This window comes from Ovis canadensis, chromosome 2 (assembly GCF_042477335.2).
Source record: "Ovis canadensis isolate MfBH-ARS-UI-01 breed Bighorn chromosome 2, ARS-UI_OviCan_v2, whole genome shotgun sequence".
NCBI lineage: Eukaryota > Metazoa > Chordata > Mammalia > Artiodactyla > Bovidae > Ovis > Ovis canadensis.
Window position 1 is genome coordinate 35,792,275 of NC_091246.1, and position 60,116 is coordinate 35,852,390.

Below are 60,116 nucleotides of genomic sequence, written 5' to 3' on the forward strand. Positions count from 1 at the left end.
GCCATGCATACAGAGGTTTGGGGGGCTTTAAATACCATGCTATTGAACACATAATGAGAAATCACTAAAAGGTATTAACGGAACACAGATGACATGATGATTTATAGTAAAAGTAAACATTTAGTGGAGTTACAAAAGTAATGAATTAGCCACACCCTCAAGCAGCTTATATTTCATTACAGTAATGGTTCTCAACCCAGGGCGATTTTGTCTCTTCAGGAATATTTTGCTAGTTATGGAAAGATCTTTGCTTGTCACAAGTGAAGGATTTTTTAAATTGGAGGATTCTTGTTTTACAATGTTGTGTTGGTTTCTGCCATACAACATAAATCAGCCATTTTGTTTTCAGTCGCTAAGTCTTGTTCAGCTCTTAAGACCTCATGGGCTGTAGCCTGCCAAGTTCCTTCTGTCCATGGGATTTCCCAGGCAAGAATACTGGAGTGGGTTGCCATTTCCTTCTCCTTCTAGAGGATCTTCCCTACCCAGGGATAAATATACATATTTCCCCTCCTTCTCACCCTCTTCCATCCTACCCTTCTAGGTTGTCACAGAGCACCAGATTGAGCTCCCTCTGTCATACAGCAACTTTCCACTAGCTATTTTACATATGGTAAGGGATGTTTCAATGCTACTCTCTCAATTCATCCCACCCTCTTTCCCCCAGTGTCCACAAGTCTGTTCTCTGTCTCTCTATTCCTGCCCTGCAAATAGGTTCATCAATACCATTTTCTAAATTCCATGTGTATGTTTTCAGTTCAGCTCAGTTCAGTCGCTCAGTCGTGTCCGACTCTTTGTAACCCTATGGACTGCAGCACGCCAGGCTTCCCTGTCCATCACCAACTCCTGGAGCCTACTCAAACTTATGTCCATCGCATCGGTGATGCCATCCAACCACCTCATCCTGTCACCCCCTTCTCCTCTCGCATTTAATCTTTCCCAGCTAAAAGGTCTTTTCCAATGAGTCAGTTCTTTGCATCAGGTGGCCAAAGTATTGGAGTTTCAGCTTCAGCATCAGTCCTTCCAATGAATATTCAGGACTTATTTCCTTTAGGACTGACTGGTTGGATCTCCTTGCTGTCCAAGGGATTCTCAAGTCTTCTTCAACACCACAGTTCAAAAGCATCAATTCTTTGGTGCTCAGCTCTCTTTATAGTCCAACTCTCACATCTATACATGACTAATGGAAAAAACATAGCTCTGCCTAGATGGATGTTTGTTGGTAAAGTAATGTCTCTGCTTTTTAATATGCTAAGTTGGTCATAGATTTTCTTCCAAGGGGCAAGCATCTTTTAATTTCATGATTGCAGTCACCATCTGCAGTGACTTTGGAACCCAAAAAAATAAAGTCTCTGTTTCCATTGTTTCCCCATCTAATTGCCATGAAAATAGGACCGGATGCCATCTTAGTTTTCTAAATGTTGAGTTTTAAGCCAACTTTTTCACTCTCCAGTGTCAAGAGGGTCTTTAGTTCCTCCTCGCTTTCTTCCATAAAGGTGGTGTCATCTGCATATCTGAAGTTATTGATATTTCTCCTGGCAATCTTGATTCCAGCTTGTACTTTATCCAGCCCAGCACTGTGTATTATGTACTCTGCATGTAAGTTAAATAAACAGGGTGACAATATAAAGCCTTGATGTACTCCTTTCCCAATTTTGGAACCAGTCTGTTGTTCCATGTCCAGTTCTAACTGTTGCTTCTTGACCTGCATACAGATTTCTCAAGAGGCAGGTCAGGTGGTCTGGTATTCCCATCTCTTTCAGAATTGTCCAGTTTGTTGCAATCCACATAGTCAAAGGCTTTGGCACAGTCAATAAAGCAAAAGTAGATGTTTTTCTGAATTCTCTTGCTTTTTCAGTGATCTAGCAGATGTTGGCAATTTGATCTCTGGTCCCTCTGTCTTTTCTATGTATGTTTTAATATATATTTTTCTTTCTGACTTACTTTACTCTGTTTAACAGGATCTAGGTTCATCCACCTCAGTTCAGCTGACTCAAATTCATTCCTTTTTATGGCTAAATAATATTTCATTGTATATATGTACCACAACTTCCTTATCCATTCATCTTTAACTGGAAGGATTCTACATCACATGTAGAGGCCAGGATGTTGCTAAAGGGTGCCCATGACAGCTCTCTACAAAAGAATTATTCTGCCCAAAATGTAGCAGTAGAATACAGGAAGCAAATAAGTATAATAAAACATAAATAATAGTCTACACAATATACAAAGGGCATGAAAGTGGATAGGGAAATTCATGAAGCACTTCAGTGGGCATCTAAAGCTTAAGTTGAGTGGAAATCTGGGAGGTAGGGTTATTACTATGAGCTTGAGTATGATAAGTATGAAGTATATTCCCCACATTTGGGGAACAACTATGACTAAAATTTACTGGCAGACGAGGTAGGTGAAGAATAAGGAGGCAAGGCAAGGCTGAAAAGGAAGGCAAGGACCAGACTGCAAAAGGTCTTACATATTAGATGAAGAGTTTGGAAAATGTTGATATTAGAGGGCAACAAAGAGTAGTAAACAAGAAGTTTATTAATAAACAAGAATGGTCAGAAAGATCATTCAGGCAGAATTATGGTTAAAGGCTTAAGGACAAAACAAGGCACAGGCCAATTAGTAATCCTACTGGAATACTCCAGGCCAGTGAAGACTGGAGTCAGAAACAAAGGTCCAGTACAGAAGAAAGGATTAATATGGTAAAGTACTGTGTGTGTGCATGTTAAGAAGCTTTAGTCGTGTCTTTGCAACTTTGACTCTTAGCAACCATATGGACCAGGCTCCTTTGTTCATGGGATTCTCCAGCAAGAATACTGGAGTGGGTTGCCATACCCTCCTCCAGGAGATCTTCCTGACCCAGGGATCAAACCCACACCTTTTATGTCTCCTGCATTGGCAGGTGGGCTCTTTAACCACTAGTGTCACCTGAGAAGACCGTTAAGTACTATACCCAGTCTTCAGTAACTGAATATGAAGAGAAAATAAAATTTAATAACAGCTTTCAAGCACTACTCGCAGAGACAGAGTACAGGAGAACACTTAGAAGAAAGATAATGAAAGATAATGCCATCCATTTAACCTCTTGTAGTAAATAAGCTATGCAAGGACATATAAGTGGTTATTATCAGAGGATATAGCAGCAAAATCTGGATTGTGCCTTTAACTTTGATAATCATCCTTCAACCAATAATGACAAAAGATTTTTAGAATATTTTTCTGCTATATCCATATCATATTTTTATATATGTATTTATCTTCCTTCCAGATATTTCCTATTACATTACTTTTAAAATGCCATGTGTTCATTTTATTTAATGCTTTAAAATTCAAAATACTTTAATTTACATTTTAAAAAATAATAATAAAAAATAACTTAACCTTTCAAGTGTGACTTTTTAAGAGCAAAATGGGAAAGTGGGAAACAGCCTCCCTTGAAAAAGAAATCAGCACTTCCAACAAAACTAAAGGAAGACTTACATGTAAAAATAATTCAGAAAGGAGGTAACAACTAAAGACATAGATACACATCTTATTTTAATCCCCCTAAAAGTTAACTGGATCTTCTTAATAGATTATCCTTGAAAATCAAGCTTTTAACTATTCAATATAATCTTTGAAATGGTATCTAGTTAAGATAATAATTGCCTTAAATATACTAGACAAAATATTTACAATCAGCAAAATAAAAACCAGCAAAACAATTAACATCTGAAAGTCTAACATTCTGTTCCAATGGATTTACATTTTTTCCTAAGAAAAATACTACATACAAATCTTTTGAGGTACAAATTAGAAGTACTCAACTACCTACTTATAATTGTTAACCTTCTGTCAACAGTATGACTCATCAGTAAACACCAATACAATACTTTACCGGTCACCTTATGTGAAATAACAAGTGGAAAACAAAATTTCTCAACAACAGTGGGTCATCAAATTCATTCAGCAAACACTTACTATAAAAAAGTTTATTAAAAAAACTTAAATACACAATCATGATCAAGCATTTTAAAATTAAACTGAAATCAGTTATGAAACTTCCTTTTCAAAAAGTTGTGAAAGTAAAAGGACAAATTTAATTCTAAATATTTCCTTATTTGAATTGTTTTTTAATACTATTTCAGCAAATTATTTCTTTAATCTCCTCTTTAGGCTCTCAAGGTGGTCCATATTAACATCTTGTAATGCCAATACCATTGCCTTAGACAAGGAGGGATTAAATGAAATAGTCATCAGACAGCACAAATCTATTAGATCTCTCTGACATTTCTGCAAACCTTCCAGGAACTTTTGGTATTTACAACGATCCTTTTTCAACTGTTTCATTTCTGATACTGAAAACCCTATCAGACTAGTAAGTATTTCATCTACAAAGTCTACATCTAGATATGCAGTACCATCAGAAATTTTTGCTCTTACACTCCAAATGCCACCAGAACTTGAGAGATTTCCAGTTAAGGTTACAATAAATGCCTTGACTTTCACTGTTGTAACCTCCTTTGGTTTGCTGGCCATTAGAACAGACAAATAGATAAAGGGTGGAGAATACAAATCCATGGTGATAGAACGTCCAGTGCTATTCTCTGACAATTGTAAAGAACAAGTCTGTAAATGGTGCTCATTTTCATTAGGAACATCTGAACTCCTTTTTGGTATATTACTGACCAGCTCCCCATTGAACATTTTATTATTTAAGGAATGTCCATCTGAACTGCTAATTTGTTTTATTTTATGTATCTCTGAGCTCTTACCTTTATTTGTAAAATCATGGGGTAGGGGTACATTATGATTAACTGAAAGACTACTACTGTTTTGGTCTCTAGTAGATGGACAACTAAGAGATTTGTCTTCACTAGTCATTTGCTCAGATAAATTTTTTTCACTCCAATTGTTTCCATTTTTGCAAATAAAAGAAAAACTATTTAGAGTATTAGATCTATGTGAAAACTTCTCTATACTTTCATCTGTAGCTCTGTTCAAAGTCAATAGTTGTAATTCTTTGGTCTCCATTTCTTCTTTCTGGACAGCTTCTTCTAAAAGCAAGGCCTCCTCCAATGAAAAGTCATCTAATTCCTCATCAGTAAAAAGCATAGATTGGTTTCGTGGTTTCTCCTTTGGCCTTGGAGAAATAACAAGTTCTGGTTCAAAATCTGACTGTCTGATGGGAACACTATTTGAGGAATTACCTATGAAACAGCTTCTTTCCAAAGGGGTATTATTACTTGCTGCAAGCTCATCATTTTCCTCAAGACTTGCCAAGAGTTCTTCATCAGAAGGCCCCAACGCAGGATCTAGAACATCCGTAATTCTGGGGATGCTTTGGTTAGAATTATTTGGTATGACTGAAACTATAGGATCAGGTTCCCCAATTAATCTTGCAAGAACTTTTTCTTGGGCATATTCCTCTAAAAGAGCATCAACTTCTCCTCCCAACACTTTCACATTTTCTGGTTTCAACAAGAGAACACCAAGACGGAAAGAAATATTTCCATAAATCAAAATTTTTGTACCTGGAGGAAGATAACTATGCAGAGCTGGAATAGACTGATATTCCATTCCTTGTATTTGTACAATTCCATCAGTTAGCTGTAGCATCAACATTCGTGAAGGCTTTGCTTCCCAAGGTTTTGGGGTTACTTGTGTTTCAGCTGTAATTAAGTCATTGGTTGTATTCTTTCCTCTCAACTTTTGTATCTGGGCATATGCAGGCTGACTTACATCAACCAATGAATTAATCTGCAGAGCAAAAAATCCGTTCAGTTCTCCTTTTGGAGTTTCTAAAATGCCACTAGGTAAAAGACGATGCTCCAAATCTCTCAGATCGGTAAGGAGCCACTGCTCAAACACTTGTTTATTCATTTGTGCCTGACTCAAATTAACATTACCATTTTCTTCTTGGATCCAGTTAATACAAGCTTCTAGCCACGTTAAAGGCACTTTAACATGCCATGTAGCTGAAAGCCAGGTTTCAACTCTTAATGCAATACTAGTTACACTCATTTCTTTCACGTAAAGGAAATATTAGGCATCTATTACCTGAAAACAAACAAAAACATTATGGTAATTCAGTATATCTAAATAGAGTTTCTATAATTCTCTACAATGCACAAACAAGAGTAGCCAAAACTTTACACTTTCTCTCCAGCATGTCTGTAATTCTTTGACTTTCTACATAGCAAAACTTCAAATGCCACAAGTAATCAGATGGTATAATGAGAAAAGCAAAAAAATGTGAGACAGATATATAAAGGTTTGAAGGCTAGCTCTGTCAAATTATAAGCTCTACAGCCTAGCATAAATTTCTTAACTTCTTCTAACCTAGTTTTTTCATCTATAAAATGTCAATACCACCTCCTACCTAATGGGGTTGTTGTGAGGATTACATGATTAACATTTGTAAAGCACAATGTTAGACCTACACAATACATACAATGTTAGTAGTTACTATATTAATATAATAATCAGGTAAAATTATAACAACTAACAGATTCTTAGCTGATGTAAAGCATCTTATTTATCTAAATGATTCTGAACAGTCGTATCATGTAAATATACTTCTGATTTTCTCAGCATGATAAAAAAAAGTAGCAAAACACTAAAAAGACTAAGCTTTTCTCATAAATTAAATTTTTTCCTTCAACAGAGGAAGACTTTGAATTTATAAAAGTTTTAATATGCCCATAAGAAAACTTACCATTTGAAACAGGAGCACAGGATTTGATGACAGGATTTAGAACTGGTTGTTCAGTGGAGTACTTGTAACCTCTGTTGCTCAGAAATGGCCTGAGAGCTAAGACAAAAAACAGTAAGGGTTATAAAATGAAGCCACAGAAACAACCACTGGACTATTTTCATAAGTGCAAGAGTTTGACAGTATGGTTTTGAAGGTTCCTATTATCAATCAGGGTAGAGTGGAGGTAGTACACAATAAAAACATGAGGTTTGGAATGAAATAAACAAAAGCAAGTGACCATAAGAAACTTAGACACTCTACCTTAGCTTGCTTCCTTGCCTATATACTTACTTCAGAGGACTACTGTGAAAATTAAAGGATAGGAGATGATGTCGGAGGTTCACAAGCAACCTAAGGCGAAACCAGGCCAAAGCAGCTGAAATTGAAACTGACCACCTACAGAGGGAGAAGGGTTCAAAGTCAAAGAAGCCAGAGCTCTGGATGCCATGGCAGCTGCAGCCGTGAGGTGGAAAAGGAGACCCAGGGATGACTATCCTTCAGGTTTACTTCTGGCAAAACAGGGATGAAGTCCTAGATAACCTCTCAGCCTTTGTCTACAACATCTGGCAGATCCGTAAAACTACCGCATCAGTGGACCAGGGAAGAAGTCCTGTCCCATGGACTAGTTCAAGATATATTCTTGTGAAAAGGCATTAAATTATTTCTGTATATTATATAGTAGGTCCTCTCATTTTTAGAAAATAGTAAATCTAGCTTCCTTGTAAAAACTTAGAGCTTATCCAAATGTTTCTTTTTTTAACCTTGCCACCTCTTAGAAATTTAATAGGCATATATTGTCTGGTTTCCTACATCTTTTAGCTCAAGTGACAAATATGTGTCTATACATATACATATACACACACACTGACTTTTTTTGTAGGTATATATATTTTTTTTAATTTTTAACTTAAAAAGGGGGATTAATTTTTTCCCCCTAAAGCTTTCTGAAGGTCAGGGGCTTTATCTATGAAAAAAATAGTAAGTAGTTATTTGTAACCTGTACTAAGCAGCATCTAGACTTAAAACAGTCTTTTCTGGCTAAAAATACAATGAATGCTAGTAAAATTGTTTGGGCTACTTTTAGCATTTTTTAATCAAAATTACTAGATGACAGAATTCAAGAATTTGTTAACATGTTATTATTTGATATACAGATAGTCATTTAAAAGTAAAAACCCTTTATTGTGTTAAAAAAAATGAAATTAAAAAAAAGAGACTAATATATAATCCAGAGGTTCAGTGTACAAGTCTGGTGCCAAATTTATTTACAAGCTCTGTGACCCTAAATAAGTAGTCAGATTACTAATTCAACAAACGGTTAAAATTTAAAGGAAGAGTTACGTTTATTATGAGAAATACAAGAATAACATTTTAGGAGGCAGAATTAACACCAAACTGATGAATCTTTACTTTGAAGAGAATAATTAAGAGTACAGATACATTTTAAATCATATATGAAAAACAATGTGAAAATAGGTAGAGGTAGGAGAGGTCCATGCCCATTCTGATAAAAATAAACCATGTAGAGTCAAATCAGCATGTCTCTTTAACAAACAAACCAACAATCTCTACACGAGCCCTCTGATTTATCAAATGGAAATATTCTCTAACTTGTTGCTAAGAAAAACAAAACACAGTATGCTAACTTTTGTGTACAAGAGAAAGGACAATAAGCATATTCTTCTTGACTTTGTACATATAGGATCTCTATCTAGAAGGATATACAAGAAACAAGTTAAAACTCTAAATACATAGCTACACTCAATAACAAAGAGTAAAATCTTGTGGGCCAGGAACTCAGGAAGATGCCCTGAAGAAGGGATAGGCTACCCACTCCAGTATTCTTGGGCTTCCCTGGTGGCTCAGCTAGTAAAGAATCCACCTGCAATGCAGTAAACTTGGGTTTGATCCCTGGGTTCAGAAGATCCCCTGGAGAAGGGAAGAGCTACCCACTCCAGTATTTTAGCCTGGAGAATTCAATGGACTGTACAGTACACGGGGTTACAGAGAGTTAGACACGACTGAGAAACTTTCACTTTAGAGTTTTAAGTGGGCACTAAAGCCACCAGGAAAAGGGGACTTGCAGGCTAAAGCTCCAAGGCTCTAAGGCCCCGGTATGCCAATTATAGGGCACAACAGACTACTTGCTAGAATTGTGCCAAAAAAGTTCTACTCAGCACCTACCTATGGCCTATGGAGAGAATAGAGATAATCTAAGAATAGATATATAGAGTATACAACTTGTATAGAATACAGCATAGTCCAGAACCAGGCTATTCACTTAAGTAAATACCCAGATCTCTAAGGACACAGCTGATCTAGACCCATGCCAGTTAGAGGGCAGGTTGAAGCAACTCCAAAAACACACCAAAGGTAAAAACACACATGTGAAAAACCTCTATCCAACATGAGCTCTCAAGCCAAAACTATATTTGAGGAAAATTACCACCATGAACCACATCAGCACACACAACCAAGAGGAGAATTTATACCTGAAGAAGTTTATTTTTAAATGAAGAATCTTAAATGTTTAAAAAATTAGAATAAAGTAACTATGAAAGAATACAAGAAACTTCAAAAAAAACTATTATCAATATCCTCAGAGAGGTAGGGATATCTCCATACACAAAAACATGAACCACTACCAGTACATCATACATATACAAAAATTAAGTGAGCCACAGATATAAATGTGAAAACTAAAAAAGGTAGGAGAAAAAAAAAAAACCTCATATATAACAGAGAACAGGTTGACAGCTGCCAGAGGTCAGGAGTGGGCAAAACAGATGAAACGGGTCACAAGGCACAAACTTCCAGTTATAAAATCAATCAAGTCATAGAAAAGCAATGTATAGTATGGTCACTGTAGTTAAAATACTATATTGCATATTTAAAAGTTGCTAAGAGAGTAGATCTTAACAGTTCTCTTCATAAGAATTATAAAATTTTGTAACTAAGTGTGATGGATGTCAGCTGGGCTTAATTGTGGTGAGTTCTGCAATAATAGGGATTCCCTAGTGGCTCAGCTGGTAAAGAGTCTGCCTGCAATGAGGGAGACCCAGGTTCGATTCCTGGGTCAGGAAGATCCCCTGGAGAAGGAAATGGCAACTCACTCCAGTACTCCTGCCTGGAAAATCCCACGGATGAAGGAGCCTGGTGGGCTACAGTCCATGGAGTTGCAAAGAGTCAGACATGACTGAGCAACTTCACTTTCTGCAATAATACAAATCATTATGTTGTACAAATGAAATGAAAATGTTGTATGTCAATTATATTTCATTTTTTTAAGGGGAACGAAAGTTAGGAGAATAATCTTTGTGATCTTAGTTTCTTAAAAGTTTCCTCAGATACAACACTAGAAACATACATAATTCATAAAAGAAAGAAACTAATAAACTGAGCTTCACCAAAATTTTAAAATTCTGCTCTATGAAACACACTGCTAAAAGTACAAATACAAGCCAAACAAACACAAAAGACAAGCCACAGACTGGGAGAAATACATAACTGACAAAAGACATATTTAGACTACAAAAAGAATTTTAAAATTCAATAGGGGGACTTCCCTGGCAGTCCAGTGGTTAATACTTCACCTTCCAATGCAGAGGGTGTGGCTTTGACCCCCGGTGGGGGAGCTAAGATCTCACATGACTCACAGCTGAAAAAACAAAACATAAAACAAAAGCAATATGCAACAAATTCAAAAAATCTGAATTAAAAATTGTCCACACCAAAAAAAGAAAAAATCTTTTAAAAAATTCAAACTAATTTTAAAAGGAGCAAAAGAACTGAATAGACATTTCACCAAAAGATATGCAAAATGACAAGATATTAGGGAAATGTAAAATTAAAATCATAGCTAAAATTTTTAAAAAACTGATAATTCCAAGTACTGGAATTCTCATACATTGCTGGTTGGAAAGCAAAATAGCACATCACTTTAAAAGACAGTTTAGCAGTTTATTAGGAAGAAAAATAGTTTAGCATTTTCTTACAAAGTTAAATATACACTCACCATGCAACCATGCAGCACTCATAGGTATTTACTGAAGAGAAATGAAAACTTGCACTCATTAAAAATCTGTATGTGAACATTTACAGCAGCTTGTTTCATAATCACCAAAAATCAGAAACAACCCACATGTCCTTCATGAAAGGACAAATTATAGTACATTATTACAATGAAATATTATTCAGAGTTAAAAAAGAATACACTACTAACAGATGCAATAACAAAGATGAATACTGCTACATATACTCTCCCTCAGAAAATTCATATGTTGAAATCCTAAGACCCAGTGTGATGGTATTGGGAGGTGGGGCCTCTGTGAAGTGCTTAGATTATGAGAATGAAGCCCTCATGGAAATTCCCTGATGGCCCAGTGGTTCAGACTCCCCACTTCCACTGAACGGGGCTTAGATCGGTGGTTGGGTACTAAGATCCTGCATGCCACACAGTGTGACCAAAATAAAGTCAGAATTCTGAAAAGATATTAATTAAAAAAAAAGAACTTACAACCCAATAACAAAAGAAATAAACAACAGAGATGCTTCCACACAGCTACCTGTCCCTTTTGCCACAAGAGGTTACTATAAAAAGACTGTCAACCAAGAACCAGGAAACATGTCCCTATCAGACACCGACAAAATCTGCCATCACCTTGACAATGGACTTTTCAGTTTTCAAATAAATTTCTGTCATCTATGAACCACCCAGTTTATGATATTTTTTCATAGCAGCCCAAATAGACTGAAACAAATAGCAAATGCAGCATGCTAGGTAAACGTTAGACAAAGACTGTATAATTCCAGTTACAGGGCATTACAGAAAAGGTATCATCAACTTCACAGACATGAACTTGAGCAAACTCCAGGAGACAGTAGAGGACAGGAAGGCCTTGCATGCTGCAGTCCAGGGGGTTGCAAAGAATCAGATACAACTTAGCAACTGAACAACAATGGAAAAGGCAGCACCACAGTAACATGTGACAGCAATGGTCATGTGACTAATGTTTGTCAAAGCTCACGGAACTATGCATCAAAAAGAACATAAATTTCACTGAATGTAAATTATATCCTTAATAAAAATACTGAAGACAAACACCAAAATGATAGAAATATAACAACTGATTTTCAAATCTGCTGAGAAAAACACAGAATAAAGAAAACAATCCAAAAGAAGGTACAAAGGGAATGGGGCTGTGAAAGTGCTGCACTCCATGTGCCAGCAAATTTGGAAAACTCAGCAGTGGCCACAAGACTGGAAAAGATCAGTTTTCATTCCAATCCCAAAGAAAAGCAATGTAAAAGAATGCTCAAACTACCGCACAACTGCACTCATCTCAATGCTAGCAAAGTAATGCTCAAAATTCTCCAAGCCAGGCTTCAACAGTACGTGAATCGTGAGCTTCCAGATGTTCAAGCTGGATTTAGAAAAGGCAGAGGAACCAGAGATCAAATTGCCAACATCCGTTGGATCATCAAAACAGCAAGGGAGTTCCAGAAAAGCATCTACTTCTGCTTTATTGACTATGCCAAGGTCTTTGACTGTGTGGATCACAACAAAACTATGGAAAATTCTTCAAGAGATGGGAATAGCAGACCAACTGATCTGCCTCCTGAGAAATCTGTATGCAGGTCAAGAAGCAACAGTTACAACTGCACATGGAACAAGACTGGTTCCAAACTGGGAAAGGAGTACGTCAGGGCTATATATTGTCATCATGCTTGTTTAACTTATATACAGAGTACATCATGAGAAACGCTGGAATGGATGAAGCACATGCTGGAATCAAGACTGCCGGGAGAAATATCAATAACCTCAGATATGCAGATGATACCACCCTTATGGCAGAAAGCGAAGAAGAATTAGAGCCTCTTGATGAAAGTGAAAGAGCGGGCTTAAAACCCAACATTCAGAAAACTAAGATCATGGAATCTCATCCCATCACATCATGGCAAACAGATGGGGAAACAGTGAAAACAGTGACAGACTTTATTTCTGGGGGCTCCAAAATCACTGCAGATGGTGATTGCAGCCATGAAATTAAAAGATGCTTGCTCCTTGGGAAGAAAAGCTATCACCAAGCTAGACAGCATATTAAAAAGCAGAGACATTACTTTGCCAACAAAGGTCTGTCTAGTCAAAGCTATGGTTTTTCCAGTACTCATGTATGGATGTGAGAGTTGGACTATAAAGAAAGCTGAGCACCAAAGAATTGATGCTTGTGAACTGTGGTGTTGGAGAAGACTCTTGAGAGTCCCTTGGACTGCAAGGAGATCCAACCAGTCCATCCTAAAGGAAATCAGTCCTGAATATTCATTGGAAGGACTGATGCTGAAGCTGAAACTCCAATACTTTGGACACCTGCTACAAAGAACTGACTCATCTGAAAAGACTCTGATGCTAGAAAGATTGAAGGCAGGAGAAGGGGTTGACAGAGGATGAGATGGTTGGATGGCATCACCAACTCAATGGACATGAGTCTGAGTAAGCTCCGGGAGCTGGTGATGGAGGCCTGGTGTGCTGCAGTCCATGGAGTTGCAAAGAGTTGGACACAACTGAGCAACTGAACTGAACTGATAAACAGAAATAAACAAGATGGTAAAAATAAGTCTAAATATATCAGCAATCATAATGAACATAGATTAACTCACTTCTTAAAAGATACTCTCAAATTGAATAAACCAAGTTCAGCTGTATGCTTAAAAGATGAACCTAGAACAAAATACCATCAACATATGAAATTAATTAAAATAAGACATGTTAAAATCTCCAAGCATGATTTTATGAGGCCATAGTTGAGTGACATCTTATCTTCAAGACACAGATCTGTACTGAATAGATCTATTTTTATCTGTTGACATTATTAACCTCAAAAATAAAGCTACATCCAAGGCCCTCAGGTGTATTCATTCACTAAGTTACTTTATTTTCTTCACTAAAATTTAACCACCGCAACACTGGCAAATGGGCCTAGCATAATTGGCAGGGGTGTTGTATGAGATGATAGTCATTAAGTAAACTGAAATCAAGACAAAGTGTACTTTCAGTAGTTAGAATTATTTAAATGAATTAGCAAGTATAAATGCTGCATCAATTAAGTTGTTTGCAGAATGTTTTGTACTATGAATTACTCAGGATGTACAGTATAGTATATACCCATATATACCCCTAAGTTATTACATGCAGACACTTAACACAAATGCCATTTTCTACCTGAACCTGTTAAACAGTAGGAGTTAATACTGTTAATACTTCTAGGAGGAGGAAGAAACCAATAAAAAAGGAAGACTGACTGACTGTGAATTGAAAAGGTCAAGGCTGGATAGAAAATGAAATGAAAGAAATGAATTTCAGTGGTGTCAATTCTTTATAGCAGCAATATAGCTGATAAACAGAGAACTCAAGAAAAGGGTGAGTAAAAATTAAAACCTCTTATTTGTAAGATTTTAAACTTTTTCAAAATATATTATTTTACATCTATAATATTACCTAAACCTCAAAATAGTCATTTATGATAGAAAGGGTAGGTACTGTCTTCTATTTGGGTGAGAATGAAACAGGCATGAAGATTAAAGACATAAAGATCATACACAGTAGCAGGTTCTGAACTAGATTCTGCTAATCTCCATTCCTATACCTTTTTCTAGATACTGTTTGACTTGAATGAAAAGAGAAAGTCAAGTCAGTCTCTCATTTACATATACCCACTTGCATACAAAACACATTCATAAATGGCTAGTTTATAACAACACTACAGTATTAACAATCAAGACTTTTCTCTGATCTCATATAAATGACAATCTCACTCAGTACATTCTAATTTACAAAGTCAAATGAAAGAAACACATCACCTACTGCATCTATCTTTGTAACAGTGTTATCACTAAGTATTACTTTTCCTTTTGCTATAACTCTACTAAAGTACCACATAAAGTAGTTTTAAATTTTTTTAAATATCACAAACTGATATTTTAAAACTTATGTATTATTTTTTTAATTTTGTACTTATTTCAAACATGCATGTCCTTGTTTGTGTTGTTGAACACAGCAAGTGACAAAAATCTTTTCAGACAGTAGTCTGGACAAATTCCTAATTAATAATTTTCTTAAAATAGTACCCTTCGGATTTGGATCTCCACTTCCAGAGATGTACTATAACTTTATAATGTTACTGTAACTAAATGCACATTTGCATAGAATATGCATAGAATTCTTCATTTAACAGCAAAGAAAGGTGGAGGGCATATTGATATACAACATAATTTAGTGCCTACAAATGCATGTTAAAACAATTTTATAAAAAGATGTTTCTAACATTAAAAATTTTTTTTCCTACAGGTAAAAAAGAAAAGCTTATTAAATTGCTAAATGGAAAAAGTATTATCACGTGAAATTAATAAAGTTTAGACTGGGTTTCAATAACTGAGCTCCTTAATAATTTAGTAAATTGTATTACTTGCATCTATTCCTTCAAGAGAATTTCTAAGGTTTTTGTTCCTCCTTTTCTTGAGAAACTGAGTAACCATGGTCACTGCAGGTAAGCAACTCAGAGGGGAGGTATCAGCTGCTGCTGCTGCTAAGTTGCTTCAGTCGTGTCAGACTCTGTGCAACCCCATAGACAGCAGCCCACCAGGCTCCCCCTGTCCCTGGGATTCTCCAGGCAAGAACACTGGAGTGGGTTGCCATTTCCTTTTACAATGTACGAAAGTGAAGTCGCTCAGTTGTCTCCGACTCTTGCCACCCCATGGACTGCAGCCTACCAGGCTCCTCTGTCCATGGGATTTTCCAGGCAAGAGTACTGGAGTGGGGTGCCATTGCCTTCTCCAGGTGTCAAGCTAGAGCACCACAACTTCCCAGCCCTTGATCCTCAAGAACATCACTGTCCATGAAAAGAATATTAAAAAAGTATACGTTGTTGAAATTGTACAGTAAGAAATGTTCACACCATATGGTCTACTTCTTCTATTTTCAAAACTTAATCTTAAGAAAACAATCAGGAATAAGGACAAAGATTTATGTGCCAGAGTGTTTATCATGAAGCTTTTACAGTGTGGAAAAAAACAAACTAAATGTTCAACAACAGTAAAATAAATACATAATCACACTGGATCCAGGAAATAGTTTTTTAAAGAAATATTTTTAAGGACTATTTAATTACATGAAAATTATTTCATTTGGTTAGGAAAAAAGACCATATGTAAAACTACATTAATCTCCACTACTTTTATAATCATGAAAACATTGTTTTTTAAAAAATTGAGTTACATCTTGCTCCTGCTTAACTTGGCTAACACAGCAATCTACATTCTAGATCTTGACTGCAGGAACCAATCAGAAAAGAACAGAGTAGGAAAATTCTATAATATCAGTCATCACTACTAAGATTTACACAACTGGAGAATCCCAGGGACAGCGGAACCCGGCGGGCTGCCATCTGTGGGGTCGCAGAGTTGGACACGACTGAAGCGACTTAGCAGCAGCAGCAGCAGCAGCATCTGTAAGTTAATTTTCAGTCAGCCTCACATATTCCAATTTTTTAACAAATAGAAGAAGAGGCAGAAGTACCATCCTTTTAGACATGGTATGTGGCATTCAATCAATAGTTAAGACTTAAAAGCACTAACAAATATTTAAGTTATAACCGTTTCATGTTTCCACTGCCTTCACTTTAAAAAATACACATAAATCTGTTTTTAACTCTTGGGGATAACACTAAAGGTAACCCAAGAATTCTGAGAAGACACTTTCTGAAAATTATGGGGAAATTTTTATTTAATGGCTGAAATCAGAAAGAAGTAATTAGTGGAGCTGCTTGCAGATCCTCCATAACCTAATGCAAGAGACAGACAGAAAACAGATATAGGAGTCTGATTCCCATCTCTGCTTTGTGACCTTAGACTTGTTCCTTAACTTCTCTTTGTCTTATCCACAATTTACACACAGAACTGTAATAAGCGTTAAACGGCCAGCACAAAGTCTGGCACAAACTAAAAAAATAATAGTTACAAAATTTTAAATAATCATCCAGCTGACTAGAGTACAATCTCAATTAGATTAGTTTATCTTACGTAAATTCCACAGCTAAGTAATACCAGCCTTAAAATCATCAGGAGTCCAAATAATCACACAATTAATTACACAAGAGCCAGAATATGTCAATCAAGTTGGTAAGTGCTTGAATAAGCAGATATAACACAGCTTGGCTGAAAACAACACAGGATGAAAGAAAGGTTGGCGAAAAGACAGACCTTCCTCAAACTGGCAAGTCTCTGAATGAAGCAGGTATAAAATTGTTTGAAAAGACAATGGAAAAAACAGACTTTCTTGTTATTTAAAAAGTAAACCTAAACAGCAAATTTTAAAAGGTAAAGGAAGAAAACAATTAGAAAAAGAAAAAAAAATCTAGAAAAGGGGAATAAGAGCTTTCAGTTTTGAGGGTCCAGTCAGAAGACAGTGAAACTGGGAAGTTCTTAGAGCTGCTTACTTTGTGCTCCTGCTCACCAGTCATCACTGTTTATCAAGGCAGAATATGATGGTTTCAACCAAAATACTAGTTTGAAAGAAAGCACCCTTAATACATTATCCTATATGTGCCTATTTGTGTTAGTGAAGTGTCTCTGGTTTTGAAAGACAGATTCAATTAAATGTCGCAAATTCTGACTGGTAGATTAAATCTCTATAATCCAAACATCCCCAGCCCCTTCATACACTCAATCAACTTTTCTTGAACATTAAATAAAAATTTGAACTATGTATCATAAAACCAAACGCACATTGAGTTTTACTTCCCAACATGACTATAATATTCTTCACGATGGGGGCCATTAAAAAACAACTCAAAGAGCCTTTTATAAACCCCACAATCCCAGACACTATGCTCCAACAGTACTTAACTACCATTCCCGCCAGTAAATATTTGGTGCTTCATGAAGTCCTCAGTTTCCCCTAGAAAGAGTTTTCTTCCTAATTAAGCAAGCAAAATAGATGGTCAAAATCAGAGACACTTTTTAAAGATGCTGGTTACATCTAATTTGCAAAGTATTCAAGAGGGAAATCAAATTACAATGGAATGAATCAGCACAAATTCATCATTACCCCAAAAAATGTGTATTCTTAGCGGTAGATTTAGCTTCATGTGTAACTTATAACATTTTCACTTTTCAACACAAGTTTGGGGTTGTGGGTGAGAGCTGGAGGGTTGAGTCGGGATGCGGAGACTGGGTACTGCTACTGGTAATTTCCGAGGTTTGTCACCGATTCTGGACCTACGGGCCTTAACAACAAAAAAATCATCAAAGCCTGACACAAAGGCCTTAGAAGTAGCCGAACACAAACCAAGTATAACCTGAACACTCTAGGACGATAACATATCTACATGAGGGCGAGAGGTTTAGTCTAAGTCACTGCCGACACACCGTGGGTGATTTAAGGTAAGTGAACGGAAAGCGGATGTCTACAATTCATTTTGCGATTTGCATTTATTGTAGGAGATGAAAGCAGCACTTTCAGAAATTTTTCACACGTAACTACAGCAACGACACTATAAAATACTCTTATCACAGGCCCCATTAATAAATAAAAGAAAGGAAAAAAAAGTTTCATCAGAAACGCAGAGCCCGGTAAAGACCCTGGGAGCGCAGGCTCCCGGCCGGAAGCAAAGGGGGCGAATAGTGCAGGACTCCAAGGCTCGACAGCCAGAGCCCGGCGGGACTGCCAGCGTTTCTCGGAATCCCGCCCGAGCCTCCAGCCGACCGCGGACCGCAACCTGCCGGCTGCGCCCCCTGCCCGGGCCATGCCTGAAGGGCGCTGCGGCCCATTACAGACAGCGGGTTAGCGCGGCGTGGGCCGGGCCGGCAAGCTGGCTGCACTTACCAACGCGCAGCTCGCCCTGCAGCCAGAGCGGGAGGGGAGTACCGGGGAGGGAAGAAGACGCGAATGTGGGCTGTGGAAACGGGGGCATTCGTCTGGCCCTACACCGACCTGGACGTCCCGCCTTCCCCTCGCGCAACAGCAGTTCCCGGGCACGCGACCGTGAGACTAGGAACCGCCACAGCGCGCGCCCTAATGCTTTTTCGCTGCTTCCCGCCCGATTTGCCGCGCGCTCACGCCCCTCCTCCCACCCGTGAAGACTCCTTCAGGCCCAAAAGCGCCCCCCACACCCGCCCCTCCCTGTGCGCGAGAACGGGACAGCCTTTAGTTCTCGCGATAGCCTCACCCCTCCCCCCCCGCCCCAGCCAGTGAGTGCGCGAACGAGAAAGGAGGAGGGCGCTTCAGGCGAAAGCACTGCAGACGCCATTATCCTCTGTTTCTCTGCTGCACCGACCTCGACGTCTTGCCTACTTCCCGCTTATTTGCGGCCTATAGGTAATTAGAGTTATTGGGGCTTGGGCATTGCGGGTTCGGGCCGGGCTTTGGCCTCCCTAAAGGTTGCGTTGACTTTTTCGAAGTCTGATTTTTCTCAGGCCCTTAGCGGCCTTACAGCCTGAAGGGAGGCGCCGGCCGGGGGCGGGGTTGTCGCCTCCTCCGGCGCCTTGATTGATGCGGCCTTGGGCCAATCGCTTCGCTCTCGCGCCACCGCTGTAGCCGGTGGAGCCAATCGGGCCCGGCGGCGGGGTAGGAGAGTGCGTGGAGGCGGGGGAGGGCAGTGGGGGCCTACGCTTGTTCTCTGTCTAGCTGTGACCGGCTGAGGAGGCGCGGCGGCATAGGGACGGTACCCTTGCCGGGTGAGGAATGGGGCTGGGCGAAGGAGCGTGGGGGTGAGGGCCGGAGAGTACTTTCTCCACTTGAGGGAAGGCGTTTGGGGGCTTGGTGGTGGTTGGCGGGTTCTGGGAGGGAACGTTGCCGGGTTTCCCCTCCCCCCACCTCCGCCATTTCCCTGAGCGTATATCTGCAGTCCGCGTTGTGGTACTAGAGGCTTCGGAGAGTCGCTAGGCTTGTGCCGGTGGGATGAGTTTTGTTGTGTTGGGAACTAGGCCTTGTGTGGGAAGGAGAGGGAGCCGGAGGGCGGTAGAGAACGCCGCCGCTCTCTTTGTGTGGGGCCCGCCGCACTTGGGCGCTCCGGGCCTGGGTCTGGAACGGGCGGGCGGGAAGGGTCGGGGCTGCCTTCGTTGCTTTGTCTCCCGCGGTGGGGGGAGGGTGCGGGGGACGAGGTCTCGGGACCGCGTGGTGGGTGGGGGAGGGGGTCCGCGCTCGGCTCCGCCTAGTAGCACGTAGTCGCCATTACGCGGGCCGCCATTTCCTGTCGGATCGGGCTGAGGAGAGGTGCGGCGCTGGTGCTCTCGCCTCGGGAGCATTCTCAACTCCTGTTGCTTGGCGGTTGCCGATCCCGGTTTCGGGCGTTGAGGGGAAGAGGGCATGTTTGCCTTTGGCCGGTCGCGCATATACTTAGCAATTTTTGGGGTCTGGAGACTAAAGCACTTGGAGGATACTGGGTTTATCGTTATAAACAGCCTGCTATTTGTCGTCAAACCCCTTCATCTAAATCTTCCGTAGCACCTCAGTATTTTGAGTTTGGGGCCGGGTTGGCGTTTCAGTTACTGTGAAGAGTGGAAGGCGTAAATACTGCCATGACTGTGAGCATTTCTTTCATAACGGGAGCCGCTTGTCGCCTTCTGCCAGTCAGGAGAGAGGAGCTAAAAGGCTGTTCACAGTCTTATCACCGGTCTGGTGGTGCTGAAAGAAAGTGTCAGGTTATACCGCTTTTAACGTAATTTGAAATATCCCGCTAGTGATGTTATTGGTGTTCAAGGGTTCTGTTAGTCGAGTAGTACAGGCAGTTTGGGTGTACTCCTGTTTCAGGTTTGCCTGTTTATCGCTCCAGTAGATTGGCCAGACGGTTGGGTATGGCTTGAATTTGCCTTTATATTTCAGGTAGAGTTTTCAAGTCACCGGTGGGAAGAAACCCAGAAGTTTAGAATCCAGTTGTAAAAATAATTTGTGTCTCTTTATAAATGTATACTTTCGGGAGCATTACTCGAGACTCATTACTCGGAGGCTTAAATGCCTTATGCGTCTGGTTTCTGTGTATTTACGTAAAACATTATGGTGGAACTTGGTCCAAAATTACGGTGTTTTTGCTTTTACAGAAAAATCAGATAGGTCTTCTGGATTGTTTTAGGGCGGCCCTTTGGGAATTAAAGATCCGAAAACAAGTTTTAGAAATGGCTCTTTTGTGTTAAAATCTGTAGTCATTAGTATTCGGTAATAACCAAAAAAGCAAAACTGATTTGTGTTGGTTTTCGTAGGCTACTACAGCACTAGGGTGTCAGTTGGTCCCGCCCAGAACACTTCAGTTCTGCCCTGGAAGGATATATTTAATAACTGGTACGTTCTGGAAATAGTCATTTCTTTCCTTTGTCTTTAATATTTAGTACCCTGCACAGCCTGCTTTCCAAGAAACCAAGTGTACTAGCCTCTCCATTTTTTAACAGATTGGTGTGTCCCTTGAATACAAGAAAATGGAAACTGAACAGCCAGAGGAAACCTTTCCCAACACCGAAACCAATGGCGAATTTGGTGAGAAAACATTTTAACAATTTCTTGTTTTGTTAATTTCATCATTTTTTCCCCTGAGATCCTTGTTACTTTTTTGAACTAGAAGTAACTGTCATTTTCGTAGGTGAGGAAACCGATTAAAAGAAAGCCAGTAAATACAAGTTTTTTTTCTTGGATTTAGAAATTTCTAATCCTTTGATGTGCTGTCACAATATTTTGATATAAAAGTTGAAGATTGAGTGCCTTTTTTTAACAAGCTTTAACAACTAATCCCTTCAAAGGGAATGGACTTAAATGTTAAATCTATAGGTTAAAACTAAAATGTGATTAAAGGTACCCTTTTTTGAAGATGCTGGTGCTCTCTGAAACCTAAACTGTTAATTTTTAGGTAAACGCCCTGCTGAAGATATGGAAGAGGAACAAGCTTTTAAAAGATCTAGAAACACTGATGAGATGGTTGAATTACGCATTCTGCTTCAGAGCAAGGTATAGAATTTATTCTTGAAATTGGTTCTTACTCAAAGTAGAAATTTAAGAAAATGTTTGAGCTTCTGGGAAGCCTTCAGAAGGCTACAGAATGTAAAATAATTGGCTCTTTCTAAACAGACTTAGACTTTTTAGGCCATGATAATTATTTTGCGAATGATTAAAATGAAAGCCCTCAACACAGTGAACTACAAGCCTAATTAGGAGATGGGTGCGGATGGTCCTTATTGCATTAATGCCTTAAAGATAGTATTTTCTATTTCATTGTGGGTTCATTAGATAACATCCTGATTGGCAGCTTACTTAACTGATAATATAGCTAAAAATGTGAAAGTATCTGCTAGAATTTAAGTTAATTGACTTGCAAAAGGGTATTGTAAATTTGGTGCCAGTGCATAAGATTTACACTCAGTATATTTCTGGCATCCTGAATATTTCAAAGCTCTGTTTAGGTATTTAGTCTCCAGAGCATGTAACATAGACTCTTGGTCTTCGTTTAAAACTTGTGGTTTTAATATCCACAAATAGATTTCCATCGCTATAACCAAACAAGAGGTTAGATACACTAGACTTGTGTGGTGTTTGTTTTTGACTAAAAGGTTAAGAAGACACACTTAGATACCTTTTTATCTTCTTCAGAATGCTGGGGCAGTGATTGGAAAAGGAGGCAAGAATATTAAGGCTCTCCGTACAGACGTAAGTATTAAAGAGTTTAAACTACTACACAGGCAGCTTCAGTTTATGTGTTTTTAGAAATTTAAAGATTTGCATCATAGAAATCATTTAATAGCCTAGATACAAGCCTTTTATAATAATTGAATACATAGATAATTCTAAAGATTTGCCATTCCTAACAAAGCCCAGATTGAGTTGGGGGGGGTCTGTATTAAACCTCCTCACTTTCTAATAACTTTACACCAAATTATTCAAGATAACATCTTAATTATAAATAACAGTATAAAACCCTTTAATTGCACCATTTCCCATGTGTGAATCAAGTACAGTAGTACTGAAAACCGTTGCAGGTGGCTGATTAAACTCCATATTTTTATTCCCCTTTTTTCCCCCCAATTTGCCCATCTGTTCTTGAACAGTTTACACATGGAGCACAAAGAAATTGAGGTTGCATGATTTAGATATGGATAAAGAATAGAGTAGGCACTTAAGTTTATAACTGGGAGACCGTCTGTCAATGCTGATAATTTGTGTCTTCATATTTTATAGTGGGTTGACTCTTGTGATTAGACACATTAAATGTTGGTATCACCAGAAGTGAGCATATTTATAGGACTTGGCTACACCAAATTTCTTAATTTTTTTTCTCATTTTACACACTCTTGATGTTTCCTTGCTGAAGTTGAGGCAAATAAGAACTTTGTGTTGAAAACTTATTTGATAGTATTTCATTTCTCTCTTGGTCGCAGATCTTTGTATGTTCCTCTTGATTACTGTAAACTGAACTTAAAATTTTAAATTTTACAAACTTGCCTGTTAGGATCTAGGAATGCATTTTAAACCTCCAAGAAACCAAACTAGTCATTTAAGTTAGGATTTTTGGTGGTGTGGGAATTTTTGTCTTTTATAAACCTCTTTCCTCTTAATCCAGATGTTCTGTATAATTATCTGGGTTAATAATTTCCCCATTTCCTCAAGAATTCAAGTCATGACAGGTTTTGTGTCTACCCTCATGAGCCAGCCTGCTACTGAAACATCGTTTGTTTTTTAAAGTACCATCATTAAAGGTCCTTAAATGTTAAGCCACAGTCAGATATAGAGAAGTCCATTATTGTGTTAGTCTTCAGAACAACTTAAGCTTGTTTCATTAATTGAGAGTATGAGTATAGTTTGTATTAAATTAAAATTTATTGCTTTTCCCCCTTTTCCCTCTCCTTGTTTTTTTGGCCATATATCTCCGTTGCCCATGTACTGGATCGACTTACCCCTGCGTTGCCCACCATGACGTTGGCCCATCCGCCCCTGAACGCCCATGTGAAAACCCTGGTTGGCTATGCCCAAAAATGTGCTCGTTGCCAAACGGGTACCATACTTGACAACTTCTGATTGAATGCCCATGCCCAATGCCAACATCCACGAACGCCAATGACCAATGCAGTACAATGCCAGTGTTTCAGTCCCAGACAGCAGTGGCCCCGAGCGGTATGTCCCAACAGTTTATGCCTCACTGCCTGATTAGAAAGAGAGAAATGTATTTTATTACCTGCCTTTTATATAATTAAATAGTATCCCCTTTAGACGGTGTATTGTTTTTCAAGTTTCTGTCTTATTTTCCCCATTAAGTCTTTTTGTCACTGAACTTTTACCGTGAGTTGCCCACCCAAACGATCCACTAATTTTATTTCAATGGAAGGAGCACAGCTTCAAGTGTTGCATATTTGCTGCATTGTAAATCAAATTGTTACCGAAACAGTCTCTCGCTCTGTCTTTGTGGCCCACCTTGCTTCCCAACATTGCCTGTTCATAATTTTTTCTGATGAAATGCTAACTCTGGTTCACTTTCCTTCACTTCTCATTTGTGTTGTCTTTGTTTTTGTCTTGCATTTGTATTTGTTTTCTTGCAGAGCCCATTAGTGATCTAATTTCTAACTGGTATCCATAACCTTACTCCAAATACAATGTTTACCACTTGCATATTCCCCTACTTTGCCTGAGAGAAGGTGTGCCAGTTTTTCCAATGTAACAGCGAGGGTATCCTTAATTAACTTAGTGGTGGCGGGGAACATAAATATTCAACTCTGCTTCAGTTCTGGTCAATTTATTGCCCACTTAATCTGAGCCCTTCCAAGAGCCCATTCTCTCTGTCTCTCTGCAAGTCTCCTAATATTGTTACCATGTTTGTATTGGGCATAAAACAAAATGCATGTGAAAAATGTATAAATAGGCTACTTTAAATGGGGACTATTAAATAATTGTATGTTCATCTCTGTAAAAGTTTGACTACTGGTGATGACCACAAAACTCATTTTTCTTTTCCACCTTTTTTTGTACTATCTGGTATTTGTGGTGTTTGACAGCATATTGAGTATCAGTGCTGATATTGAAACGATTGGAGAAATTCTGAAGAAAATCATCCCTACCTTGGAAGAGGTAGGCTCATTTTTTAAATGTATTTTGCAATGGGGGGGTGCTTAATATATTTAATGGGGCAAAACGGGGGAGGTGGAAAGACACTGGTTATAATAGTTTTTTAGCAGCAATGTGTTACACTCTGCTGCTTAAAGTGCAGGATTGTTTTACATCCCACATTACTTGTTTAAAACTGTAGTCTAGCCATTCTGGAGTAGATAGGAAGGAACTACCTGTGGTCGTGCACGTTCATGGAGTTTTGCATGTATATTATGGGCTTATTTTTAGAAGAGGTTTTGAGTTAGACTACTGACTGAGACTATGTTGGAAAGGACTATGTTTGATCTAGTTTGAGTATTTTTAAATTCTGTGTAATGTTTGCTAGGTGTACAGAGAAAAGCATTGTATGTTCATTGTTAGTGTAGATGAGCAATTTCTTGTTATTTAATGATAGTCATGAAATATGTTGTAGTAGCTTTACCAATATATGCGACAATAGCCTGATCACACTAGACACTTAACCTATTACTCTTATTTTTCTACTTTCAGGGCCTGCAGTTGCCATCACCCACTGCAACCAGCCAGCTCCCGCTCGAATCTGATGCTGTGGAATGCTTAAATGTATGTCATAGTGCCATTGAACCCCACTGAAGTATGGAGCCTGGCCCATAGGATCGATTTTATTTTCAACATAGTGTACTTTTCCCGTCTCTATAGAAAAAGGCTTAAAAAGATGATAAATGAATGGTCTTACAACTCACTGTTGACCCTGCTCCATGCTGCAGTGGGAATTAAATACATTTGCAAAGTGCTTTGCAGTCATTTTTATTATGGTGTTATTTGAATGTTAATAATAATTTTGTGGTAACAGCGACATGCTAAATGGCTGCAGTGTGGGTATGGTGTTGCAGGACCTGAAAATAAAATAGTTTTTTAAGGTGGTGCAGAATGTCCTTTTTGGGCCTGGCTATTGAGGATAATAGCACATAACTGGTAAAGTTATTGAAATATAAATTCAGGTTGCTCACTGCAACAGTATATTGGTATGCTTATAGCAGATAAGTGTGTATTGGGGAATCTTTGATTTGGAACTGAAATTCTGTAACTCCCTCCACAGTACCAACACTATAAAGGAAGCGACTTTGACTGCGAGTTGAGACTGTTGATTCATCAGAGTCTGGCAGGAGGAATTATTGGAGTCAAAGGTGCTAAAATCAAAGAACTTCGAGAGGTAAAGCCAGTGCTTTCTTCTGCTGAATTATTGGAAAATAGTTGTTTATAAGGATTTGGTAGGCTTTTCTCATTTCTTCTTTTGCGCTTCCTCCCCCTAAGATTACCTAGTTTGCTAATTAAAATATAGCAGAATGGCTTGGCCATACTAGACAAGTTATTTGCCAAAAGTGTATTGCAAAGCCCAACCCTTACTAACAAGGTTTTTACATTGGGGGGAAATTTTACTAAAATATAAATTAAATCTGTCTAAGCCTAGAACTTTTTTTTTTTTCTTTAGTGCATTTCTTTTTTTTCTGATTGATTAATGCTGATTATTTTGTAAACCTATTGCAGAACACTCAGACAACAATCAAGCTTTTCCAGGAATGTTGTCCTCAATCTACTGACAGAGTCGTTCTTATCGGAGGAAAACCTGATAGGGTGGTAGAGTGCATAAAGATCATCCTTGATCTTATATCAGAGGTACCTTCAGAACACTTTTGTTTACATTTAATTTCACAAAACAGATATCTTATTCAAAAGTAATTTCAGAAGGCAAAGATAAATTACTTTTCCCTAACAATTTTCTATCACTCTGCTTTCCCATCAATTTAATTTAGAAATACTTTGAGATAATCTGTACAATTATCTTTTGACTGTTGGTGAGGTTTTTTTTTTTTTAATAACTTTTGATCATGGAGTTTTTATGGTTCTTCTACAGTACTAGATAGTGATCCCCTCTGGGTAGTAACTTCCTCCTAATCCCCATTGTGAAATTGAAAGGAATTTGTGGTCTGTTAACGCCAAGGGTAAAATTAAACTGTTGCCTCACGAGCAGTAAAACTCCCAATTTTTTTATTTCAAACTCACCAGAAACGCGTTTTTTAAAATTCTATTTATTATGTTTGCATATGTTCCTGTCCCTGTCCTTAACCACAAGTATCTCGCAAGAGAAATACAAAGTGCTTGAAGGTTTCTGTTAAAAAAAATTGTTACTGTGAACTAAGGTTTTTTTCCCTCAGTCTATAAAGTTGCTGTGTTTTTCTTTCAGTCTCCCATCAAAGGACGCGCTCAGCCTTATGATCCCAATTTTTATGATGAAACCTATGATTATGGTGGTTTTACAATGATGTTTGATGACCGCCGTGGACGTCCTGTGGGATTTCCCATGCGGGGAAGAGGTGGTTTTGACAGAATGCCACCTGGTCGGGGTGGGCGTCCCATGCCTCCCTCCAGAAGAGATTATGATGATATGAGCCCTCGTCGAGGACCTCCTCCACCCCCTCCCGGACGAGGTGGCCGGGGAGGTAGTAGAGCTCGGAATCTTCCTCTTCCACCACCACCACCACCTAGAGGAGGGTAAGTTTCTTTCATCCACACATTGATATATAAGAAGCAGCACTTAACAGATAGAAGGGGGTAGGTTTTCGTTTCAAATACGTGACCAGCTGAGATTACAATTATTATGCTTGCAGAGATCTAATGGCCTATGACAGAAGAGGAAGACCTGGAGACCGTTATGATGGCATGGTAAGAACTTTGATACTTCGTTGATGTATTTTATGAGAGCTAAAGGGTTTAAAAGTCAGATAGCTAACATTTTATTGAATGTGTTAACTGAAGAACTTGTCTTACAGATAGACTCTGTTAGTCACTTAAATCATTGTTTCTGTTTGTTTGCTGGGATGTTAGGACTTGTTCCATCTTTGTTTGCCCCCAAAATACATGATTACTGAAAACTTACATACAGAAGTAGAAATTGATGTATAAAAATGGTGGCTCTGACAAATACTGTGCAGGTTCATGTTAATAGTTTTCTCTCTTTAACACAGGTTGGTTTCAGTGCTGATGAAACCTGGGATTCTGCAATAGATACATGGAGCCCATCAGAGTGGCAGATGGCTTATGAACCACAGGTTGAGTATCACGGGTGTTTATGTTAGTAATAATCTTAAAGTGCTTGTTTACTCACCAATTAAATATTTTTTCCCCCATATAACATTTTTGTTTTTTGGAACGCTGTGTACGTGAATGGTTTCTTCCCCTGAAGATTGTTTTCTGAAATTGGCTTACTAGGGAATATATGGGAGGGCTTTGGTTACTAATAATAACTGGGGGGTTTTTAGGAATGTGTTTAATTACCTAAAGTTTGGAAGGCAAAGTAATTTTCTGTTTTTGTCTGTTCTCTTTTTAGGGTGGCTCTGGATATGGTAAGTTTTCTTCTTTCTGAAATCAAACATTATTTCATGCTTTGTATATGAACTTAATACTCATTATTTAAATCAGATTATTCCTATGCAGGGGGTCGTGGCTCATATGGTGATCTTGGTGGACCTATTATTACTACACAAGTAACTATTCCCAAAGATGTAAGTATTTTTAATACTATAAAAGACATTTACTGAGTCATTTTTATGAGTTTTCTGGCTTAACGAAGGTTTTAACAAAAGTATTCCCTTCTAGGATTAAAGTTGTGTTTCAAGGACTTCAGTGAAGTGTTCTCCAGTTTAAGCCTTGTCAAAAAGTGTTCAGTGCTATTAAAAGCAATTATCAGGGGTTAGAGCCCCTGGTTCATTTTTTAAAGGAAATGGCAGTGGGTGATGTAAATAGGTTGTAATTCAAACTGACTGGTTGGAGGGAATTAAATAACAAAGTATAGTCAATAAGTTGTACGAGAATGTTCTTGATGGTCACTGAACATACAGGATATTTTTTTTTTAAGTATATCATAAACACTTGCTTTTAAAAATCTTTGCAGTTGGCTGGATCTATTATTGGCAAAGGTGGTCAGCGGATTAAACAAATCCGTCATGAGTCAGGAGCTTCGATCAAAATTGATGAGCCTTTAGAAGGATCCGAAGATCGGATCATTACCATTACAGGAACACAGGACCAGATACAGAATGCACAGTATTTGCTGCAGAACAGGTCAGTTTGTTTAGCTTTATGTTATTAGCCTACACATACTAAAACCTTAAAAAGCTTCTCTTTCTCAGCTAATTTTTCTTTTAGAAGCCATGGTGTCTCAACCTTTTGGGGACCTAACTTCTAAACATTCTAATAGCTTTGCTTTAATTTTCTTCTGCCTTCTTGCTAAAACATGAAGACATTCGATACTAATCTTACTGGAAGAAGCCTTAACCAAGCAAACTTCTCATTTTTCTGGTGAAAACTGCTGCCAAAACCACTTGTTACAAATTATACAGAGCCTGTAGAAAATGTAGAAGATTCAGTGGATGTTGGTCTAGTTCTGTGTGGAAGACTAGTGATTTTGTTGTTTTTAGATAACTGAATCGACAACAAATCACAGTCTGCCATATGGCACAGGCCATGCCTCTACAGGACAAATGATTGGTGCTGTAAAATGCAGCAATTCACACCTTAACTGGCATTTCTTTGTCTTTTCTACCATATATTAACAATTCTGCTCTACTAATGTCTGATTTACTATTAATCTTTTTTCTTGGATTTTACATTGCTCTAATTTGTAATTACTAATGTTTTAGTTCTTATCTCTAATTGTGTAATGGACATGTTTATCATTTTAATTTAGCATTGAAATTGTCTTAATGTTAAGATTGACTAAGATGTTACGAACAAAAATTCTAATTCGTACTTTTTTTTCTTTTCTTTTATAGTGTGAAGCAGTATGCAGATGTTGAAGGATTCTAATGCAAGATATTTTTTCTTTTTTATAGTGTGAAGCAGTATTCTGGAAAGTTTTTCTAAGACTAGTGAAGAACTGAAGGAGTCCTGCATCTTTTTTTTTTTATCTGCTTCTGTTTAAAAAGCCAACATTCCTCTGCTTCATAGGTGTTCTGCATTTGAGGTGTAGTGAAATCTTTGCTGTTCACCAGATGTAATGTTTTAGTTCCTTACAAACAGGGTGGGGGTGGGGGAGGGTGTGCAAAAACTAACATTGAAATTTTGAAACAGCAGCAGAGTGAGTGAATTTTAATTTTTGTTCATTGTTGGTGGTTTAAAGAAGTCCCCCCATGTAATTATTGTGAACACTTTGCTTTGTGGTCACTGTAACATTTGGGGTGGTGGGACAGGGAGGAAAAGTAACAGTAGTCCATATGTCCCTGGCATCTATTCAGAGCAGTGTGCAGAATGTAACGCTCTTTTGTAAGAAACGTTTTATGATTTTTAAAATAAATTTAGTGAACCTATTTTTGGTGGTCATTTTTTTTAAGATGGTCATTTTTCAAATGGCTGAATTCCCTCCAACCTACCCCCGAACGGAACACTAAGTTTAATTTTCAGTCCTCTGTTGGATATAAATAAATGGCATCTCTTCTTGGACTTAGGCAAAATATCTTGACAATACTCAGTTCTGGTGATTCTTAATGATTTGAAGTCCATTGCTTGGGAGGAAATTCCACCACACATTCATGCTTATAATAAGCTGGGGATTTTTGTTTGTTTTTGCAAATGCTTGCCCCTACTTTGCAACAATTTTCTGTTCGTGATTCTGAAGAACCAAGGTGGGGAGCAACACAACGGATGGAATAGTGGTACAAGTTTATACCAGAAGCTTAATGACAAGTTTTATCAATCAGAATAATACTTGGTTATGGAAGTGACTGATGCTAAATAAATTCTGATTATTTTTTATTAGATGATTTCTCACATATAGACTTAAACTGTCAGCTTGGTAGTGTCTATTAGTTAAACTTTGTAAAATATATATATATATACTTGTTTTTCCATTGTATGCAAATTGAAAGAAAAAGATGTACCATTTCTCTGTTGTATGTTGGATTATGTAGGAAATGTTTGTGAACAATTCAAAAAAAAAAGATGAAAAAAATTCCTGTGGATGTTTTGTGTAGTATCTCTTGGCATTTGTATTAATAGTTAAAAGTTCACTTCCAAATAAAACTCCCATAATGCTAGATTTGATGTGTGCCCAATTTTGAACAAGGGTTGATTGACACCTGTAAAATTTGTTAAAACGTTCCTCTTGTAAGGAAATACAATAATCTTAAATTATGTATTTTTTGTGTGAAGTGTTTTTCTAGCATTTATAAATCAGATTTCATGGGGGTGGTAAGTTAAAACTTCAGTAGATGGGCTCCTAATTTTAAAGAGTTGAGCATAGAGCTGAGTCATACCAATTTTACAAGTCTTCCTGTTCTCATATTACCTGTGATATGCTTGCAGATTTCTTAGGTTTCTATCTTTAAAATAGCTCTGGTTTGTTAGAATTTTTTTTTGTCCCCTGGTTCTTGGCTCATAAATCAAGTACTACCAGTTAACTTCGAATTTGTCTAGAAAGCCTCAGAACAATGCAGCAATTATGTGGGAAGTAATTCATGGATGCAATTCTAAGTTTCGAGAAAACATGATAGGCTGAAGTGAGCAGAATTTTCTGAAATAGTGTGAGTAGTACACACGAAGGTGTTTAATATTTTAGTGATAGCCCCCTTAGTTCAAGGCCGGGTGAGGGGGATGAGTGTTAAGCGACAGTGGTATCATTACTTAAAGCTACCTGTGATGAGGAGGTTTCCTCAAAGATGAGATTAGTCTGAGTTGCCACCTGGGTGTTGGTTAGCTTTCCGCTTCTGTATTTTAAGCATGAGTAAGCTTGGGTTACTGAGGGTAGTGTAACATTCATGTTGAAATGAGCCCTTCCTCTGGAGAAAGACTATCAGTAATGATATTTTAGTCAAATTGTAGTTCCTATTGGAGGAAAGTATTTGGATAGAATACAGGCTTTCAGTTTTCACTTGTCATTCAGAAATTAATTATATAAATAGACTGGTGACTGTTCCTGTTTTTGCCTTTGAAAAGTCAGACTTTGAACACAACCTACTAAAAAGTAGGTTGAAGGATATATTGAGGGTAAATCTGGGATATAACTTTGGGGGGAGAGGCCTTTGTCATTTCCATTCTTAACTAATAAATAGTGTTTGAACGTGAGCTGGCAGTTTTGAGAAATTTTTCAAGCTTGAAGAGGCACTGAATAAAATGGAACATTAAACGAGTTGTATAGGCTGATGCATTGAACTTATAAAACGTAGTTTCCAAAAGTGGTTTTAGCTTAATTTTGTAAATTATCAATATGCCAACAACAATGTTGTAAACCAGATTGCACCAAAATTTTTTCAGAAGTGAGAAAGGGAATTTAAAGTTTTTATCTGCTATTCAAATGTTAATAGTTTGCACAATGAGTCTGTGCACAGTACTTTAAATTTTTTTGAATGAACCAGCAGTTACTCTTAAGTCTAACCACTGGAATACACAGAATCTTTTAGGAAAATCGGAGTTTTTCTCTTAACCGTTACCAATGAATGTCTTAAAATGTAAAATACATTGTTGGTACTCTGAAGGGAATTACTACTCCACATAAAGGGAGATTCAGTCTTGATGTTTTGAGTGTAAATTAAAGTAGCCTTAAATGCTATATTTTAATTATCAAGGTTTGCCCATTGTTGGCAAATTTGAAGTGAAACTGACCTGGCTTTTTTTTTTTTTTGGCTGTGCCACACACTAGCCAGGATTGTAGTTCCCAACAAGGGATGTGAATTCATCCCCTGCAGTGGAAGCCCAGAGTGTTAACCACTGGACTGCCAAGAAAGTCCCAGCCTAACTTGTTAACGGAGGCACTGAACCCTTAGGAAGCAATTTTGCAATGTCTCAAACTATTCTAGGACCACCATTGAAATCAACAGTGCTTGTTAAACATGAAAATTTTTGGATCACACTAGAGCTCTACTGAAATGGCAACCCAACTCATTCCAGTGTTCTTGTCGGGAATCCCAGAGACGGAGGAGCCTGGTGGGCTGCTGTTTCTGGGGTCGCACAGAGTCTGACATGACTGAAGCGACTTAGCAGCAGCAGAGCTCTACTGAACCACCTGTTCTATAGAGAGGTGCCAGGAATCTGCATAACAAGTTCAAGCAAACCATAAATTTCTGTATCTTTTTACTCATTTATCAAATATTTAATTCCTGAGGTTTATATTGTAGCTCCTGAAGAGGCAGTGGTTAGCAAATATATTTGGAGAGACCAATAATGACAGCAGTAAAGATAATGGAGCAAGAAGCTTCATAGTACTGTATGTGTTTAAGGAGCAGAAACCAACAACATCTGTTCATGCACATGAATGTATATACATTAACAAGCATGTTGCTTAAACCATCAAACTAGGGCAATCACAGTGTGTTGAATAAAATTACGCCCTCTGATCCTTAGATTTAAAAAATGGGGCATTGTATACACAGGTTAACATCATTTACCCAAGCCCAGACCTCAGTACTTCCAGTCATTTGACTTGTGAGAGGATGCCTGGAAAATTAAAGTCCGGACATGTATACGTTTGTCTATATTTAGAATGGGGAGCTAATCTGAATCAAGGTGGTAGAATGTGCAAGTACACATTGGAAAATGTAAAATGCAAACATTTTGTGGGGTTGGGCTTCCCTGTTTGCTAACTGAACAACATGGATAAGCAACAGGGTTGGGGTAAAATGATATACTAGCTACCCTATGACCTCAGCTTTCTATTTTCAACCTCACTGTCCAGAACCAGTAAGAATTTCCTAACCTTCCTCTCTATACCTCTCCCCGCTATTTCTCCCTGCTTCCCCAAACTCAAGCCTATAACCCAAGAACCTGTAATTAGGAATAAAGGTTTGGTCACCAAAACCTCACGCTTTTCAAAAGTTTCCCCCTCCACCTCCCCCACCTCCCATTGTTTTTTTGGTGTGTTTTTTTTTTTTTCATAGGCATTCAGGCAGGCTCTTAGTTTCCTGACAAGGGACTAAACCTGCATGCTTATGCATTGGAAGCTCAGAGTCCTAACCACTGGGCTACCAGGGAATTCTCCATTTTCCCCTTTGGGATATCTTATTCCCTTTGCTCCTTTTTACCCTGAAGTCTTGCTACCATTAAAGACAGGCTTCATTGGAAAGGAAGGGCCGCCTTGTTTACCTAAGAAAGGGTATATATAGTAGGGAGGGAAAGTATATAATACCTGCTTCTCAGACCAAAGGAGGATGACTGATTTTGATAGTAATGAGGCAGATTTGGCAGAAACAGTAGAAAGTGCCAGCTAGGTTCCTCCAAGACCTCCCTAGCCTGGGGCCGGGCAAGTGAGAGCAGAAATTTCAGATAGGTTAAGTAAGAAGCCAAACACAAGACTGGCTTCTATCTGGAACCCTTCACAGTGGGTGGAAAACCACTGAGCTGAGTGCTGGAGAAACCAGACTACCAGTTACACTAGGTTTGGTTATTCAGTGGTAACCATAGGGAGAGTAGATGCCAAAACACCAGACAAGGCCCTTCACTTTCATTAGCAGAAAACCTAAACCTGCAATCAGACCTCAAAAAGTCTTGGAAAGGTGGAGGTCAAGAGCTTTTAGTGCAAACAGCCTTAAAGGTCAGATCTTGAACTGAATAATTATCTGCCTTGAATTAGATCATTTTAAACTGGAAGAGATCAACCTACTTTTACTTGGCAAGTTTATGTGTTTCTTCTAAAGTCAATGGGAATTCAGACTTACCAAGGAAGAGGGTAAAAGGGAATTTGAGACCTCTAGAAATCTCTTAAAAGTAGACCTTACCTACATATGTTCCAGGTGGAGGTGGCCCCAGCTGGGTTAGAGCCTTTATTCAGTAAGATCATGTGACTTTTTAAATCGAGATCATTTATTCATACCTGTGTTTCAAACAGGCACCAAATCTGTGTACAGTTTGGACTTTAGAAGTGAAGTGAAGTCACTCAGTCGTGTCCGACTCTTTGCAACCCCATGGACTGTTATATACCAGGCTCCTCCCTCCATGGGATTCTCCAGGCAAGAGTACTGGAGTGGGTTGCCATTTCCTTCTCTAGGGGATCTTCCCTACCCAGGGATTGAACCCGGGTCTCCAGCATTCCAGGCAGATGCTTTAATCTCTGAGCCACCAGGGAAGCCAGAACTCTGTGGAATCAGACTGAGACCACATCATGACTTGACTGATTCCCTGCCTAATCCTGCTGCCCTCACTCCCTTTATGTGAGAGCAATTCCCCAGCAAATCCCTGGTGCAAGAATCCCTGGGTTGGGCTCTGCTTCCAGGGACTTGATCTAAGACAGCTGAGCTGGAGCTAGAGCAAAAATTTATTTCACTTAGACATCCTTGACATAGATTTTGATGCAGTAAGTCATGAGATGAATTATCTCCTGAAGAAGGAGTGAGAATTTTTTTTACTTAATGAGGAATAGCTGCATTCTATTAGGCAGGAGTATTTTTGAAGGTATATATATGGGAATAAAATTGTTTTTGATGCTGAACAGCCATAAAGGTGAATTTTGTTAAATAATACAGAATCAGTTTTTCTTTTCTAATAGTACCCAGGTTTCTTTTTAGACTTATTCTCTCCCAGTTGTATATAGACTTCATGAGATAGAAATCTTGGTCATTTGAGATGCCTTATCACCCAAAAGTATAAGCATTTGACCCAGGCTTGCCCAACAATGCACTTTGTCCTGGGAATTTGTACCTTGAACGAAATAATGGAAACAAGGTAAAATTATAATATTTTTCCAGCAGCATCAGTAGAACCTTGGGTGGTTTCTGCTCTCAATATTCTAGAACTGCCTGATTTCTGTTTACATACCTCATTCCCCAGCCTTCCCTTCCATCCCGAGAGATTTTTCACAACTTTCTCATTTTATTTTTTATATTTATTTTTAGTTGTTTATTTGGCTGCACCAGATCTTAGTTGCTGCACATAGGATCTTTAGTTCAGTCATGTGAAACTCTTAGTTGGGAAATCTAGTTCCCTGACCAGGTATTGAACCCAGGCCCCCTGCCTTGGGAGTGCAGAGTCTTAGCTACTTGATCACCAGGGAAGTCCCATTCGTGACTTTTTTAAAAATTAATTTTCCTTAAATTAATTAGCTGATCACTTGCTAATATATACAGCCCATCAAATGAAGAGATTTTAAATTTTTTTTTATTGAGACATAGTTGATGTACAATATTATATAAGTTGCAGGTGTATAACATAGTTAACAATTTTTAGTTATACTAAAACTCTATAGTTATTATAAAATATTTGCTGTATTCTCTGTGTGTATAGTATATATCCCAGTAGCCTATTTATTTTACACATAGTAGTTGGTACCTCTTAATCCACTACCCCAGTCTTGCCTCTCCCCCTTTCTCTCTTCCTACTCCTAACCACTTAATTTGTGCTGTATGAGTCTACTTCTGTTTTATTATGTTCACTAGTTTGTTGTATTTTTTAAATTCCACGTGTTAGTGATATCACACAGTATTTGTCTTTCTCTGTCTGTCTTATTCCACTAAGCATAATTTCTCCAAGTCCATCCGTGTTGTTGCATTAAGGAGTTTTTCTTGTACAGGCAGCATTGCTAATTTCAGGGAAAGTGAAAGTGAAGTGGCTCTGTCATGTCCGACTCTTTGCAACCACCGTGGACTGTAGCCTACCAGGCTCCTCCTTCCAAGGGATTCTCCAGGCAATAATACTTGAGTGGGTTGCCATTTCCTTCTCCAGGGGATCTTCCCAACCCAGGGATCGAACCCAGGCCTCCTGCATTGCAGGCAGACACTTTAACCTCTGAGCTACCAGGGAAGCCCAATTTCAGGGAGGAGAGCCACAAAGTATGGGTGAGAGCTTCCTGTTCCACCTCAGCTGCCACTACTGCAACCAGTGTCACTTGGGCCTTCACAGCGATGCCATTTTGGGCATAAGTCAGTCATTTTCTAGGAGAGTGCCAGGCCCTATCTCAAGGCTGCCACTGAACATACAGAGCAACTATCAATGTGCCCCGAGTTTCTGGCTTTCTCTTTCACTTTCAGACTTTGATAAAATACTACACCTCACAGGCAGTGGATCTGCCTTCCCTAACAGTCACCGAAGCGCTGGATGATTCAGTCTGAAATGCTAGTGGAGTTAACTCCCAGCAGGGAAGTTCAGTTCAGTTCAGTTCAGTCGCTCAGTCATGTCCAACTCTTTGCAGCCCCATGAACTGCAGCATGCCAGGCTTCCCTATTCATCACCAACTCCCGAAGTCTACACAAATTCATGTCCATCACATCAGGGATGCCATCTAACCATCTCATCCTCTGTTGTCCCCTTCTCCTGCCTTCAATCTTTCCCAGCATCAGGGTCTTTTCAAATGAGTCGGATCTTCGCATCAGGTGGCCAAAGTATTGGAGTTTCAGCTTCAGCATCAGTCCTTCCAATGCATGTTCAGGACTGATTTCCTTTAGGATTGACTGGTTGGATCTCCTTGCAGTCCAAGGGACTCTCCAGAGTCTTTTCCAACACCAAAGTTTAAAAGCATCAATTTTTCGGTGCTCAGCTTTCTTTATAGTCCAACTCTCACTTGCCCAGCAGGGAAACCTCTGGCCAAAAGGAAATAGAAGAGAGATGCTCACTGCCCACTGATAGATCCTCTTTGGCCAACTCCACCCATGCTGCTACCTGAAGACACCTGGAGGTAGGTGGTCAATTTCAGCTGAGGCCACCAAGCTACTGAGCTCTGTGTTGTTAGAGATATAGAAAGAATTATTAGGCCACAAAGGAGCTGGCATTCATGTTCTTGAAATGAGCTACAGACTATCAGCTTTAGCTAAGATTATTAATAACATATAGAATCTTGTGCAGAAATTGTTAGCCATTCCAGACAATGATTTTTGTGCAAAGAGGAGAGTTGGTTGAGCCAGTTCCATAAGTGAGTGAAGTCACTCAGTTGTGTCCGACTCTTTGCGACCCCATGGACTATAGCCTACCAGGCTCTTCCGACCATGGGATTCTCCAGGCAAGAATACTGGAGTGGGTTGCCATTTCCTTCTCCAGGGAATCTTCTTGACCCAGGGATCAAACTCAGGGATCGAACTGGGGTCTCCCACATTGGAGGCAGACGCTTTAACTTCTGAGCCACCATGGAACCAAGCCAGTTCCATGCTATCCCCTTAAACCTGATTGACCTGAAAGTAGGAAGGTGTGCCAGCCATTTGATGACGAGAGCTTGGTCAGCTAAGGCCCCAGAAGCCTTGAAGTTTGGGAACTGTGAATGTCATCTATTCTAAACTTAGAAGTTACAGGAAAATTCTGAATCCAAGACCATGGAACCTCAATCAGGTCACCTTCTGCATGTATTACTGCACAAATGAGACCAGGCCCAGAGCAGAATTTTACTTTATTCCTGATGTCAAAGGAGCAGTGGCTGCTTTTTGGCATGTCCTCAAATTTCCCAAAGCTTCCCTGGTGGCTCAGACGGTAAAGCATCTGTCTACAATGTGGGAGACCCGGGTTTGATCCCTGGGTCAGGAAGATCCCCTGGAGAAGGAAATGGCAATCCACTCCAGTACTATTGCCTGGAAAATCCCATGGACAGAGGAGCCTGGTAGGCTACAGTCCATGGGGTCACAAATAGTCTGACACGACTGTGCGATTTCACTCGCTCACTCAAATTTCCCATATAAACCAGTTTGATGTTTAAAAGTTTGGTGTGATTTTTGATGGTGCCCAGAAGAATGCTGGCTCTGTAGGGGTCACAGTGGTGATATTTCAAGATATCCTGCTGGGGTTTGCCCTCAGAGAGTGCCCTTCCATTGTGGAATACAAAGTATAGGCCGGAAACAACAAAACAGCTCCCTACCTTGCTTCTACAGCATCAACTTGGTCTTGGAGTAGATCAAGAATAACAGTGGCATAAGAAAAAGAATAACAGTGGCAAAGGACTTCCCTGGTGACCCAGTGGTTAAGACACCACGTTTCCACTACAAGGGTGAGGGTTTGACCTCTGGTCAAGGAAGTCACCCCCACCAAAAAAAAAAAAAGAATAACAGTGGCAAAGCAGCCATGAAGCTTAGTTCCATCAAATCACTAATGATTTATCATATTATTGATAATTCTGAAGGATTCTGGGTATATCTAGTGAAACCCAGAACAGAAGCAAGACGAATATTTCACTCTGCATTGGCAATGCTAATGGAGATGCTGCTTTAGAATAAAAGATTTCTTGATAAAGCTCTTGAATTCAATATAATCTCCTTGAAAGGGCATGGGTCTGTGGGAGGTATCATGACTTCTTTGAATAATAGTGGCAGGATAGAAGATGTTCAGAAGTTGATAGCCTCCATGAAAAACTCTTTGGAGATATATCAGTGAAGAACACATCCTAACCAATATGCACTCTGTCCTTGAATAACGTACAAAGTTTAAAGTAACTTGGGAATTGCTCCAAAAAAACCTTAACAAACATGGCATTTTTCTTGAATGGACATGTTTATTATGGCTTCCCATGTGGCTCAGTGGTAAAGAATCCACCTGACAATGGAGAAGAGAAACGTTCTGTCTCTGGGCCAGGAAGATATAGATTCTTCTTTTTCAAGGAACAACAAGCAAAACATCCACAGCTGGTGGGACCTGCATGCATGTCATCAGTTGCTTCAATCGTGTCCAACTCTTTGCAACCGCATGGACCATAGCCCACCAGGCTCCTCTGTCTGAGGGATTTCCCAGACCAAGAATACTGGAGTGGGTTGGGTTGCCATTTCCTTCTCCAGGGGATCTTGCCAACCCAGGGATCAAACCCATATCTCCTGCATTGCAGGCAGATTCTTTATCACTGAGTCACCAGGGATTCCCCACTTGAACTGAAGTGTTTTAGAAATCTTCCTCTTGCTTTTCTAACAAACTAGCTTAGGTTGCCTTTGCTGCTACTTTTTCTAGCTAGATTTCAGTATTCAGACTTGATTGTGGACTTAATTATGCAAATTACAGTTATTTGTATCTCAAGGCACACAAACACAAACCATGTGTATGTGTGTGTGTGTGGGGGGGGGTGGATGGTGTCCTCTAGGAGTGTGATTCTTGATCCTTTACAAAATGACAGCAGTGGGGTCTTCTGGGTTCCAAAGCTGTTAGTTCAGGGCAACACCAACGGCATGCTGAGTGTTCAGGAATTCCAGACTAAAGGGCAAACTGGAGATTGTTCTCTGTACTGTTATTCTCATCAAGAGATTAAAGTGACATCCTACATGTTTATATAGCAAAGTCTTTTTACTACCAAATAGTTTATATCCCTATGCATTTATATTTCCAGTAATGTGGTTCTCTGTAATACATTTAGAGATTTTTAAAATTTGATAGAATCCTTGACTTCTTGTGTTATAGTATTATCTTAGCAACAGTTGTGGCCCTCTCCTCTTCCACCCTTCCTCCCTTTTAAAAAAAGATTTAGAAGTTCTCAGGTTCACTTTTGTTGTCCTTTGCAAGAGTAGAAAAAGAAGGTTGGTTGGTTGGCTCTTTTTTAGTTAAGCCATTGAACTAAAATTCTCTGTTAAACTCTCTTATCCTTTGTTCACTTGAACGTTCTTTTTATAGTATTTGAAGAGGGATACTGTGAATTCTGGAAGATCTTTCCTGAAGAGTCTTTTCCCCTATTGTTTAGACACAGTCAGAAGTTTATGTTGAAAGGTATAGAACATTAAAATCTTAAAACATCAAAAACAAAGAAAGAGAGGAGAATTTCCTCCTTTTCTCCCTCCACAGACCTGAGTACAATTTCTTCCAGTAGTTGGTCTAGTGTGGTGTAGACTGTTACAAAGTTGCGTCTCTTCCAGGCTCCCCACAAAGCAGTAAGCCAGCACACATTACTTGCCAACCAAACCTCTTCTTTCCCTCACCCTCGCTGTCAATGCCCTCAGACTACACCTCATAGATAAAACATTAGCACTTAATCCCTGCCTCAGGTTCTGTCACCATAGTATTCTTTCATATCTATTTATTTTTGCACTTTTTAAAAGCAGATTTTTCACAAATGTTAGCGTTGTGAATCTCCTCTCTGCCCACACCTTTTCTTCCCCCACTACTAAGTGATCTACTGCCAACTGGCACCAATTCTCCAAATCAAAGTATGCATTGCAAACACAATTGTGTGATCCTTTACTAAAAAATACACCAGGCAATCTGTCTACTTCTGTTTCTCAGAGTGTCTCCCGAATATTTTGGTGGTTTTTTTTTTTTTTTGGTTGTTTGGTATCTTCCAGTTTTATTGAGATATAATGGATATGTAGCACTGTATAAGTTTAAGGTGTATAGCATAATGATTTGATTTACATACATCAATTTTATTGTGAAATGATGATCATAAGTTCAGTTGAACATCCATTACTTCATATAGGTGCAAAATTAAAGAAAGGAAATGTGTTTTTCTTACAATGAGAACTCTTAGGATTTACTCTGTTAACAGCTTTCATATGTAACATCCAGCAATGTTAATTATATTTGGCTTGTTGTACAGTAAAATAGTACTTATAACTGGAAGTTCATAACTTCTGGCTGCCTTCATTCAATTTCTACTCCGCACTTCCACATATTTGAATATCAGTTCTGGAAACTTCTTTAGCTTGTCTTTGAGCAGTGCAACAACCCCTTTCTTGATGATTTCCAGATTCTATTCCACTGACAGCTCAGCTCCAGCTTGCAGCAAACTTGAGCTAACGGTGATTACCAGACCAATATTTTGTGTTATATCCTGAAATGAAGTGCGGTGAGTTCAAAATTGTTCAAAGAGACTGCATGTGCAAACCAGTGCATACACCAAGTCTGGATGGTGGTGAAGAGAATCTGGCAGGCAGGCAGGAACTGATGATCTCTAATATCATTCAGATCACTTCTTCAATGACATTTAAGTCTTGTTTGTAATCTGCTAAAGGAACATCACTGGAACTCAGCAAACCTCTCAAGGACTGTCTAGCTTATTCCAGAACTTTGTTGTGTAATCTGTACACAGCAAGGAAAGTAATTAGACTATCAGTTTACTGTAAAAGGATACAACACAAGAACAGCCAAATGCAAGAGATGGATAGGGCAAGGTATGTAGGAAGGGATGTAGAGGGCTCATGCTCTTCCATCATGTTACTTTCCCTGAATCTCACCAATCTGGAAGCTCTGAACTGAGTTGTTGTTTTGTTTAGTTTAGTTTTGTTAATAATACTTACTTCTTCCTCCAAAGTAGGAAATATTAATATTTCACTAGCTAAAAGTAAACTATGGTTCAAAAAAATTCTTATTTGTTTTGAACAATAGTAAGAATGTTAATGATCTATAATGGAAATGATATAGTTATCCTCAAGAGTTTTCATCAGAAGGAGTCCATTCTGTCCCTAATCCAAGCCTGGAGGTGTGATATTTTACATACAATAAAAATAGAATAGGAAGAGAAGAGCCTTTAATGTTACTAAGAAAACTAGGATAATTCCCTGATAGCGAAGAATCCTCCTGCAATGCAGGAGATCCTGGTTTGACTCCTGGGTCAGGAAGATCTACTAGAGAAGGGATAGGCTACTCACTCCAGTATTCTTGAGCTTCCCTTGTGGCTCAGCTGGTAAAGAATCTGCCTGCAATGCAGGAGACGTGGGTCTGATCCCTGGGTTGGGAAGACCCCTGGAGAAGGGAACAGCTACCCACTCCAATATATTGCCCTGGAGAATTCCATCAGTCCATGGGGTCACAAAGAGTCAGACATGACTGAGCGACTTTCACTTTCACTTTCACAATGCCCTAGAAGTTGAGGGTGAATTTTAAGAAAACAGTTAATTTTAAGGGGCTTCCCAGATGGCACCAGTGGTAAAAAAAAATAAAAAACCCACCTGCCAATGCAGGAGATGTAAGAAGTGGGGGTTCTATCCCTGGGTCAGGAAGATCCCCTGGAGGAGAGAATGGCAAGTCATTTCAGTATTCTTGCCTGGAGAATCCTGTGGACAGGGGAACCTTGGACACGACTGAAGCGACTTAGCACTCACGCATGCAGTCAATTTTAAATGCTATATATGGCTAAATCAAGGAAAAACTGAACTGGAAAATTACACAGTAGTGAACTATATCTCTTTTCTGTTAAGTCTTCTTGGGGCTTTAGTCTGATGATCACTTTGGGAGAGTCATGAGAAATGAAAACAACAGATATCCTACCTTCACAAAGTCCGTTTTACTTCTTTGTTTTCCTCCATCTGCATATATCAGAAACTACTATCTAGCCATTGTCCACTACTCCCATCTAGTCTATTGTCCATCCATTGCTCCAGCCAACTTTTGCAACTTATGCTCAAGAATGCATTTTAACTCATTTTCTTTAAGTATCTGTCATAATCAATCATGATAGAAAATAGCAGATGTAGCAATGATTGTTGCCAATGCTTGAAATTTAATTCAGCTATTCAGACTGATGGTTCTCCTGATAATTGGAATAATCAAACTTGATTACTGGTCAGGAGGGGGAAAAGTGATAGGGACACAACATCATTGATCATGCCTCCCTCTCTGATCTTCTCTTCAAAAGCCTATGCCTAAGGGGTAGAGCTTCTGGTAAAGGTTTTCAAATGAAACATAGTCACTTGGTATGTTTCCTTGGCCCTTTAGAGCCATCTTACAACTATAAAGCCACATACTAATGATAGACTGAAAATGAGGAGCCTAGTTCCTTGCTGACATTCTCAAATAGCTGCACCAGCCTTGGAGTGTCTACTTCTGTAGTTCTTACTGTATGATAATAACAATCTCTTTTTCATTTAGTCACTGGAGTCTGGTTTTCTGTTGCTCAAGTATAACTCTACCCAGACATTTGATTGTCCACTTTTCCCACTAGATCATAAGATGTCCGATAGGATCTGCTACCTGTGTAAGCTAGGATGCTTTCATAGAAAATAATAGAAAACCCAATTCAAAATGTCTTTAACTATAGGAAGTTTATTAACTCAGATAATTGGAGCTCTAGAAGTAAGACAAACTTAGGAGTAGACATAATCCCATGATTCCCGTTCCATTTCTCTCACTGCCATTCTTTTGACTTCCCCTATATGTAGACTTCTGTTCCAGTTACCATCAAAAGGACTGTAGTGGGGGCTTCCCTGATGGCTCAGTGGTAAAGAATCCACCTGCCAATGCAGGAGACATGGGTTTGATCCCTGATGCAGGAAGATTCCATGTGCTGCGGAGAAACTAAGCCTGTTCACCACAACTATTGACCCTGTGCTCTAGAGCTTGAGCTCTGGCAACAAACGAAGCCACTGCAAAGAGAAGCCCATGCACCTCAATTAGAGAGCAGTCCCCTGCTTGCCACAACCAGAGAAAGCTTCACAAAGCAACAAAGACCCAGCACAGCCAAAAATTAATTTATTATTTTTAAAAGAACTGTAGCAATTTGAAGCCTCACATCCAAGAATAACTATGTCCAGAAGAATTGTGAATCAATTCTCAAAGTTCTCCTGGAAGCAGCCTTCAAACCTATTCTTGCAACTCACTGAAGTGAACTGGGGAACATACATGATCCTAATCTAATCTCTGGCAAGAGGGTAATATTACCCTTAGACCAGTCCAGACCTCTGCAGCTGAGAATGCTGTACTACATCAACTGTGAATGAGAGAGGGATTTCTGAACATCAGAATTCTGTTGGGAAGAAATTCTGACAAAGGAAGGCAAGGATGTTGAGTAGGTAAAGAACTCACTTTTTGTATTCCCAGCATCTTGCAAACATACTTTAAAAAAAAAAAAAAAACAACTCCCCCCTACACATGCAAAGTTTACACTTTATCTCAACAAGTTCCTTGAGAGAAGGAAGCATGTTTTACTTCTGTTTATACTACTCCCGTGTCTAACTCAATAGCCCGAACATAGTAGAATTCAAGTTGTTGATTTTTTGGTCAACAAGCCTCAGAAAATAGCCTAAATTATTTAACCTCTTGGATTCTTTTGTAGATTGCTAGAACTTCTTGCTAATCAATCAACTTTTTTTTTCTTTTGGCCACTTGGCTTGCAGGATTTTAGTTCCCCACCAGGGATTGAAGCTGGGACAACAGCAGTGAAAGTGCCAACTAGACCACCAGGGAACTCCGACTAATCAACTTCTTTGACTCCCAAGACTTAGAACTGCTGGGATAGTCAATAGGTCGACATTTATTCAATAACTGTGTTACTGTATTAGTTACTTTTTCAGGGATAGCAAATTGTTGGAGAAGGCAATGGGAGCCCACTCCAGTACTCTTGCCTGGAAAATCCCATGGACGGAGGAGCCTGGTAGGCTGCAGTCCATGGGGTCACTAAGAGTTGGGCACGACTGAGCAAATTCACTTTCACTTTCCACTTTCATGCATTGGAGAAGGAAATGGCAACCCACTCCAGTGTTCTTGCCTGGAGAATCCCAGGGACAATAGAGCCTAGCGGGGTCTGCCATCTATGGGGTCGCACAGAGTCGGACACGACTGAAGCAACTTAGCAGCAGCAGCAAATGGTAGTGAAATTCTTAAAGCTCCTTTTTCTCATCCAAATGGAGAAACTAGAGGGATGAAGATGTTCTGCTTTTCTAGGGGCACAGTTGTCAGACATAAAGTTCCAAATCCTCCCCAAATTCAGTAACTAGAGATGACTACTGATGATTGTTTTTAATAGTTGATTTTCAAAGATGTGAACATGTAATATGATCCATGGAAATATAAGTCTCTAAAGGAGAAAAAAATATTTGTTTCCTTTCTAAATTTCATCACTAGGCAAATTTGGGTCATTGATTTCTAAAATTCATTCCTCATCCTACTAGAAAGTTTGTGTTTTGTTTTTTGTTGTTTTCAAAGCTTGGGGTTGTGAGGGGATACTTATATCTTCTAATAGTCTCCTCAGTTGATTAGAGCCACTGACATAGTCCCTACTTGACCAGGATAGTTGGCATTGCTAAGCTTGGTTCACAGAAAGTGCCTTGGACTTGGAGATCTCATCTCAGCCTAGACCACTGCTGTGACCAGGGACTAAGCACTGAACCACTGTTTCTCTTGCAAAAACGGCGATTACAGTTGCTGCTTTTGACATGGCCCAAGACTAACTGGGATTCAGTATTTCAGTATTTAAGCACAAATCCAGACACACAATATTAATTTAACCATTTAAATGGATGTTTCCTCATCCATTTCTCCAAACATTCCAACTAGTTCTAAATCTCCCAATGGGCCAGGTGTGCTTATATGCTCAGTCATGCCCGACTCTGCAACCCCATGGACTGTAACCCGCCAGGCTTTTCTGTCCACGGGGATTCTCCAGGCAAGAATATTGGAGTGGGTTGCCATTTCCTTCTCCAGGGAATCTTCTCAACGCGGGGATCGAACCCAGGTCTCCCCGCATTGCTGACGGATCCTTTACCTTCTGAGCCACCAAAGGGGCCAGGAATACAACAAAATGAAGAGGACTGCCTGAGGGACAGGGGTTGGGGGGACCTCCAACCCGTGTCGCAGTCTTGGGGTGGCTCGGTCCCCGACACGATGACCCACGGCCATAAAGTTCCTCGAGTCCCAGGAAGTTGGCTGCAGCGTGTCGCCAATGGTGTCCTGCCCAGACTTCGCCCTCAGTAGGCAGGAGAGGCGCGGGAGCCGAGTGAGGGCAACACAGTACATCGGCTGGAGTAGCTGAAACTCGCGCCACAGCGGTCTCGCAGGCCGACCTGCCCGGGGGAGGGTGGGTGCACGGGCAAATCAGCTAAGCCCTCAGGTCTTAGGTTGGGCAACTACCAGCAGGCGCGCGACCGACCCTTCCCGGCGGTTTCCGGACCTTCAGAGCCGGAAGCGGGTCTGGGCGCGCGCCCGGGCCCGAGTGGGTGGGGCCACCCTCCCGGAAGTGCCTGCAGCCTGGGGCTGGTTTTCGCTGTGCCCCAGTGGTGCGCGCGGGGCCTTAGGAGCTTCGGGACCGTCGGTTCACTTATCCTCTCTGAGAGGGCGGGAGCCTGTTAGGGCAACGATCCCGCGGTGGGAAGGGAGGGAAAGTCGTAGGGGACCCTGGCCTTTGTCCCTGCTAGAGAGGGAAGGGCGTTTGGCCAGCCCGCGGGCAAAAGTGTCGGTTCCTGTCCCACAGAAGTGCAGGATGGACAGGCTTCTGACTCCGAGGGAGTCTGCAAAATTCATTGCCGAGAACAGTCGAGATGTGTTCATTGACGACGGAGGCGTGCGGAGGGTGGCCGAGCTGCTGCTGGCCAAGGCCACGGGGCCCGAGCTGCGCATTGGGGGCTGGAAGGCGATTCATGAGCTGAATCCTAGGGGCACCGACGAGGCCGCCGTTAACTGGGTGTTCGTGACAGACACGCTCAACTTCTCCTTCTGGTCGGAGAGTGACGAGCATAAATGTCTGGTGGGGTTTGGGGGGAAGACGTATAGTGGGTACTGGTCCCTGTGCGCCGCGATCAACAGAGCTCTGGACGAAGGTTGGTACCCCTACTCCCGGTCAGACCCAGTGGCGTTGAGATTTCATTTTACTGGGAGGGTCCCACAGAGTGGGTTGGGACATGGAATAATGTATTGATAAGCCAAATTTATTACCGGTACCTCTGCTTAAAATAAAAGTAAGAGAAGAAGCTGGCATGAAATCTTTGATTAGTGTGAAATGATTCTAATACTTATCACTGTCGCAGCTAAGACTGAAAGTCAGTGTTCTTAGGAACGCCACTCTGATGACATCTGAGGAGCAAAGGGACAAATATTATCCCACACTTTACACAGTCAAACTACATTTGATGTAATATTACAATTATTAGAAGTGGATGAGTAAGTACAGACGAGCAAATACAGAATGAGGGATCTGTTTCTGATTTTTAATTTTTCATCTACTTTTAATTCATTCCTGTAATACTTAAGTGGTTTCATTTTAATTGTATGTTATAAAAGCAAAGGCCTAATGAATATAAAAGTATGACATTGTTCCTCTGCCTGTGCTCTTCTTCCTAAGGGATCCCAATAACTAGTGCTTCCTACTATGCCACAGTGACCCTTGATGAGGTTCGGCATATACTCCGGTCTGACACAGATGTCCCCATGCCTTTGATAGAAGAGAGGCATCGGATTCTCAATGAAACAGGGAAAATTCTGCTTGAGAAGTTCGGAGGCTCTTTTCTTAATTGTGTCCAAAAAAGTGATAAAAGTGCTCAGAAGTTATTGCACCTGGTAGTTGAAAACTTTCCTTCTTACAGAGATGTGACTCAGTTTGAGGTGAGTTGCTCCCCTTCTAGAGATTTTAGAGTTCTTAATTATCTTCTCATAGATAACTCTTTTACTTTCAGAACTCCTTTTGAGAATAAAAATTTAAATTCTGAAATTTTTTCCTAATGGAACCAAGGAACAGTAACAAAATTGTTAAGCAGTGTTTCAAAGACATTACTTCTCTTAATGCTTTCTAATCAGTGTATTTCCTTTATTGTTTTGTCCTTTACAATGTTTCAAACCTAAGAAAACACTAGACTTAACATGATGTCACTTGGGGATAGTGAGGTCCTTTTAGTACTTAAGAAACTTTACTTCATTGGATAAGAATCAGAATGTATACTAAATTTTCTCTTAAAAAATTTCTTGCTAAGTTCTAATGTATATATACTGTGTATTTTCTTTTTCATGCACAGGGTAGTTTAACAGTATTATTTGCTCTATGGTACAAAAAATTTACTTTTTAAATGGTGAACATTTTGTATGCTCTCCTAGTATACACCTGGATTTTATTTTTGTATAAATCTTTTAGAATTCGTTGTCACTGTGTATTTTAACTGTTAAATAGAATTGAAAGTAACTTAAGAGGGACGTATATATAAATCTCTTGACTAAGTTAGTAAGTACTTATGTCAACTTGAAATTTTACCCTTTTGTAATCACAACAACTAAAATGACTGGTAATATTGTTCAAATCTCTCTTGATGATTCACAAGGTATTTGCATGCACACACTCTCATTTGATCCACGGAACAATTCTGTAGGGCTAAGGACAAGGAGCGTTATAATCCTATTTGTAGACCTGGAACCACAGTCTCAAAAATAGAAAGGTTAGCTAATGTACAATATCTTAGGTCATTTAGTCAAGAAATAGCTAGCTTTTCAGTTCTACTGTAAAGTGAAAGATGCCTGATTATGTATGTTAAGATTCTTTTAATTGCAAGTGACAGACACAAAACAAGATATGGAGATAAATATCCAGGATCAGGGACTCAAACCCATCGGGATTCAGTCTTCTCTTTGTTTCTGTTGACTCCATTTTTCTCTTACCGCAGACCAACTTTCTCCATGAAGTAGAAAAGCAGATAACTGAAGGACCTACTGTATAGCACAGAGAACTCTACTCAGTACTCTGTAATAGCCTACTCTGTAACTCTACTCAATACTCTATAATGGGAAAAGAGTTTCCCATTTTATCACTTTAGCCACCAGGGAGAGAGGGAGGAGCTCTCTTGCTTCCAGTTCTAAAACTCCTGGACAAGGACTGATTGACCTGGCATGGATTATGACCAGTTAAGTGTGACTGTGGAGAGTAGTATGGATGGGACACAGGCAGTTCCTAGGAAAGAGACCCTAGGCCACTGTTGAACTTCATTCTCTTCTGAGGAACCATTTTATTAATGCAGAGGTTACTATGAGCTTTATCTTAGTCTTCAAAGTATGACATCTCAACCTTTTTTTTTCAGGAAATTTGGATCAAGTTCTTTATTTCATGCTGGCCATTTAAATATATTAAACAGTGTATAAAAGTAATCAAACTGTCATTCATGTTGCTTGGAATCTGTGTATTCCAGAATCAACATGGGTGTTGTAGAAGAAGGGCTAAGATTAAATTTAACATGACTTTAGGAAGGTGGCTCAGATGGTAAAGAATCTGCCTGCAATGTGGGAGACCTGGGTTCGATCCCTGGGTTGGGAAGATCCCCTGGAAAAGGGAAAGGCTACCCACTCCAGTATTCTGGCCTAGAGAATTCCATGGAGTGTGTAGTTCATGGGGTCGCAAAGAGTTGGACACGACTGAGTTACTTTCATGTGCTTACTCCCTTACTAGGATGGAATGAATTCAGGACATCATGTAGTTGTTTACTTTCAAGTTGTCCTGAATTTTTGTTTCTGTGAGAAAAAGGAGTGAATTATTTTGGCAGATAAGATTGAGTTAGTAAGCATTTGCTGAAATTCTCTTTTATTTACAGCAGAGTGCTTTCTTTTCATTTGTTGTATATGCTGAGAAGTTCAATTAGAAACTGTACCAGGATATAGATTAATTTTAAGGCTAACATATATTTTTTTTTTCCTTTTTGGCCACAAGATGCAGCATGTAGGTTTTTAGTCCCTTACTGGGGATTGAACCTGTGCCCCCTGTATTTGAAACTCAGAGTCTTAACCACTGAACTGCCAGGGAAGTCCGAGACTGATACATTTTAAAACGAAAATTAGTACCTGAACCGTTTCCCATCAGTACTCATTTCTAAAATACATTCTTACAGAAAATTCCCCAAAATATAACAAAAATCAAATTTAAACATTTTGGTACTTTCTTAAAGAAGTATTACTACATTTTTTCATTTTTCATTTATTATTTTCATAAGATCATCATTATTGTTATCCCAAAGCACTATATTTCTTGAATCCCTGTGATTCCTCACATAACACTGAGTGTATAGTGAGGACTCGCTTAATCTTTGATTAGTTAATTTTAAGTTACCTTTGCATATTTATTTATTTTTAAAAATTTTTATGGAGTATAGTTGATTTACAATGTTGTGTTAGTTTCTGGTGACATAAATAATTCACCAAAGTGAACCAGTTATACATATGTCTACTCTTTATTATTTATTTATTTTTTTGTCCAGTCTCTTTTAGATTTTTTTTACCATTGCAGAATATTGAGTAGAGTTCTCTGTGCTATACAGTAGGTCTTATTAGTTATCTACTTTATATATAGTAGTGTGTATATGCCAATCCCAATCTTCCAAATGATCTCCCCCCCCACCCATCTTTCCACCCCTGGTAACCATAAGTTTGTTTTCTACATCTGTGACTTTGCACATTCATTTAAAAGATAAAAAATAAAGCACTGAGCAACTTCACTTTCACTTTTCACTTTCATGCATTGGAGAAGGAAATGGCAACCCACTCCAGTGTTCTTGCCTGGAGAATCCCAGGGACAGGGGAGCCTGGTGGGCTGCTGTCTATGGGGTCACACAGAGTCGGATATGACTGAAGCGACTTAGCAGCAGCAGCAGCAGCTCAATTCCAAGTCTAGAGGAATTCTAATGAACTTTTGGTTCTGCTGCTGCATTCAGAAAGTTATAAAATCAAATGTATTTTTAAAAATTTAGTTGGTTATTTATTGGCTGCACTGGGTCTTTGTTGCTGTGCTCAGGCTTTTCTCTAGTTGTGGCAAGCAGGGGCTACTCTCTAGTTGTAGTGCAGGGCTTCTCATTGTGGTGGCATCTCTTGTTGCAGAGCACAGGTTCCAGGTGTGTGAGCTTCAGTAGTTGCTGCACTTTGGGCTCATTGGTTGTGGCTCGTGGGCTGTAGGCTCAGTAGTTGTGTCTCGTGGTCTCCATAGTTGTGGCACATGTGCTCGGTTGCTCTGAGGCATGTGGAATCTTCCTACGCCAGGGATCGAACCTATGTCCCTTGCATTGGCAGGTATATTCTTATCCACTGTACCACCAGGGAAGTCCTCAAATGTCTTTCTATCCATATTTAAAAAATTTTCTAATTGCAAAAGTAAAACAAATTAATTATAGAATTTGGATAGTACAGAGAAGCAGTCTTTATTCTGCCAAGAGTTAACCATTGTTCACAATTTGGTCTTTTTCTGTGTGTGACTATATATATATATATATATATATATATATATATATATATATATGAGCTGGGAAGAAATATGCTATATAAACTGTTTTAAAATTTAATATATTATGAGCATCTATGTCAGTAAAAATTCTTTCACAGCACAGTTTTTTTCCATGCTACTCTTAATGGCTTCATAGTACTCCACTGTATTGATGTACATTACCATAATTATTTGCCCAAACTATTTTACCACAATAATTGTGATATATAGTTTTATTTTTAAATTAAATTTTATATCTTATTGTTTCCAGTTTTATGTAAAAATAAGCAATATTGCCCAGCGGTTTAACACCCGTAATTATTTCCTTAGAATGGATTCCCCATAATGGGATTACTGAGAGTGTGGCCAGGATTTTCAGACTTATAATACATAAAAATGGTTACTCTTCTCCAGCAAAACAATAACAAAGATGATCAGCAATAGCATATTTGAGTGTCCTTTTCCCTACTCCTTCATAATATGGTAGTAGTATCAATTGCCATATTTTTTAATCTTCAGCAAGTTACTAAAAATAATTATAATTGTTTTTAATGTTACACTTATTTGCTGAGATTATCATTTGTTTCTAGACATTGTGAACAAGTTAGTGAAGTTAGAGAATTTGTCTAAATGAAACAGTTTAGATGAGTGATTTCTCAACCTGGCTGTGCCCCAGAATCAGGAGACTTCAGAATTCAGATGCATTCCCAAAGCACCACCATCAAAGATTCTGATCTCTGGGTAAAATAACTTTATTTTTTAAAGCTCTTAAAGTGACTCTGATTTAGAACACTCAGTAACTATTGTTGTTTAGTTGCTAAGTCATGTCTGAGTCATTTTCAACCCCAGTGACTGTAGCCTGCCAGGCTCCTCTGTCCGTGGGATTTTCCAGGTAGGAATACTGGAGTGGGTTGCCATTTCCTTCTCCAGGACATCTTACAATCCAGGGATTAATAAACCTGCATCTCCAGTGTTGGCAGGTGGATTCTTTATCACTGAGCCATCAGGAAAGCCCATTCAGTAACTATATAAAAGCCCTAATTAACAAATCAACTTCCTTTATGCTGACATACTGATAAATATACATGAAAAGCTTGAGCTTTTCTCCCCTGGTGGTTCAGAATCCGCCTGCAATTCAGGAAACCTGGCTTCGATCCCTGGGTTAGGAAGATCCCCTGGAGGAGGCCATAGCAACCCACTCCAGTACTCTTGCCTGGAGAATCCTCATGGACAGAGGAGCCTGGTGGGCAACAGTTCGTGGGGTCACAAAGAGTCAGACAGGACTGAGTGACTAAGCATAATTGATAACATGTTACGTTATACTTAAGCATTTGTAATTCTTGACCTTTCTAGTTTGTTCATAATAAGTTTGTTGCAGAAAATCAATTCATGGTTATAGTGTTTTACATTAATTATTATTTTATAAAGGTACTATTTTGAAAATATTTTATTTGCAAAGCAATATTATGGAACATATATGTTGTGTACTTAGTTGCTCAGTCGTGTCTGACTCTTTGCGACCCCATGGGCTATGGCCTGCCAGGCTCCTCTGTCCATGGGATTTTCCAGGCAAGAATACTGGAGTAGGTTGCCATGCCCTCCTCCAGGGGATCTTCCCAACCCAGGGATTGAATCCAGGTCTCCTGCCTTGCAGGAGGATTCTTTACCATCTGAGCCACCAGGGAAGCCCTATGGAACATATAGGGAATTGTTACTAGAGGATTTACTGGTATTTTCAGTAATATCAGTTAATATTTTAGAAATGTAGATTTGGTTACTAAAATTATTTGACTACTAAAACAATATCAGCTTACTAAAAAATGCTTTATAGGTGATTTGAATTTATTTTTAGATTCTTCACTTGAATTTGTTGTTTTCATTTTAGGGTATTACAATCTAACCTTCATGATATCCTAGTTGGCTACCATGGAAACAGTGCTCATGATGTGACAATTTGTGTTTTGTTAGATGCTGGCACTGATTTTGTTACATAAGTCTGGCTCCTAGATTTTTCCTGTTTGCTCTATGCATGCATGCATGTTAAGTTGTTTCAGTCGTGTCCAACTCTTTGCAACCCTATAGACTGTAGTCTGCCAGGCTTCTCTGTCCATGGGAATCTCTAGACATTGTGCTCTCCTCCAGGGGATCTTCCCAAGCCAGGGATTGAACCCATATCTCTTATGTCTCCTGAATTCGCAGGAGGGTTCTTTACCACTAGTGCCACCTGGGAAGCCCTTGCTCTATGAATCTTATTAAAAATAGGAGACAATAGCTTCTATTATAATATATATTATGATTAATACTTCTTTTTGGAACAGTTTTATTTTGTGAATTAAGTTTATGCTTGCTGTTCAATAAAGTTTACTTGAATTAGAAATCTAGTTACCATCTACAAGTCCAGCATCCATAAAGGAACAATTTCCAGGTTGTCATATTTCGGTAGGTTTGGGAATATAGATTATTCCCAGATGATATAGAAATATTTCTTAGTGGTGATTTCTTCCTCCATCACTCAATGTAATTTACAGACTTTACACCAAAAACTGAGTGTATGGGTTTGCCCTAGAAAACAAAATGCTCAGTTTCTTAGTGGTGACTTTAGAAAATTTAGTTAAAAAAAAAACAGATGGAAAACTTAGTTTACTTAGAAAAAGTACATCTGGGTTGATTGCAGGGGGTATTCTTTAAGGTTAAACAATATTAAGTTATTTCTCATTAGGATAGTATAGCAGTATTTTTAAAAGAAGTAGTTTTAATAGAGGTTTTTTTTAATAAATAAAGGAATCTATATTATCATCTTAAAGAATTTTTATATGGAGTCTATCCTTGAAGAATTTAATTTCATTTTTTATTTACTTCTTTATGTCATTTACTTATTTAAACATTCTCCAAGTTGGTCAGAATGTGTTTTGGGAGCCAGTGATACTTTTTAACGGTTAGCAGAGTCACAGTTATAAAAGATGATTTGAGGTCATCAGCCTTGGTATTAAGACTAGGAGTAGATTTAATTATGTTTTTCCAAAGTCCATGCTAATGAGCATTTGTAGTTTTATAGAGAATCTTTGAGTTAAATTATGACCCATTGTCTTATAATGCTTGGTTAAATTTGTTTCTGACATGTATAAATGTAATTGGTAGCTTATTTTGTTATATGGACTTAAATATTGACTTGGACTGTTTCCAAAAATGGTTGACTTGATAAATTCTAGCTGTTGATCAGTTGTGTCTTTATCTCTGAAATAAGTTAATCATTTTATCTGAAAGGAAATAGTTTAAAAATGGATATTGTAATTCTCTTCAAAAGTGAGTTCTGGGATGATTATTTTTTCTTCCATATGCTTCTATATTTTATATAATTAATGTGAATTATGTTGCACTCAGAAAAGCATATATATATATTTTAAGAAACTTTCTAAAGAAATGCTATCTAGCCCTTAAACATAGTAAGCAGATAAATTATAGTGGCACAGAAATATGTATATAAAGTAATGTCGTTGAAAAAGAACACTAAGTAGTACCATGATGACATGAATTGTATTTTATGTGCTTTGAAAAATAAAGGAAGTAAACCTAGAGTGATAGAGATAAATTAGTATCTATAGACTCCCTTTTTTTTTTTAATGAAAGGTCTATAAATTCTTACCAAAGAGTAAGATTATTTACCCTTGAAAAAATGTTTCCGATGTGTACCTTTTTTTAATAGCATACATAAGGCTTTCAGATACCCAGGTAACATTCATATTCTCTTCATTCATCAGGGGAAAAGAATTTCTTTTTACAAAAGGGCCCAAATCCTGGTGGCAGATACGTGGAGTGTATTAGAGGGGAAAGGAGATGGCTGCTTTAAGGACATCTCCAGTATCACCATGTTTGCCGACTACAGATTACCTCAGGTTCTTGTTTACTTGGGAGCCCTGAAATACTCCAGTGAACTACTGGAGAAGCTTCTCAAAGGTTTGCTAGCTTAATTAAGACATTCTTTGTTATACTGTGACTTGTTCAGTCTTTGTCATTTCTTTCACAAAAGGTCTTCCCTTAAAAAAAACAAAACACTATTATTGTTAAAAGCACATGTAAAGAATGCAAGGGCAATTAAATTATAGAGAAAATTGGTTTTTGTTTTTTACACTGTGGAATATGGTTATTGCTGGGAATCACACTGTCTGGACATCATCATTTCAGAGTCTTATATTAAAATGACACCTAAATTTATGTCACATGAAGGTGTGCAACACTAAGACAGTTCAGGTTTGTATTCAAAGTGTTATTAATTAAGCTTAAGAGCATACTACACTGTGAAATAAAAAGTAGGCTGAGAGATAAATAATATGTACTGGATTTTGAGTGAGGAGGCTCCAGGGTCTGCTGCTGGTTTATCTTGTACAAGTCACTGACTTTTCTAGCCTTATTTATTTGCTATTATTGAGTTTGAATATCAATTCTCAAGAGTGAGAGTCTTATTATGAGTATAGATAATTGTGTTTATATGAAAAGTAACTTTTCTCTTTTTAAATATTCCTTTGCATAAGAAAAATAATTATATTGTACAATTTTCATGTTATTTTCTCTTTTAGGGGCAATACTTTCAGCTACTTTTTCCTTTATTTTTAAAAGAAGCTGTTTTTATAATTGAGTAATTTTTTTTCATGAAATATATTTCAATCACCCAAAATAAGAATGACACAGAATATAAAGGTACCATTATTCCTATGGTTGCTTCTACCAGATTTTTATGTAGCCTTGGGCAATCCATTTTGCTCATTTCCTCATTTGAAAAATAACAGGCTGTTCTATGTCATAATACTCATGTCTGGGATCATTAATTGTTGACTACCTTTAAGGGACAACCTTTAGCAGTCAGGGCTTCTTCTACATACAGCCATATTCAGTTGATCTTTTTTTTGGGGGGGTGTATGCAATACACATTCCTATCTTTATAAACACTTTCTTGCCTGGTTTCCCCCACCCAAATTTTCTTTTATTCAGTTCAAATCCTACACATCCAAAAAAGCTTAACTCAAATGCTAAGTCAGTGTCTGTTCCTCCACTTGCCCCAAGGATCAGAGATAGACATATGGAAGGGACACAAATAACACTATTTAAGATCCCAAGTGACAGAATTGAACCAGTGGGGCTAGGGCATTTCCTCTAGGTCTCAGTGGATCACAGGGCTGCTCAGCTACTGTGAAGCTCTGTGTAAGAGTACCAATTGGTAGCCCGAGGCCAAATATAGCTTGCAGATGTGTTTTGTTTGGCTTGAACAGTGTTTTAAGCAATTTTTAATTAGTTATCAGCACTTGACAATTAGATTTCACATGAAATTCAATTTTCTGATTTCCAAGAGAAGAAAAATGCTCGAACTCTGGGGTCTGTATGCCTTGACATGGGGCAGCATATGCTCTCTAATGGACCACATTTTGCGTCCAGCTGCTGCATCCACTTACTCTGTCTGCCTCTATCTGTTGAGTTGCTGAGCCCAACTCGAGTCTCCCTGGCAGAGCACTACCAGTGTCCACCTTGCAGGATCAGATATACTCTGGAGATGAGCACTGAATACCTGTAGAATCTAGCGGCTCTGTATTCAGGCAGAGCTGACAAAAGGATCCTGACTCTGAAGAACAAGCATGGTTTTCCTTGCTCAAGCTAAGAACTTTGATCTCCTAGGTTTTTCTTGATGTATCTGGAGTGTCCCCAAGACAACATTAAGTTCTCAAGGGTAAGGGAGGTGCTGTTTATTTGGCCCCCGGGAGTCCTCCACATTTTGCAGTAATTTTTTTTTTCTCCAACATCAAACCCAAATTTTAAATCCTCTCTTTTAAATAATTTAATAATCTTGCTGTCATATTTTAAAATATATGGCTCACCCATATTCAATTAGCAGATATTTATTGGGGAGCTAGTATATACAAGGGGCTATGCTAGGTCTTATGAATATTGAGACAATCAAGTCAGACACGATCCCTGACCATGTGGAACTTAACTTGCAATTTTGAATTAATGCCAGAGTTTAGAAATTGTTTAAATTACCAAAAATAAATAAAGTCTGAGATTTACAGTTTTAAAATGAGTACTGTTTACTGCATGTTGTCCTACAGTAAAGTTTTGAAGGCATTTTATTTCATTGACTGTTAGTGCTTATTTTTCTTTTTCCTCCTTGCAGGAGAAATGCTTTTTTATGGGAATAGGCAAGAGGTGGAAATCAGAGGGTGCTCAGTTTGGTGTGTCGAGCTGATCCGGGATTGTCTTCTGGAGCTTATTGAAAAAAAGGGTGAAAAAACTACTGGAGAGATTAATTCCATTCTTCTGGATTATTACTTATGGGACTATGCCCGTGATCACAGGGAAGATATGAAAGGAATTCCATTTCATCGTACACGTTGCATATATTATTGACCCATAGTGTAAACTGATCGTAAGAAATTCCTTGCATTTTTGTATCATAATTATTTATACAATTCTGCTTTGATATTAAGAGAAAGTGGTAGAGGTTACAGCAACAAGAAAATTGATTAGCCAGACTCTCTTAAAATCTTTTCCTGACATATCACCCTGTATTCCCAATTTTATCCTATGTTTGCTTGTTTAATTTTAACTATATTTTCCCTTTCTATAGATACATGGGAGAAATAATGAAGAAAATTTAATGCTTTTTTAAAATATCAGATTTTTTAAAATTAATCATGTCTTATAATGATCCTTAGTGATAATATTTCATCCGTTCAATCAGTATCTTTTTTCACGGTATACTAATTTTCTGTGTACCATAATCATTTGATATGAGAGAGAGTAGGGTCTTTGCTGTATTGAATGCTGCCACTCTTATAGAAATCAATCTTGACAGATATTTAAAAACTTTTTGTTGATTAACATAATGATTTTCAATTTAGGATACTATTTTTTTTTCAGAGTAACTACATTGGAATTTATTGAATAAAGATTTTTTAAACATTTCTTAAATATGGAATGAATTGTTTCATTAAATAGAATTTACCACATATATTTTTTTAAAGTTTACATTGAATTTGATTATCTATGTTGTAGGACTCTCATTTCTCAGCTTCACTACCACTTTCATCTAATGTGCTTAGTCACTCAGTCGTGTCCAACTCTTTGTGACCCCATGTCCTGTAGCCCGCTAGGCTCCTCTTTCCATGGGATTCTCAGGCAAGAATACTGGAGTGGGTTGCCATGCCCTCCTCCAGGGGGTCTTCCCAACTCAAGAATCAAACCCAGGTCTCTCGCACTGCAGGGGAATTCTTTACCGTCTGAGCCACCAGGGAAGCCCTTCATCTGACATAATCTTGACTTTCGTTAATTATCTACCTTGTCACCTCACTGTGTGTAAATTAGGGAAAGCTCAGAGAAGGCAATGGTACCCCACTCCAGTACTCTTGCCTGGAAAATCCCATGGACGGAGGAGCCTGGTAGGCTGCAGTCCATGGGGTTGCTAAGAGTTGGACATGACTGAGTGACTTCCCTTTCACTTTTCACTTTCATGCATTGGAGAAGGAAATGGCAACCCACTCCAGTGTTCTTGCCTGGAGAATCCCACGGATAGGGGAACCTGGTGGGCTTCCGTCTATGGGGTCCCACAGAGTCGGACAAGACTGAAGTGACTTAGCAGCAGCAGCAGTCCTTTCTCCAAGCACTTTACTGCCATCTGCTGGAAACTTGTCAGTAACTTTACAAATTACAATGTGTGGGAATGTGAATGGAGCACCCTAGAATCGGATACTGCCCTTTTTAAAAAAAATTTTATTGGAGTGTAGTTGCTTTACAATGTTGTATTAGTTTCTATTGTACAGCAAAGTGAATCATCCATATGTTTACATATATCCCCTTTTAAAATTTCCTTCCCTTTTAGGTCACCACAGAGCACTGAATAGAGCTCCCCTGTGCTATACAGTAAGTTCTCACTGGTTATCTATTTCATACATAGTGGCATATATACATCAATCCCAATTTATCCCATTCCTTCCCCCTTTGGTGTCCATACATTTTTTGTTCTTTACATCTGTGTCTCTGTTTCCGTTTTTCTGATAGGCTCATCTGTACCACTTTTCTAGACTCCACATATATGTGTTAATATATTTGTTACCTCTTTCTGACTCACTTCACTATGTATAACAGTCTCTAGGTTCATTCACGTCTCTGCAAATGGGACAGTTTTGTTCCTTTTTGTGACTGAGTTAAAAAGCTTGCACCCCCAGAAGCAGTGGTCCTGTATCTATCTCTCCCCTTTGTGACTAAGAGGAAGATGATCTCATCCCTAGTTCTGGAGGTGGACCCAAGTTAATAAGAATGGTTTATTGTTCATGGTAATCCTATTCTCTGTCTGTTATTGCTCTAGTAATGGGTATATAATCTAGCTCTGGCTAGTACACTGAAGGGCAAGTCTGAAGGGAGGCTTATGGCAAAAGGTTTCTTCACTTTTAAGAAAGGGCCATGGAAAGAGATCCCTTTTCTTCCCCCAAGCAATGTTCTGTCTAAATGTG

General features: G+C 38.9%; 3 protein-coding genes and 1 pseudogene across 23 annotated transcripts; 3 read left to right on the forward strand and 1 right to left on the reverse strand.

Moving 5' to 3' along the window:
- Positions 1 to 3,956: 3,956 nt before the first annotated feature.
- RMI1 (RecQ mediated genome instability 1) lies at positions 3,957 to 18,944 on the reverse strand. 10 transcript variants are annotated; one of them, XM_069575836.1, is made up of 6 exons: positions 18,723 to 18,944; positions 17,838 to 18,015; positions 13,394 to 13,454; positions 10,330 to 10,394; positions 6,698 to 6,793; positions 5,820 to 6,039 (listed from the first exon to the last, which is right to left on the reverse strand). In XM_069575836.1, exons 2-6 carry the CDS (start codon positions 17,875 to 17,877, stop codon positions 5,990 to 5,992), a joined length of 312 nt encoding a protein of 103 aa, XP_069431937.1. In that variant the 5' UTR covers positions 17,878 to 18,015; positions 18,723 to 18,944; the 3' UTR covers positions 5,820 to 5,989. The 10 variants fall into 10 exon arrangements, 9 of the variants coding, with proteins under 9 accessions (XP_069431929.1, XP_069431934.1, XP_069431931.1 ...); XM_069575828.1 differs by lacking the exon at positions 17,838 to 18,015 and having other exon boundaries at positions 3,957 to 6,039; positions 18,723 to 18,903; XM_069575834.1 differs by lacking the exon at positions 17,838 to 18,015 and having other exon boundaries at positions 18,615 to 18,919.
- Positions 18,402 to 30,190, forward strand: HNRNPK (heterogeneous nuclear ribonucleoprotein K). 12 transcript variants are annotated; one of them, XM_069575840.1, is made up of 17 exons: positions 18,488 to 19,106; positions 20,987 to 21,065; positions 21,173 to 21,257; positions 21,625 to 21,722; positions 22,362 to 22,418; positions 23,836 to 23,879; positions 24,755 to 24,827; positions 25,356 to 25,427; positions 25,924 to 26,037; positions 26,373 to 26,501; positions 27,070 to 27,377; positions 27,494 to 27,548; positions 27,851 to 27,934; positions 28,213 to 28,228; positions 28,305 to 28,387; positions 28,777 to 28,946; positions 29,657 to 30,190. In XM_069575840.1, the coding sequence occupies exons 3-17, from the start codon at positions 21,200 to 21,202 to the stop codon at positions 29,688 to 29,690; spliced, it is 1,395 nt and encodes a 464-aa protein (XP_069431941.1). In that variant the 5' UTR covers positions 18,488 to 19,106; positions 20,987 to 21,065; positions 21,173 to 21,199; the 3' UTR covers positions 29,691 to 30,190. The 12 variants fall into 12 exon arrangements, 6 of the variants coding, with proteins under 6 accessions (XP_069431941.1, XP_069431943.1, XP_069431944.1 ...); XM_069575842.1 differs by having other exon boundaries at positions 29,717 to 30,190; XR_011254270.1 differs by lacking the exon at positions 28,213 to 28,228 and having other exon boundaries at positions 18,402 to 19,106; positions 27,851 to 27,948.
- A 7,731-nt stretch (positions 30,191 to 37,921) lies between these two features.
- On the forward strand, positions 37,922 to 39,152 carry LOC138432325 (phosphoserine aminotransferase pseudogene; annotated as a pseudogene).
- A 7,481-nt stretch (positions 39,153 to 46,633) lies between these two features.
- Positions 46,634 to 58,578, forward strand: QNG1 (Q-nucleotide N-glycosylase 1). Its single transcript, XM_069573910.1, has 4 exons — positions 46,634 to 47,221; positions 47,743 to 48,002; positions 55,380 to 55,575; positions 57,782 to 58,578. Exons 1-4 carry the CDS (start codon positions 46,885 to 46,887, stop codon positions 58,012 to 58,014), a joined length of 1,026 nt encoding a protein of 341 aa, XP_069430011.1. The 5' UTR covers positions 46,634 to 46,884; the 3' UTR covers positions 58,015 to 58,578.
- Positions 58,579 to 60,116: the final 1,538 nt, after the last annotated feature.

What these genes read in the sequence shown, in the direction of transcription:
- RMI1 (XM_069575829.1), bottom strand. Translation starts at nt 6,003, where the DNA reads ATGAGTGTAACTAGTATTGCATTAAGAGTTGAAACCTGGCTTTCAGCT.
- HNRNPK (XM_069575840.1), top strand. Translation starts at nt 21,200, where the DNA reads ATGGAAACTGAACAGCCAGAGGAAACCTTTCCCAACACCGAAACCAAT. An exon ending in GCATTCTGCTTCAGAGCAAG is followed by an intron (nt 21,723 to 22,361) that starts GTATAGAATTTA and finishes TATCTTCTTCAG; the next exon opens with AATGCTGGGGCAGTGATTGG. An exon ending in TTAAGGCTCTCCGTACAGAC is followed by an intron (nt 22,419 to 23,835) that starts GTAAGTATTAAA and finishes TGACCAATGCAG; the next exon opens with TACAATGCCAGTGTTTCAGT.
- QNG1 (XM_069573910.1), top strand. Translation starts at nt 46,885, where the DNA reads ATGGACAGGCTTCTGACTCCGAGGGAGTCTGCAAAATTCATTGCCGAG. An exon ending in CAACAGAGCTCTGGACGAAG is followed by an intron (nt 47,222 to 47,742) that starts GTTGGTACCCCT and finishes CTTCTTCCTAAG; the next exon opens with GGATCCCAATAACTAGTGCT. An exon ending in GAGATGTGACTCAGTTTGAG is followed by an intron (nt 48,003 to 55,379) that starts GTGAGTTGCTCC and finishes TTCATTCATCAG; the next exon opens with GGGAAAAGAATTTCTTTTTA.